This window comes from Mesoplodon densirostris, chromosome 5, assembly GCF_025265405.1.
Source record: "Mesoplodon densirostris isolate mMesDen1 chromosome 5, mMesDen1 primary haplotype, whole genome shotgun sequence".
In the NCBI taxonomy this organism is placed as follows: domain Eukaryota; kingdom Metazoa; phylum Chordata; class Mammalia; order Artiodactyla; family Ziphiidae; genus Mesoplodon; species Mesoplodon densirostris.
The window spans coordinates 14,361,554-14,433,642 of NC_082665.1; the positions used below are offsets into that span (position 1 = coordinate 14,361,554).

The 72,089-nt window shown below is 36.5% G+C and overlaps 1 protein-coding gene and 1 pseudogene across 1 annotated transcript; both read left to right on the top strand.

The window, feature by feature from the left end:
• Positions 1-23,795: 23,795 nt before the first annotated feature.
• Positions 23,796-24,050, top strand: LOC132491394 (keratin-associated protein 21-1-like). The gene has a single exon (XM_060100264.1). It carries the CDS (start codon positions 23,796-23,798, stop codon positions 24,048-24,050), a length of 255 nt encoding a protein of 84 aa, XP_059956247.1.
• Positions 24,051-29,467: 5,417 nt separating this feature from the next.
• On the top strand, positions 29,468-36,706 carry LOC132490402 (keratin-associated protein 5-3-like; annotated as a pseudogene).
• The last annotated feature ends 35,383 nt before the right edge of the window (positions 36,707-72,089 follow it).

The window sequence follows — 72,089 nt, forward strand, 5'->3', positions numbered from 1 at the left end:
ATGTAAAATAATTAAATTAGAACACTCCCTAACACCATACACAAAAATAGACTCAAAGAGGATTAAAGACCTAAATGTAAGGCCAGACACTAAAAAACTCTTAGAGGAAAACAGGCAGAACACTCTATGACATAAATCAAAACAAGATCCTTTTTTGACCCAGCTCCTAGAGAAATGGAAATAAAACAGAAATAAACAAATGGGACCTCATGAAACTTAAAAGCTTTTGCACAGAAAAGGAAACCATAAACAAGATGAAAAGACAACCCTCAGAATGGGAGAAAATATTTGCTAATGAAGCAACTGACAAAGGATTAATATCCAAAATTTACAAGCAGCTCATGCAGCTCAATATAAAAAAAAAACCCAACTCAATCCAAAAATGGGCAGAAGACCTAAATAGACATTTCTCCAAAGAAGATATACAGACTGCCAACAAACACATGAAAGAATGCTCAACATCATTAATCATTTGAGAAATGCAAATCAAAACTACAGTGCGATATCATCTCACCCTGGTCAGAATGGCCATCATCAAAAAATCTAGAAACAATAAATGCTGGAGAGGGTGTGGAGAAAAGGGAACCCTCATGCACTGTTAGTGGGAATGTAAATTGATACAGCCACTATGGAGAACAGTATGGAGGTTCCTTCAAAAACTAAAAATAGAACTACCATACGACCCAGCAATCCCACTACTGGACATATACCCTGAGAAAACCATAATTCAAAAAGTGTCACGTACCAAAATGTTCACTGCAGCTCTGTTTACAATAGCCAGGACAATGGAAGCAACCTAAGTGTCCATTGACAAATGAATGAATAAAGAAGATGTGGCACATATATACAATGGAATATTACTCAGCCATAAAAAGAAATGAAATTGAGTTATTTGTAGTGAGGTGGATGGACTTAGAGTCTGTCATACGGAGTGAAGTAAGTCAGAAAGAGAAAAACTAATACCATGTGCTAACACATATATATGGAATAATAATTTAAGAAAAAGGTCATGAAGAACCTAGGGGCAAGACAGGAATAAAGACACAGACCTAATAGAGAATGGACTTGAGGGCACGGGGAGGGGGAAGGGTAAGCTGGGGAAAATTGAGAGAGTAATAGTGTATATATGGACATATGTAAATACAAATGTAAAATAGATAGCTAGTGAGAAGCAGCCACATAGCACAGGGTGATCAGCTCAGTGCTTTGTGACAAGCTAGACAGGTGGGATAGGCAGTGTGGGAGGGAATGAAAGGGGGAGGAGATATGGGGATATATTTATATGTATAACTGATTCATTTTGTTATAAAGCAGAAACTAACACACCATTGTAAAGCAATTATGCTCCAATAAAAAAGTTTAAAAAATAATTTGTGCTGGAACCACTGGATATCTACATGTAAAAGAATAAAGTTGGACCCCTTCTTTTCACTGTATACTCTTAATAGAACTTAGACCTAAATATCAGAAATAAAATTGTCAAATTCTTAGAAGAAAATATAGCAGTAAAACTTCATGACATTCAGGTAAAACCTTCTAGTTTATGATAATAGAAGCACAAGTGACAAAAGAAAAATATATAAATTGCACATTATCAAATTAAAAACTTTTGGTCTTCAATTGACATGATCAAGATAACTCACAGAAGGGGAGAAAACATTTCAAATCATATACCCTATGAAGGATTTATCTAGAATATATAAGGAACTCTTACAACTAAATAATAAAAGACAACCTAATTCAAATATGTGTATAACATCTGATTACAAACAGCATCTGATTCTACAAATATCCAATAAGAACATGACAAGATGTTCAGCATAATTGGTAACCAGAGAACTGTAGATTAAAATCCCAGTTGGATATTACTTCACACTCAGTAGGATAACTATAATCAAAAATCAGGTAATAATAAATATTTGAGGATGTGAAGAAATGGGAACCCTCATACAGTACTTTGTGGGAATGTAAAATGGTGCAGGTACTTTCGAAAACATTTTTTCAGTTTCTCAAAAGTTTTAAACAAAGAAACCACATAACCCAGCAATTCAATTCCTAGGTATATATATCCAACAGAAATGAAAACATATGTCCATGCAAAAACTTTTGCTTGAATCTACATAGCAGTATTCATATTAGCCGAAAAGTGGAAACAAACGAAATATATGCCAACTGATGAATGGGTATAGAAATGTTATATATCCATTTCAATCGAATATTATTATTTGGCAATAAAAAAGAATGAAGTACTGATACAAGAAGATACAGTTGTGCCCATACTGGCCATATGAAGCATTGTATGTGTACCTGAGCATTGAAACCCATGAAAAGACTCATCATAACCTATACTTTAAGACAGGTAGCAAGAAGATTCAAGATGGTTCTCTCTGCATTACCTATAACACGGTGAACTAGCCCATTTTCTTTTCACTTCATATAAGGTCATTATAGGGTAACTGCTAGTATAACAATCTCTATTTTACAGGAGTCAGTTCTTCCAACATCAGGTTGAGAGATGCCTCCCAACAGTCCTTGATGTACCCTCATTTTCTTTTGTCTGTATTCAGGTGTTTTTTGAGTCTCTGGAAATTTCTTACAGAAGCTTGTATTTCTTATTCATAAGAAATATTGTGGAAATAAGGGAAGAGTATTAAATAATGCGCTGGTTCCTAGGATTGCAAGGAGCAGAGACTTCATTTCATTAGTTATTATCGGCATTATTATAACATGAGTTCCAAAGGAGTTCACTAGAAAGATCAGCCCACTCAACAGTAAGGTTGTCAGTTGGTTAAAACCCTGTGTTTTTGTGGATATTTTTCCTTCTGTTTATTCATTTTATTCATGTCCATGTTTCAGTATGTTTATTTCCATAGATCACCCCTTATCTAGTGTGGACTGAATACCAAATGAAGTTTTCCCTCTTGAAAAAAAAAAGATATATGTGTTTTAATACTTTTTGATTTCCTCCTGAGCATTAAACTGGAGTTCTTAAATTGCCAATAAAATCAGGGAGTGCTTAATCAGATGTAATGATCTGGTACTCAGTTGATTGCATTAATCAATGGCCTGAGGGGTTCCTAAGAAATGGAGTGTATGGCTACTCATCACATAGTCTGAGTGATTCTTTCTTTTTTCTTTTTTTTCGGGGGGGGGGCCATGACAAATATTTGAAAATTAGAATTTTTTTAGCAAATATAGATACAGTGTGTAAGATCTAAACATTCAAATATTTAAAATAGCCAGAATATTATTAAATTTTTTTTCAGGTTTCAGATGTGACATTTGATCACGTGAAGACAAGGTCTAGGTATTTTCCTAGTTAAACTGATGAAAAACCCGGAGCTTTCTATGAGCTGGATTTTATGAGATGCCAATGAGAGGCATAATTTTGTATTTATTTCAATTTATCTTATATTTAATGAAGCACCTATGTTGAGGAATTTATCTGAAGTAACAGTTCAAAACTTAAAATCTAGGTAGGGAGATAAAATCTTGCTAGTGTTATAGGGAAGGAAATAAAGTTACTTAATCATTTTAAAAAGGATTCATCTGCCAAACTATATCAATTCTTTTACAGTAGAGATATTTTAGGCATAGGAAGATGAAAAGATGAGGTATGAGATCTAAAATACTGTTACCTGCTTATTTTTCATTGACTGAGGATAAGAGTACAAAACTCAACAGAAGTGAAAATGATGCATTATGGTGTTATATCTATAAGCTAATTTCCTGATGCAATTATTTATATTTTCTTTAACATGGAAAGTCATTTAATTTCCTAGTTATGTATTTCCTAATGCCTTGAACAACTTTGAGTCTAATGTTTAGTTGCTCTAATTTTTCATTGTTAAAGAGAACTGACCATCCAGAAACTATTTTGTTTTCATTTTTTGGACAATATTTATACTATTATCACTCCAAAATAAATTTATAAAATTAAGCAGTGATCTCAACCTATCTGTCTCCCCTCCTTTCTTTCACTCAGCCATTCTCTCATTTTTTACCTTTTGGCTTCTTTCTACAACTATACTTAATGGGTTCATATTTACCCAATAATAATACAGGAAGGACACCTTGTAAATTGATTTGCTCTGCTTTCTGCACACATTTTTTTAAATAAAAAACTGATCAAATTTGTTCTTGTTAAGAGGAAATATTCTTTTTTTTTTTTTTTTGCGGTATGCAGGCCTCTCACTATTGTGGCCACTCCCATTGCAGAGCACAGGCTCCGGATGCGCAGGCTCAGCGGCCATGGCTCATGGGCCCAGCCGCTCTGCGGCATGTGGGATCTTCCCAGACCGGGGCACGAACCTGTATCCCCTGCATCGGCAGGCGGACTCTCAACCACTGCGCCACCAGGGAAGCCCGGAAATATTCTTCTGATTTAGATGAAATTGAATAAGAAATTTAAGAAGATAATTTTTAAATTAAATTTAACATGAGAATTTGGATTTTAGATTTTTAACTTATAAGAATAAAATAATTGATTTAAAAAAGATGAAAGTTTAGGAAGAGTCAAATTATATGTTATGAAATATATCAGGTTGTGGCTTTTCAATTTTTTTGTGTGCTTTCTGAATTCTGGGGACTTGCAAAAAGGAAGTTGGATTTTGTTGTATTAATTCAATTACTGTTTAAAATATAAAATTGTTATCTGTTCTAGACTTTTTTTTAAAACCATACTTATCATTTGAACAATTTCTATTTTGATATGAAAACCTCTGGCCACTTTAATTAATCTAATTGGGAACTGTTAGTCTCCTGACTTGAATGTTACTGTTGAAACTAAAGATGGCCATCACCAGCTCTGAGATGATAGTAACTGTATTAGTCAGCTTGGACTGTCTAACAAAATACCATAGACTGGGCAGCTTATACAGTAGCAATTTGTTTCTCACAGTTCTGGAAACTGGGAAGTCCAAGATCAAGTTTCCTTGGTGAGAGCTCTCTTCTTGGTTGCAGATGGGCTTTCTGGCTTTGTCTTTAACATGGCAGAAAGAGTGAGAGGAAGCAAGCTCTTTAGTATCTCTTCTTACAAGGACACTAATCCCTTCTTGAGGACCCCATCCTCATGACCTCATCTAAACCTAATTACTTCCCCAAAGCCCCATCTTCAAATATCAACACTATCACACAGGGGATTGGGGCTTCAACATATGAGTTTAGGGGGACATGATCTAATTCATAGAAAGAACCTATGCTAATTGCAAATTGGGATAGTTACCAAGTGTCATATGTACTATGGAGAGAACCATCATGAATCCTCTTGCTGCCTATTTTAAAGTCTAATTTATTATGTGTCTTTTCATGGACTTCAGTTCTCAGCTGCATACACAACATTTCATAGGATTTTAGGAGCACAGTTGTATCTTCCTGGAGATAATTTTCTTTCAACATCATATGCAACGTGTTGCTAAAGATTCCTCTTGTGAAACACAGCAAAATTATACAATTGGCACAAAAAATGTCTTGGCTGTAAAATATAACAACATGGTTTGCCATTCCGTTCTAGTTTTGGAGGCTTGGTGGTTGCAAAGACAGTCTCAGTACTTGTGAAAGAAGCATTTCTTGCTTTTCTAATATCAACATCAGCACAACTCAGACCACAAGGCATGCCTTCCCTTGGGTTTCTGTTCTGCACAATTAAGAGCGCAACCCAATACTGGCTTCCCTGGATTCTCCTGTAAATTTAAAGAAGTAATGACCAACTATCATTGAAACTTATGTTCTCTCAGACATTTAGCCAATTACAGCTTGCTGGTGAACCTGAGATTCTCAGAAAGAAATTACCTGGTATAAAATTGGTAGGGTCATTCCTAATAGGAACACTTAGGCAGGCCCACATCTATACTTTGTCATGGTTACCTCACTTGCTGTTATACTAGGATGACAAAATAAATGATGTAACAACTGCAAACTGTGTTTACAATAAGGGATAGTGGTGATTAAAAGAGTAGCCAAAGGTGTAAAGTTAATAACTAGATCATTTCTTTTATGAGCATTTCCAGAGTCTGATACCCATCTCCGCTGGGTATCAGAGCTTTAATTGTGGGAATCTTTCCTTGATCCCAAAGATCTTACACAGAGAGAACTGAAATCATCTTAACTTTAAAAGTAAAGAAAAGTAAAATAATAGATATTAAAATGTTGTCATCTTTGCCAAATTGCAAAGGTCTGAAAGTTTAACATCATCATCCAGTTGTTTTCCCTTACCACCAGAACAAATCTCTTGTCAAATTCTGCTTGTATTTCTTTTAATTTACTCTTCCTTCGAGTGTCATTTCAACTGTCTAGGTTGGAGATTCTTTGCCTTTTATCTAGTAAAATAATTTATAAATGTTCTCTATGACTTCAGCTTTTCTCTTGTGTAATCCATCCTAGACCTTACTATAAAAATTATTTTTTTTGTATCCAACCCAATTCCACTCCATCCCATTCTATTCCATCTGATGTAGCAAATAATCAATCCTATATATGTACCACTTTCTCTGTATGATAGAAAATGGGAGACTATAAGATAAATGAACAAACAAAAAATCATTTCACCCAAGGTATTCCTAGACTTTATAAAAAAAGGAACAAAACCAACAAGATGACAATTGTAACAAAGTTATGCTCAGGATACTAAGTAGTTGTTTTTAATTAAGACATCTTTACTTTGTGTTTAAAGTTCAAAATGAATAATAAAACAGCAGATAAAAGTAATTCCTCTTTGTAATTCATGTGTCTACTCATCTGTAGAGCCATTAATGGAGTGCTATGCTGGACACTGGCTGGTATGAAAGGACGTCCTAAAAACTTCACAAAAGAAGTGAAGGCTGATTTTGCCAGATAGCACCCTGATGGAGATATTCCAGGCAGGCAAGGTAGCATGTGAAAAAGCAGGAAAGTATGAAAACACTGGTTTTCTTCCTGCCAACTAAATATAACAGATGTTTACTAAGAACCTCCTGCAGGCTAGGATTCATATCTTTGTAGTTGGCAAAGTTAAGGAATACATAGTATGTCATGTTGTAATTCAAAATATGTGTTTCTCTCTCATGGTGATGGGGAGTGTTGAATTAAATGAATGAAGGCACACAATTAGCCTTGTAGCTTAGAAAACTTATGGTAGTGGTTTGTTAAATGGGTTGGTGTTAGACCAAATTTATACTAATAATGCAGGAAAGATGATGGTGATGATGATGATATATGAATAGAGCATGCCCTGAGGGGATGTGCAGGTTCCAGAGATATATGTATGACATAGAATCAAGGCTTGATGACTGCCTGGTGGTTGATGGAGATGTCATTGTGAAACATGACTTTCAGGTTTGTGGCTTGGGTGATTGGGTTGTACCAATCACTGAGAGTAGAAACATGGAGGAAGAGGAGATTTAAGGATGAATAAGATGTATTTACTCTTTTATCCATATAAGAAATATTTATTGGATCTAACAAAGTTCTGGACACCACTTAAGATCCTAGGAAATACAATGATGAAAAAGATATATGGAATTTGTGGTATTTCAGCAACATTCACAAGAAATTTTCTTTTTTAGCAAGCTGGATTTATGTACTTGGGATTACAGGTAGTTAAACCAATGGGAAGAGGAGAGGTAACTCAGTAATCATGTAAAGAATGAGAAATAAGTGGTGAAGACAGAATTAATGCAACCCTAATAATTAAAAAGACAAACAGGAGGTACATTAAGAGGAGCCAATGAGAAATAAGAATTTGTCAGAGAAGTAAGATCAGACCAAAAAAAAGCCTATTATCACGAAACTGAAGATTGTAAGTTTTCAAGAAAAGGGCATGGTTACTATGCTAGAAAATGGGCATGTAAAAGAGGCACTGAAAATGTAATGTGGGTCTTTATTAACGTCCTTACCAAGAGCAGTTGCAGTAGATGATGGTGTTGAAGTGTAGTCATGAAGAAGTGGAGGTTGACAACATGAAAGTAAAGTGTAATTGGGTCATAGGCAGGAGACATGCATGGTCAAAGGGGAGTTCCTGAAATAGAAGTTTAAACCTGGAAGACAGGGAAACATTTTTAAAATTCAATATGTTAAGGCCTTTCAGATTGTATGTGCTTAATAAATGCTCACCAGTTGTCTGATGACCACAGAAAAGCAAGAAAATTAATGCAAATAAAGATTATTGTAATAAAATCTACTTTGTGGTAATGGTAGTGGAAAAACACATTTATAATAAATCCTGGAGTTTGGAAGGATTGATATTTCAGAAGATAATTATGAAAGAGTAATCATAGCACCCACAATAATTAAACAGGCTGAGGAAGGTTTGCATAAAAGGCACATTTTGCCCATGGAGGTTCTGGATTTATGACACTTAATTACATAAGATTCAAAATTAAAACTGTTAGAAAAATCATTGCTCTTTCTCCTTAACTCCTAGTGTTACGTAACTCCTTTTCATAAAAATAATGAGACCCCTCTCTCTAAAACCAGATAATAGCATGGCATTACCACAAGAACATAACACTTTGAGTTTGAAGGGAGCCTTTCAGTGAATGTAAGAGCTCAGTAAGGGGGTCTACTTAAGAAGCATTCGTGGTTTCACTGCAGTGGTGGAGGTCAAAAAAGAGATGAAAAAAATAGGTATATAAAATGAAAGAATCAAATTTTTGTTACTTAGAAGATGTGGTGAATATAAACTTTATGAAAAAAACTTGGTAATGAATCACTTTATTTATCTTTCTCTTGTTTTGAGGTATTAAGGAAAAAGTATAGATATTATATTCCAAAGACCTGATTTAAGTTCTGCTGCTGAAGATCTGAGTGGTCTTGTAAATATCTTAACCTCTAACATCAGTCTTTTCATTTATAAATTGATAAGAACAAATTATAAAATATTTCTCACAAGACTCTTGAGAATAACATGGGCTAACATGGGTGGGAGTACTTTATATCAAATCAAATAATCAAATATAATCGTTAATATTTGTTTTATTAACTATTATTGTTGAAATTTGTGTTTTTATCTCTAACAAAAATAATTAAAATTAAATATTAGAATTGGGAGCATCTTAAATATTATCAGATCTAGTGATTATTTGTCTTTCATTAATTCATTTATTTTCTCATTCATTCTTTGTTTTATTAAACCACCATTTGCTCAGTGCCTCTTTTGAACCAGATGTTGGGCTAGGTTCAATAAACAAAAGGCATTTCAGGTATGCAAATGAAATTCAGTAAGGTAGGTAGATAAAGAGAAGACTATAGTATAATGTGCAGGGGTCATGATATAGTATAGAGCTACATCCTCCAAGAAGGGGTATGTGAATCAGATTGTGGGAACCAGGGAAAGCCCTCTGGAGAAGGTGATGTTTGTGTTGATTCTCAAATGATGAGTTAGGTTTTCCCAGACATTACTCTGGTGGGAGTATGTCTTACACATTTGAAGCATCATATAGGGAAATGTTGAATTTAATCTTCAGTATTTCTGAAAGTACTATGGAAGAAAGATTAACAAGGAGAGGGACTGTTGTAGGTTAAAACCAAGGTTGCTGAATAGGTTTTAATAGCATGGACTTGGGTGATGTTGATTTCCTTCAAAGTTGCTGACTGTCTTTATATACTTTTTCAGTAACAGCAGATTAAACAGAAAGTTTACAACAAATTTGAAGTCACCAAAATAATGAGTTCATTTTATGAAAATTTCTGTGATGAGAAAAAGATTCTTACTGAGGTAAGCCCCACACATTCCTCACAGTGCATGAGTCCCAGGTGTGTGAGGGACATTAGAAAATTCTTACTGTAACCCACTAGTCCTGAAACCATGGGCTGCTGTGGTTAGGACCACTGTTATGGCTGTGGATGTGGCTGTGACTATTGCTATGGATGTGGATGCAAGAGCTATAGAGGACTAAACTGTGGATACGGTTCCAGATATGGCTGTGGCTATCATTGTGGATTTGGATCCAAATTGACTGTGGATGTGGTTCTCACTATGTCTGTGGTCCATTTTGCTACAGAAGATGTTATTTATCTTGTATCCAAAATATATAAATAATTATAAAATTATCAGGAAAAAGGACAGCCTGGTAGAAAAACAGACATAAGACTTGGAGGTTTTACCAAAGAGGATATTCAAATAGCCAAGTAACATTTAAAGTTGGTTTTTGTTTTGTTTTGTTTTGTTTTGTTTGTGGTACGCGGGCCTCTCACTGTTGTGGCCTCTCCCGTTGTGGAGCACAGGCTCCGGATGCGCAGGCTCAGCGGCCATGGCTCACGGGACCAGCCGGTCCGTGGCATGTGGGATCTTCCCAGACCGGGGCAAGAACCCGTGTCCCCTGCATCGGTAGGCGGACTCTCAACCACTGCGCCACCAGGGAACCCCTACAATTAAAGTTTTTTAATCTTCACTATTAGGGAGATGGAAATTGAAACTATAATGTTTTATTATTACATACCACCAGAATGGTGAAAGTGTAAAAACAGATAATATCAAAGGTAATTAAAGATATGGATAAATAGGACTTCCATTTACTGCCCCAGGGAATATATGTTGGTACAATTTTGGACTATTGCTTGTCAGTATCTTTTAAAATGGGCTTATGCATGCCCTATGATCAAGTACTTCTACTAAGACTATTCCCAAAAGAAATGCATACATATGTTTATAAAAGGACATAACACAGAATACTCTTGGTAGCATTATGTTTAATAGCCAAAACATAAAACAACTCAATTGTTTATCAACAGTAAAATTTATAATGAAATGTGGTATTTTTATAAAGTTATATATTATGAAGAAATGAAAAAGAACACATTACTTTGACATATGCAAAATGGGGAAAGAACTATACAGTTATAATTATGAACAAAAGAAGTCAGACAAAATAATGGATTGGCAAGATTTTGTTTATGTGAAATAAAAAACTGGTAATACTAATTTATATTATTGAAACTCATGGTATTCATTATAATTTTGGTTCTCCTTTTTGGGAAGAGAATTGAAATGGTAGCTAGGAGGAGGAGAGGGGTGGCTTCAGAGAAACTGATGCATTTTTTCTTGATATCGACTGTGGTTTCCCAGTTGTGCTCACTTTATGAAAATCTATTGAGCAGCACACTTCAGATTTGTACTTTTCTGTACACTTGTTATATTACAATGAAAGATTTATAAATATTCTGCCATCTATCTCATAGAGGATTTCTCTCTGACCAGTTTTCTCCTCATTAATCACCACTCACTATGTCATCTCTGTTCCCCACTTCCAAATTCTCTCTCTCTTTTAATATGCAGAGTAATTTAGTTTTCTTTGTAGCCATCATCTAGGTTATGCTTCTGGGGTCTTACTTTTTTCTACTAAAAATAAAAATAACCTACAAAGTTGCATTCTTAAATTAAGATACCATTCATTTCCTGGAGATGAATCCTCTCCACTCTTTCTTCTCATAGAAGTCTGGAATTTAATACACCACATTTTTTCATTGTAGTTGTTAATTGTGGCATTCATTAAAGGCATAGGAGAGATTTTCAAGTTTCTTTAGAAAGATTCATGATAGAATTATTTAAATTAAATAGGTATTCATGTGCATTAAAACAAGATGCTATGGAGAGCAATGAGAGGGTATTAGGAAAAATCATATATTTATAGTTGTGTGATATTTGGGACACTCTGATTCATGGGAACCCTTGTATTCTAGAAGAATATTGAAGGAAACACTGATTACCATTAAAGTCTCCTGTTACAAGAAATAATGATTTCAGTTCACTAAAACAACGTTTCTAAGCCTAAACTTAATGACATACAATGATTGAAATTCCAGGATCTAGCATGAAAACAGGATCTTCTCTCTGTTTTTTATTTGATTTGTGGTCTTGGATAATTTACTTTCCTTCTAAAGTGTATTTTTAAAAATAAATTATAAGGAATAATAGTGCCCATTTCATAAGAGGGTTGTGAGGATTAAATGTAGCTTTTAGAGTAGGGTTTATTAAATTCTAAGAGTTAATCATCTAAAAGTCATCAAACTCATTTACTGGTAATAAAATTTCAGGAAGAATTGCAACTATTCATAATTAAACATATAGAAATAGCTCTAAATGGAATATTATGTAAGGATAAAAATTCTTCATCCCTTAGTTACTGAACTCCAAGGTATCGTATTATACCAGATTGCTTTCATTACATTTTCAATAATATATTATTATATAAAACACTTCAGGCAAAGTGTAATAAGGCCACTAAAAGTAAGAGCTTATATTTCCATGATATGACCATTTTATTTCCTGCTTCTTTGTAAAGTAATAAAGGAATTATTCCAAAGCATCAGTTACATTGACAAATAGTTCAATTATGGTGATTTCATGAGAATATTGAATATTTTCATAGAAAGGTTAGAGTGAATACAGTTTGCTTAACTTGGGACTGAAAGAATAGTAAAGGAGTGAATAGCAAAGGAGTGAATAAAATGAGTATCAGTTACCATTTTAAGAAACATCATGGTCAAGGGGAGGAGGGAGATTGATGGTCATTCATCAAAGAGGAACACAATAAAACAATCTATGTGAAAACGTAAGGTGAAGAATATATATATTCTTCAATTTTGCAGTTCCTCAGAAATTCATTAGCTATGGCTGTGTAACAAGTTACCACACACTTAGTAGCTTGAAACAACATACATTTATTATCTGCCAGTAGGTCAGGAGTCTGGGAACAACTTCACTGGGTCTCTGCTTGGGGTCTCACAAGGCTAAAATCAAGTTGTTGGCCAGGCTGAATTCTCACCTGGAGGCTGAAATAGAAGACATTACTTCAAGTTTCCTCAGGTTTTGGGCAGAATCCATTTCCTTGATGCTATAGAATTCATGTTTCATTTGATTCTTTAAAACTAACAATGGAGGGAGAGGGGAGAGAGAAAGAGAAAGAGAGAGAGAAGGAGAAGGAGAAGGAGAAGAAGAAGGAGGAGGAGAAGAAGAAGAAGGAGAAGGAGAAGGAGAGAGAGACAGCTACGTCTCAGATCAGCAACCTTACAAAAACCACCAGTGAATTTATTTCTAACCTTTCAGAGACTGGCTCAATCAAGAAAGGAGAAAGAGAGATCAAAATTGGAGACCGAGTATTGGAGATACAGGTTTGATCCCTGGTCTGGAAACTGAGGTCTCACGTGCCGAGGGGCAACCAAGTCCGTGCGCTCTGGAACCTGCACCCCACAACTAGAGAGAAGACTGTGCGGCAGCTAAGACCTGATGCAGCCCAATAAATACATAAATAAATATTAAGGGGAAAAAAAAGGGGAGGGGATTGCAAAAAGCATGTATGCCAGTGGGTGGGACTCATGGGGGCTGTCTTAGAATTCTGCTGACCATGACACGACTTATATGTTGTCTGGGTTTAATGAGAGCTATTCCTTATTAAGACAATCAGCAAAATTAATTAAAAATATTGACATTACAAAACTATTGAGAGAGATGAAATGCGAGAAACAAATGCAGAAATATGCTTGGCTTCAGGAAGAATGGAGGGAAGATGGTTACTTTGTAATGGGTAAAAATTGTCAAAGTTTACCAATCATGACTGAATAATAAAGAATTTCTACAAGTAGTTGAGAACTTGAGGCTCCGTTTTTAGGATGGGTATTCTTTGATCTTTGGTGTTCCACTTTCCTTTACTATATATAAAAAGGGAAATTCCTGGAGTGATCCCACTTTTTCTTCCTATATTCTGCCAAAATTTAACTCTTATAAAAGAATAATGGTGATAATAATATTCTGTAACTCAGAGAAGATATACAATATGTTTGTGAATTAGTCACAGTGATCTGCTTGCAAAACAAACCATGATTAGATCCATAAAGATAAAAATAATAGAAAAACAAGATATGGGAAATACATGGAAAGAATTTAGTGTTACATTATCAATATGTTGAATATTAACATTTGAAAATGGGAGACTTCCCTTACTAGAAAAAAAGAAGCCTGTTTTCATAGTATTTAAAATGATAGAAATAGGGGCAGGAAATATTGTCTGGGGTGCTGGATATTTGAAAAGTGTTAGATAACTGTATTTTATTTGCTTTTCCACCTCAAGAGGCCATAATCATTAAGAGTAAATGGAAGATTCAAGGGGTTAGACTTCTTGACATTAGAAATTCCTCTAAAAATTAGTTCTGTCTGAAAAGTGGATTGGCAATATGCTTGGCTCCCCTGTTTCTAAAAGTTTTAAACTAGTTCAGGTCACCAATTTGTGGACATGTTTTGGATGGAAATGCTGCATCAGGAGTGAGGTAGAACTAATTGTCCTCTCAACTCTCTTCTGGGATTCTGCAGGCAAAGGGTGGCACTGAAATATAAAGGCTTGAGAAGAATAATGACGCTGGATGTAGAAACAGAAAAAAATTACATGATTTTGTACAAGTTTCTGTAATGGAGGGCAAAGTCAAATAGTATTAGTTAGTTTTAAGAAACCTCATGACATTTTGGAGAGATATCTTTTAGCATTGAATACCTTTGAGGTCCAAAGTAGAGAGCAGATAAAATGTGATTGCATGAGAGAGAGAGAGTGTGTCTGTGTGTATGTGTATGTGTTTGTATGTATGTGTTCATGTATGTTTGTGTATGTGTGTATGTATGCGTGTGTGTATGGATGCTTTGGGGAAAGACAAAAATTCACCTTTAATGAACAAATCTCTATTTTAGATTCTGAATTATAAATTTTCATTCATCAAACATTCATGAAATATGATGTATTGGACTTCACTAGGGGTTGTGGATTTAATGGCATAAGTTAAATTTCTAGACCTCAAGGAATTCACACTCTGGTGTATGGGAGAAATAACAAGATCACAGATGCCATTTTATAACACAAACAGAACTTCTTAAATAGCACTCACTGGAGGCCAGGTGTTATTCTAAGTGATTTACAGATATTAACTCAGATTTTCTCAACAACTTTAAGAGTTAGATACTATCATTTCATGTCCTCATCTTATAGGTGAGGGAACTGAGGCACAGAGAAGTTCAGTGAATCACCAGAATTTGAAGCCAGGATTCATGTTTTTAAAGTGCCACACCAAGAGGCATCTCTTGCAGAAGTGTGCAGAAGCCAGCCTGTACCAGCTTGGGAAGACTAACAATGTGCATCTCTTCCCCACTCCACATCAGTGACATCCCGTTGGTCGTTTGAAATTAACCAAGATGGAAATATTTAATTTTTTTAGTGAGTCAATTTACTAGTGCCCTACTGGCAGCTTATGGACCGCTTACAGGGTCAAGGACTAATTCCTAAGATATCGTTGGAATTTTGCAGGTCTGAGAACACATGCTTTCCTACTTAATCCTAACAATCCTTGGCAATGTGTCCAGGGCCAGCTACATAATCTGCAGGGTCCCAGCAAACTGCAAATGTGTCAAAAATGCAGGAAAAAATATATTTTGCCTGTATTCTGTGGTCTCTTTTGAAATATTATGATGCTTTTTGTTTTATACTTAATGTCATGTGCTTTTGGGCATGAGGATAGCTGTTGAGTGAATCTAGACCCTCACAAGTACTGGATCCCATCTTTCCCATGCCTGTACCCAGGTTCCTGTCAGGCATAGGGGGTAGAAGGTAGCAGTAGTTATAGGACTACTGGATGGGGATGAGGCAGTGGGAAACTGAGGACTTATTCTGGGGAGGTGGGGAAGTCGTGAGAGGTGGGACTGCATGTGACATAACACCCCAAATCCTCTGCACATGTTCCATTGTCCCAGCAGACTTCACTTACAAACCACAAATTTAAGGATAAAAAGTGTTAAGAACTTAGAGATGGTGACAATGGAGCATTTAACACCAAGCACAGGGAGCCTTCTGAGCACTGGGCCTTGTGCACATGCACTGGTTGCACAGCCGTGCAGTTGGCCCTGATTGTGCCTCATAAATGGTGTGTACTCAGCATATGTTGGGTAAATTGAATTGATTTGCTTCATGACTGTCTAGCAAAGAATCCAATTAAACTTGTGTAAGCAAACATCATTATTCTAAACTTGTTTGGAGAGAAGGCAGGGGAGAATTTGCTATGTGGGTGGAATCATAACACAGATCCAATTTTAAAGGATTGTACGTGTAGTGGGGACTTCTTTAGGGGCAGGGATAGGCATAGGCAATAATGATGGAAGTCTAAGCTTCAAGATGACATTTACTTTATGGTTTAATTTTATAGGATCATGATTAAAGTTTTACACAGGTTCAGATCCAGAATTGAAGCACTTATAAACAGCCATATTAATTCTCTCTTAAACCTATCTTTGCCTATCTCTTCTTTCAGTAGGAAGAGGAGTAGGCAATTCTGACCTCAAGGGACAAAGCTTAGAGCAGTATGATTGGAAGAGCGAGTAATAATGGTATTTTGCTCATGAAGAGATACTTGGAACTCACAGAAACATAGTTAAAATTATCCACTCACATTTTGTTTATACACTTTGCCCTATGGAGGGCAAAGTGAAATGTAAAAAATGCTCTGTTAATATAAAAAAGCAAAGCATGGAGGTTGACAACTTACAAAATGCAAATATTGGCATTTTGATGTTTTTAATGATAACTAATTTATTAAATTCTGTCTCTTCTTGAAGTCAAACTTGAAGCATATGGAATTTGGAATCAAATGACTAAGTTATATTTCTATCATTAAACAGCTGTGCTATTCTGGCCAAGTCACTTAATTTTTTAAATCTCAAACTATTGGGTGTAAGATAAGCTCAAGGATATATTGTACAACAAGGGGAATACAGCCAATATTTTGTAATAACTATAAATGGAAACTAACCTTTAAAAATTGTATGAAAGTAAAAATATAGGGACCAATAAATAAAATACCCTCCAATTTCTCTGGATCTCCAAAATACCCCTCAGTATTGTAGTATTATATTATTTTATATAAAGTGTAGATAGTGATAACAATATTATTCATCTTGTCTAATAAGGATAAACATATACACAAACTATGCAACATATATGCACATACACACACATGATTTCAAAGCCACTGAATTTAATTAGAGGATGAAACATTTACTTTGGTCTTTGTTAGGTCATGAGTCACATGAGAGATACATTTTCAATGGAGATGGGGTCATGAAAAAGAAGTCAGTGTTATTCCAGGCTTATTATTAACTAGAGAAAACTCTGGGGAAGAGCAAATTAAAGAGACTTCTTAACAAATTTGAAGTGCCTAGTAAAATGAGCTCTTTCGAAGCAAATTGTTATGTCACTGAGCAGGCTGACTCAGTGTTTCCCATCCACACCTGACTGCATGTAAAGGTCTGCGATTGTGGGTAACACTCTGATTTTCAGACTCCCTTGCTTCCCACATATACCTTACACTGACACTTTTAGCACCTAAGCATCATGGGTTGTTACTGCTATGGAAATTCCTATGGAGGTATAGCTACAGTTATGTCTCTGGCTATGTCTATGAATGAAGGCACTGTGGTAGTGGCCATATGGGTCAAGCTATGGATCTGGCTGTAGTTGCCATGGCTACTATTCATTTTGCTACAGGAGATGCTATTTCTTTTGCTGTTGGCAAATTACTACCAGAATATCCTTTGCTACTGAAGTGACAAGTGGAAATCTGTTCCAAGGAGTAGCCATTGAATATTTTTATTCCTTTCAAATGTTTTTGTCATAAATAGGCTTTGATAACAATGGAAGAAAGAAGATAAAGTTCCATTTGTTTTCTGAAATTTAACTCTTACATCTATCTCATGCTTTCTTTCTACGTTGTGTCCTTGGCCATGAGCATTAGTGTTCCACAATGGGGCAAACTGGTTTCCCAATGAAATGCTTCTTTGAATCTATCTAGTCTGTGTCATTAATCTTATTATAATGCATCACTGACTACAGGTTTTGTAGCTTCCCTGTTTTTTAATTTTTAATTTCTTGTGCATCCCTGTGTCTTCATTGGTTTCTCCAAACATTTCTCTTCAATAATTTACTGTTTAGCCATTACTTACATCTAAAATAACAAATACATACTTGTATATGCATATACACAGAAAGAAGAATTATTTATGTGTTTATGGGGAATGAAACTGGTATTGTCTTACAGAATGGATAGGAAGAGAAAGAGATATGAATCTAGGAGAATTCAGGGAAGCTGTGATGTGGACCTGAATTGGATATTGACACAAATAAAGGGAAAGAAGTGATAGACTTCTGAACCCCTTGAGAGGGTAAATCTCTGAATTCTGGTCATGATGAGGGGGAAGATAGAAGAGGTGTCCAAGGAAGAGAAACTTAGTGGAAATGTATCCTTATAATACCTAGACTTGTGAGGAAAGAAGTGACATGAGTTATCAAAACATATTTAAAGGCTTATAATATGGCAGGAGAATTGGATTTGCTTCTCGTGTCCCAGAAATCACAGTTGGAACTGACAGGTGATAATTACTGGGAAAATGACTTCTAAATAATAAATATGTTTCCAATAACTATGGCTCTGAGAGCTGAATTGGCTGTTCCACTGGAATGCATGTGATGGAAGCTGCCTGATCGTAGGCAAGGAAGGCAAGATCACCACAGTGAGAACTCCAGGGTAAGTGGTGACCTAGGGTACATCCAGGACTGACACTCTGTGAACTGTTTGTCAAGAATGACTCAGAAGTATTGAGCCTGACTAGCAGAGAAAATGATGTTAGTACTCTAGAAACAAGAAAGTAAAGGGGGATATTCTTTCTCTGATTTGCGTCCTCTGTTGCAGGAGTAAGGAGAGTGGATGGAGGGGGGAGTCAGCTTTTCACACTACAAAGTATTGTAGAAAAATAGGAAAAATATCGTAGCTGGTGTGAGCTTCAATCATTCTGTCTTTAAGTAAAATCGTGTCAGTTCTTCTGGATCCTCAGCAGTGTAGGAAGAAGTTGTTATCCAGTGTAGAAGCTAAGGAAAGAGAGGTAAGGTTTGTGGTGTGGCAGATGTTGTGGACAACTTATCTGTGTACCTATCTATTATCTATATTCTATCTATCATCTATCATATCTATCTATCTATATCTATCATATCTATCATCTATCTCTCTATATATCATCTATCATTTATATCTATATATCATCTATCTATCTATCTATCTATCTATCATCTATCTAATCTGTCTATCCAAGTGGGCTCAGTTCTCAGTGAATTCATAATCTTGTGTAGGAGTAACATAAGATTAAAAATAGAATGAAGTAATTGTTTTTATAGCCATATGTTGTGAAAGTTATAAAATATGGAGGATTATTTAGTGTTGTGAGCATCAGGAAAGAGATCTGAGAAGAGGAGGCACTTGAGTTGAGACCTGAGTAAGAATTGGCCAGTCAGATAGTGGAGTGGGACAATAAATCTTTGTGTCCATTTATTATCACTCCTGGGGGACGTGTAATCACTAAGCACATCTAGAGAGGAACTCTCAGGCTTTCCCTGTTCTCTTAAGAGTACCTAGAGTGCAGTGCATACCTCTTCCGCGAGCAGGAGAGGGCCTGGCCAGAGGAGCATATGCCAGGGAACCCACCAGCTGAAGACTATGAAGACTTGGCTCTGGGCTTCCCTGGTGGCGCAGTGGTTGAGAGTCCGCCTGCCGATGCAGGGGACACGGGTTTGTGCCCCGGTCCAGGAAGATCCCACATACCGCGGAGTGGCTGGGCCCGTGAACCATGGCTGCTGAGCCTGCGCGTCCGGAGCCTGTGCTCCACAACGGGAGAGGCCACAACAGTGAGAGGCCCGCGAACCGCAAAAAAAAAAAAAAAAAAAAAAGACTTGGCTCTGATACTCCTCTGCTGTGTGACTTCAGGCTAGTGACTTGATCACTGCGAGGTTCGGCTTCTTTCTCTCAACACTTGTTTGTCAAGTACCCATGCTGTTCATTTTATGATGTGAAAATGAATTGAGATAATGTGTATACAGACACTTTCCAACATACAATAGAGATGGACTGGTTAGAGGGAATGTTTTCATTGTTTAATGAGAGTTTAGATTAGAAGATTTTGGGGGATTTGAAGCTAGAAAAAATATACTCTAAGGGGGAAATTTATGTACATTACTAATTATGGGAATCTCTAGAACATATTTCACATGGATAATGAAGATTTACTGTTTAATAAATCTTTGATCTTGACTAAAATGTCTTACTGCAAGATGATACTTAATCCAAGCTATCAAAATAGACATAGTCTTAAAAATAAAATATTTTTCTTTGGACTGATCTTTTTACTCTTGTGGATTTCAAAAAAGTCCACATCAAGTTTTTACATGATATGTACCTAAACAAGTTCCCAAGATACATGCTTTAAAAATATAACATAGATTTCTGAACTTGAAAGTATGCATGATTCCATGCCCCATGACATAATGTTGACATTGTATTTTTGGTAGTAAATTACTATACAAAATGGCTCAATCAGGGTGCAAAAAGGCTGCTAAGAAGGTAATTTATATTCTGGGGGGTTTTGCTTCCTTATCATAAAAACAATTTTAATTAAAGCATATATATATGTATCATAGAATGACCTCTTTTGAGTTACAAATCTATTACCTTAAATTCAGACTAAATCAACATTTCAGAACAAATAAATATGGGTATCTGAAATCTATTATTAGACAAGAATTTAAAACTATGGGGTAAGAAAAATGAGATTTTTAAAAATTAATTTTTATTGGAGTATAGTTGATTTACAACATTGTGTTAGTTTCTGCTGTACAGCAAATTGAATCAGTTATACATATACATATATCCACTCTTTTTTAGATTCTATTCCCATATAGGTCATTACAGAGTACTGAGTAGAATTCCCTGTGCTATACAGTAGGTTTTTGTTAGTTATCTATTTTATACATAATAGTGTGTATATGCCAATCCCAATCTCCCTATTTACCTCTCCGGCCCTCCCTTTCCCCCTTGGTAGGCATAAGTTTGTTTTCAACATCTGTGATTCTATTTCTGTTTTGTAAATAGGTTTATTTGTACCATTTTTAAAGATTCCACATATAAGGAATATCATATGGTACTTTTCTTTCTCTGTCTGACTTACTTCACTCAGTATGATAATCTCTAGGTCCATCCATGTTGCTGCAAAAAAAAAAAAAAAAAAGGACTTCCCTAGTGGCACAGTGAGAGTCCGCCTGCCGATGAAGGGGACACGGGTTCGTGCCCCAGACCAGGAAGATACCACATGCCACAGAGTGGCTGGGCCCGTGAGCCATGGCCGCTGAGCCTGCACGTCCAGAGCCTGTGCTCTGCAACAGGAGAGGCCACAACAGTGAGAGGCCCGTGTACCGCAAAAAAAAAAAAATAAATAAATAAAATAAAATAAAATTATTTAAATTAAAACTTATGCTTGGATTCTAAAAAGCACATTCTTAAATAACATGTATTAAAATGATAATCACAAAAATAAATATTTATAGCCAAGGGGAAAAAAGACAACTGAGATAAAAGGAATAACATTTACTGAGTAAAATTCCTGACCCAGAGCATTAAATAGGCATGCAATATATGAAAAACAGTTATGTAAAAATAGTTAGGCTCCATTTTAGAAAGAAGAAATTGGTGTTCAGACAATTTAAGCATATAATCAAATATCTTATAGTTTATAAGTGGCACACCAATGTTTGAACATATGTTTGACTTGATCCATTCATTTTTTATGGAGAAATAGTAAGTTCAAATTATGTGTCAGTCACTGTACTCATAGCTGGTTATTCAGGGATGCACAGAATAGAGATTATTTCTACTGTTATAAACCAGTATCCAAGATCTGAATGGAAAGGTATTAGAAATAATGCAATAAAGATAAAAGTCTTTTTCAATAATCCAGGGGTACTGTGACCAGAAAGTGTGTGTTGGCAGTGGCATTGAAAAGTAAAGTGTCTATTCCAGAGAATTCGTGAAGTAGAATTTATAGTTTTGAATTTTAAGGAGGACAGAAAAGGTAAGAAACTGAAGAATAAGAAAAATTGGAGTGGGAATATATTTTCTTTATGTTTATGGTTAGGGATGAAACATAGCAGAGTGATCAGATTAGACTGGAGACCAATACCAGGAAAAATAGGTAGAATGATTTCTCTGAAAGAAAAATGTCTAATAATGAAAGTTCTCAAAAATTGAAATTGGCAGCTTTGTGAAAATACCTGTTGAAGGCATTCAATAAAGTACTCAATCACCACTCATTCCTTTGTTGTTGAAATTTAAGTATCCAGTAAAAAGAATGATCTTCTTGACCTTATATTCCTTTCCAACTTGGATTTCATGGTTGCTACAGTAAAAAATAATGTAAATTTTTGAGTTTGCCTGATTCTGAAGATGTTGATTTTAAATAAAACCCAGAAAGTAAGATAAGCAAACAAATCAAAAGGAAACAACCCCCTCTCCCCAAACAAACAAAAAAAGCAACACTTTTTTTTTGAACTGAATGTTTGGTCATGGAAAGACTGGATGTTTGGTATAGAGTGACATATTTTAATTAGTGAGGCAAGACATTGTTTCCATAAACCTTGACAAGTGCTATGACATGTATCTGCACATAGGAGCCAAGAGGAGGATGAACCAATCCAGACGTTAGCAGTGAGGAAAGGCATCTCGCAGGAACTTATCACAGATCTGAATTTTGATGTGCAAACAGATTTTTTTTTTAGCTGAGAATTAAGGTGGCAAGAAAAACATTAATAGCAGAAGAAATTATGCTCATTTTCCTCTTTTATATGTTGAAAAGGTAAATGTGGTAGGATTATTTGGAAGAAAGGGGACATATTATATTTCAAAATCACAATGAAAATTTTTGTAAAAGGTTGAGAACTTCTGATTAATGTATATATAAATAGTGGGCAAAATTGAGTTTTGTACTACTTTATGTCATGAATGTATTAGGAGGGTGGGCTTTTGCTGTAGGTATCAATGTTATCTACTAAACTTTAGCTTCTGAACTAAGCATACAAGGAACAGTAGTGATAGGAGAAGGAAAGAATTATTTACTGAATTAGGGGAATGCACTAATCTCTCATAATTCAAAACTCTGATAAGATCTGTATATGAAAAAATTTAGACTCTGGTCTGAGGTTTCTGATTCTTCAGCCAAATAAAGTTGGTTAGATTGTGAAAGTCTCCTCAGTGGTATTGTTAATACTTATGTAGCTGCAAAAAAATGGGAGAGAAAGGAGGGCTGTCCCACCTGTGAAGGACCTTACTTTGCCTGGTACATGGAAGAAGGAAATATAACAAGAAACTTACCTACAGCACACTGTCTCCACACTTATAAGTAGTTACTCTTCCAGTGGATGTGGTTGGCTTTGAATGATCAGATGTTGATCTGTTTCTTGGGATTTGAGGAGAGTTGGACATGGAGGAGGTACGGAACACTGATAGAGTTGGAGAAGCCTGGCAAGAAGTCAGGAAAGGAGATAGGAGTATTACCTTTCCTATGGCCGGAAGCAGGAGTTTTGGAAAGATGAGAGAGAAAAGGGGGCAAAAATTTCCTACATTCCCCAACAAGCTTGTTTTATAAGATACATATTAAATGAAAGGAGACTTTGAAAATGATTATCAGTTTTAGGGCACATGATTCTACTGAGACAATTCTTCAGCAGAACATATTAACATGACGCTCTTTAAATAAAAGTGGAGTCTCCAAAACAACAAGCTATTTTAAGCAAATTATTATTGATTGTCAACAGTGACTGGCACATAATGGTTGCTTACATATTTGTTGCCTGTGTCAAGGAATGAATGTTATGCTCTGCCAATTACTGACAGTATATAAAGGTCCATGGGAAGTAGATGACACACCCTCTTCAGAAACATCCTCTTGCAACCCACTTGAATCCACTTCCCTTGACAACATGTTTTGCAACTACTACAGCAATTCCTGTGACTACTGCTGTGGAAACAGCTATGACTGTGGATTTAGTCCCTATTATGGCTGTGGATATGGCTATGGATGTGGCTGTGGATATGGCTCCCATTATGGCTGTGGCTATGGAACAAGATATGGCTGTGGATATGGCTCCTGCTATGGTTGTGGATATGGCTCTGACACTGGCTACTGCAGCTACCGACCAGTTTGCTATGGGAGATGTTATTCTTCTTGCTACTAGAACATCACCATCCAAGGTCAATTCGCTTCTGAAAAGACATTTAAAGATAATACTGATTCAAAGATCTTTAGGACACAATTTCTATATCCAAGAAATTACATGTCTGACAGAGGTATTGACCTCTACCAATTTTTAGATTGGCATCTTTGTGGCCTGAAGTCCACGGTGGTAACATTTGCCTATTTTACAAATGTTAGCCTTTACTCCCTTAATCTCTGATTCTCTGTATTGATGATCCTAACATCCTATTGTTGGGGAAATCCCTTGCTATCAATAAAAATTGTTCATTGTTTCTAACAAATATCTGTGTATTCGTTTGTGAATTAGTCTTTTTTGAGGTGTTATGGTGTCTGTTGAAAATTGGGCTAGTATCTTGCCTGAATCTCGAGTTTTTCCTTGATATAATATAAGCATTTCTTCTTATATTTGCATCAGAAATAATACCTCTCCACTTATTTCTCGTATCCCACATGCTCAGGCACTCACATACTCAAGCATAAATCTCACAGTATTTCAGAACTGTGCTTTGCAAATCGCTCTTTGTCTGGGATGGAGCTGAAGGGGAAAAGAGGAGGAGGAATGCACTTTAAGCAGTATGTTAGTGCAAAGTCTAAGGTAGAGAAAAGGTGGCCTGAGTGCTTAAAGGAATAATGGAATGAAAGAGATACTTTCCAGAATTAATGAGAAATTATAAGCAGAGCTAGGTATTAAAGTACATGAAGAAAAGAGAACTAGGAAAGGATAAGTTAGAATAAAATTATTCTACTGTATCATCTGCTTTTGATGGAATTGCAAATATATTTATTTGCACATATTTATTGAGATTGAGGAAATTTATTCAAGTCACTTAATTGACAAATAGTTTTGAGTAGTTTTGAAAGAGTCTCATTCTATACAGTGAAGACACAGTAGGAAAATTATAGATGAGTTTCCTGCTCTCACAGTGTTTACATTCTAGTATGTGAAGATAAAAAGAGTAAAAAATAATTAAGAAAATTTCAAACTGACAGTTGGGATGGGGAGAAGAAAACAGCTTAATGGGAAAGAGAGTAAGGACTGAAGTGTTAGAGGGATAGTTCAGGAGGAATTTTGAACTTGTGGCAAATGAACTGATGTCAATTGCAAAGAAAGACAGAAAGTACAGTAGTAAGTGTAAGGGTGAGAGAAGTTCACTAAGTTTTGGAAAAATATGATTTATTAAGCATGTATGAGATAATTTGTATATCCAGAAAGGAATCTTCACACACTAGCTTTTAACATACCTTCAAGATCTGAAATGTTGTGACTCCTTAGTTAAAGAACATTTGAGACACTCAGCTTTATAGAAATGAGAAAATGGTGATAATATTTACAAATATCCTACAATTTATATGTGCCACACAAATGTTTGACTTCATCCATTTTCTTATTGGAGAAATATTGATTGAGCGAAAATTATGTGCCAGGCACTATTGTGAGAGATGATTATTCAGTGATGTATAGAATAGATATATATTTTTTGTTTTGGATCAATATTGCGAGGTTTGAATGGAAAGGTTTTAGAAGTAATGCAATAAAGATAGAAGACTTTTCAGTAATCCAGAAGTATAGTCATCAGAAAGTGTGTGTTGGCAGTGGTATTGAAAAGTAAAGTGTCTAATCCAGAGAATTTGTGAAATAACATTGATAGTTTTGAATTTAAATGATGACAGAAAAGGAAAGAAACTGGAGAATAATAAAAATTGGAATGGAGATATATTGATATTTTCTTTATGCCTAGTGTTATGGATTAAACATAGCAGAGTGATCAGTTTATACCAGTGACCAATATCATAAAAAATATATTCATTAACTGGAAGAAATTTGGCTAATAATTAATATTCTCAGAAAGTGAAATTGACAGCTTTGTGAAGATTCCTGTTGAAGGCATTCCATAAACTACTGGATCACAACTCATGTTTTGTTTCAAAATGTGAGTGTCCAGTAGAAGGAATCATCTTCTGGAGTTTATACTCCCTTCCAACTTGGATTTCCTAGTTGTTACTATAGAAAATTTACTTTAATTTTGATAAGAAATGAAAGAGGAGAAATAACAAGTGATACCACAGACATACAGAAAATGATAAGAGAATACTATAAACAGTTACATGCCAACAAATTGGACATCCTAGAAGGAACAGACAAATTTCTAGAAACATACAGAATGCTGAGACTGAGTTAAGAAGAAAAAATTTGAACAGACTGATCACTCGAAGTAAAATTGAACCTGTAATTCAAAAAACTCCCAGCTAATAAAAATCCAGGACTGTAGGATTTCACAGGGGAATTCTACCAAATATATAAGGAAGAATGATACCTATCCTTCTAAATCTGTTCCAAAAAATTGAAGATGAAGGAACACTCTCAAATTCCTTCAGCAAGGTCACCATTGCCCCAATACCAAAACTATACAAAGACACTACAGAAAAAAGAAAATTATAGCCCAATATTTTGAAGAATATGGGTGCAAAATCCTCAACAATATTTTAGGAAACCAAATTCAATAGTACAGAAAAAGTTCATATACCATGATCAAGTTGTATTTATTCCAGGGTCACAAGGATGGCTTAACATATGCTAGTAAATCAATGTGACACACCACATTAACAACAACAACAACAACAAAAACAGAAAAAATCACATGATCACCTCATTAGATGCAGAAAAAACATTTGAAAAAATTCAACATCCATTTATGATAAAAACGCTCATCAAAGTGGGTGTAGAGAGAAAATATCTCAATGTAGTAAAGGCTATTTATGAAAAACAGCCAATATAATATTCAATGGTGAAAATATGGTCATTAGACCAATGAAAGATTTGTCAACTGAAAGAAAATTTTCTAACAATGAATATTCTCAGAAAATGAAATCAGCAGCTTCGTGAAAATTCCTGTTGAAGGCATTCCATAGACTACTGGATCATAACTCATTTTTTTGTTGTTGAAATGTGAGATTCCAGTAGAAGGAATCACCTTCCAGAGTTTATACTCCCTTCCAACTTGGATTTCATAATTGTTACTATAAAAAGTTACTTTAATTTTGATAAGAAAAGAAAGAGGAGAAATAACAGCTGATACCACAGACATACAAAAGATCATAAGCGATACTATGAACAGTTATATGTCAACAAATTGGACAGCCTAGAAGAAACAGACAAATTTCTAGAAACATACAGAATGACTAGACTGAATCAAGAAGAAACAGAATATTTGAACAGATTGATCACTACAAGTGAAGTAGAATCTGTAATTTGAAAAACTCCCAGCAAACAAAAGTCCAGGACCAGAGAGCTTCACAGTGGAATTCTATCAAACATAAAAAGAAGAACTTACACCAATCTTTCTCAAAATGTTCCAAAAAATTGAAGATGAGGAAACACTCCCAAATTGATTCAACAAGGCCACAATTACCCTGATACCAAAACCAGACAAAGGGATTATAGAGAAAAGAAAATTATAGTCCAATATCTTCGATGAATATAGATACAAAAATACTCAACAAAATATTAGCAAACCAAGTCCAATAATACAAAAAGGATCATACGTCATGATCAAGTTGGATTTATTCCAGGGTCACAAGGATGGATTAGCATGTGCAAATCAATCAATGTGATACATCACATCAACAAAAAGAAAGACAGAAATCACATGATCACCTCAATAGATGCAGAAAAAGCATTTGAAAAAATTCAACATCGATTCATGATAAAAATTCTTGTCAAAGTGGGTGTAGAGGGAAAATACATTAACATAATAAAGGCCATTTACGACAAACCAACAGCCAACATAATACTCAATGGTGAAAAGGTGAAAGCCTTCCTGCTAAATTCAGGAAGAAGACAAGGATGATCACTCTTGCCACTTCTACTTAAACTGGAAGTTCTAGCCACAGCAGTCATAAGAAAAAGAAATGAAATGTATGCAGATTGGAAAGTAAGAGTTAACACCATAACTATTTGCAGATGATATGGTACTTTATAGAGAGAACTCTACAATCTCCACCCAGAAACCATTAGAACCAATAAACGAATTCAGTAGGTTGCATGATACAAGATTAATATACAGATATCAGTTGTGTTTCTATATACTAATAATAAAATATTAGGAAGATAAAGTAAAACAAATCCCATTTAAAACTGCATCAAAAATTAACTAGGAATAAACTTAAACAAAGAGGTGAAATATCTATACTCTGAAAACTCTAAAATTTGATGAAGGAAATTGAAATTGATATAAAGAAAATGAAATATATCCTGTGTCCTTAGATTTGAAGAATTAATATTATAAAAATGGCCATACCTCCCAATGAAATCTACAGATTTAATGCAATCCCTATCAAAATACCTATGACATTTTTCACAGAACTAGAACAAATATTTTTAAAATTCACAGAACTAGGACAAATAATCCTTAAACAACCCTAAAATTCATAGAAAAATATTTCTAAAACTAGGACAACAAAAGACCCCCAATTTTCAAAGCACTCTTCATAATAAAGGGCAAAGCTAGAGGTTCAACCCTACCAGACTTCAGACTATACTACAGTGTGGTATTTGCTCCAAAACAGGCACATAGGTCAGTGGAACAGAATACAGAGCCCAGAAATAATCCCACACACTTATGATCAATTAATCTATGACAAAAGAGGCAAGAATATACAAAGAGAAAAGACAGTCTCTTCAACAAGTGGTGCTGGGAAAACTGGACAGCCATATGTATAACAACGAGAGTAGAACATTCCCTCACACCAAATACAAAAACAAACTCAAAATGGGCTAAAGACCTAAATGTAAGACCTGAAAATATAAAACTCTTAGAAGAAAACATAGGTAGAACACTCTTTGACATAAATTATAGCATCATTTTTTTTGGATATGTATCCTAAGGCAAAATAAATAAAAGCAAAAATAAACAAATGAGACATAATTACACTTAAAAGATTTTGCACAGCAAGGGAATCAGTTGAAAAGATAAAAAGATAACCTATGAAATGTGGGAAAATATTTGCAAATGATGTGACTGACTAGGTGTTAATATCCAAATTATACAAACACCTCATACAACTCAAAGACAAAAAACCCCAAACAACCCAACCAAAAAATCAGTTATTGGGCACATGATTCTACTGAGAAAATTCTTCAGCAGAACAAATTAAAATGATGCTCTTTAAATAAAATAGGAGTATCCAAAATAACGAGCTCATTTTAAAGAAACTATTATGGATTGTTAACAGTGACTGGCATATAATCGTTGCTTGCATATTTGTTGTCTATGTCAGGGAATGAATGGTATGCTCTGCCAATTACTGACAGTATATAAAGGTGCATGGGAAGCAGACGACACACACACTTCAGAAACATCCTCTTGCAACCCACCTGAATCCACTTCCCTTAACAACATGTGTTGCAAGTACTATGGCAACTTCTGTGGCTATGGCTGTGGAAAGAGCTATGGCTGTGGATTTAGCCCCTATTATGGCTATGGATATGGCACTAGATATGGCTGTGGATATGGCTTCTGCTGTGGCTGTGGATATGGGACTCGCTATGGCTGTGGATATGGCTCAGGATATGGCTGTGGATATGGCTCCCGATATGGCTGTGGTTATGGAAGCAGATGTGGCTGTGGATACGGCTCTGGCTACTGCAGCTATTGGCCAGTTTGCTATAGGAGATGTTATTCTTCTTGCTGCTAGAACATCACCATCTAAGCCTTGTTTGCTTCTGAAACAACACATCTAAAGATAATGGTGATTCAAGGATCTATAACCCATGATTTCTATATCCAAGAAATTACATGCCTGACAGAGACTTTGACCTCCATCTACCCATTTTTAGATTGGCATCTTTGTGGCCTGAAGCTCCATCATAGCATCATCTGACTCTTTTCTAAATGTTAGGCTTTACTCTCTTAATCTCTGATTCTTTATTATGACTGTGTTGATGATCCTAACATTGTACAGTTGGAGAAATCACTTATCCTCAATAAAAATAGTCCATTGCTCCTAATAAATCTCTGTGTATTTGCTTGTAAATTAGTCTTTTTTGAGATAATATGGCCTCTGTTGAAAATTGCGCTAACATATTGCCTGAACCTTGAGTTATTCCTTGATATAATACAAACATTCCTTCCTATACCTGCACCAGGAATAATGTCTTCTCCACCTACTTCTTGTATCCCACATGCTCAGGCACTCATATACCCAAGCACAAATCTCACAGTATTTCAGAACTTTGCTTTCCAAATCTCACTGTGTCTAGGATGGAGCTGGAGGGGAAAGAGAAGGAGGAATGACACTTTATCCAGGATGTTAATGTAGAGTCCAAGGTTGAGAAGAGGTGACCTGAGTCCTTAAAGGAATAATGGAATGGAAGAGATATTTTCCAGAATTAATGAGAAATTATAAGCAGAGCTAGGTATTAAAGTACATGAGGAATAAATAACTAGGAAAGGGTAAGTTAGAATAAAATTATTCTACTGTATCATCTTCTTTTGATGGAATTGCTAATATATTTATTTGCACATATTTATTGAGATTGAGGAAATTTATTCAAGTCACTTAATTGACAGATAGTTTTGAAAGAGTCTCGTTCTATACAGTGAAGGCACAGTAGGAAAATTATAGACAAGTTTCCTGTTCTCACAGTGTTTACATTCTGGTACCTGAGGATAAAACTCAACAGTAAAAAAGAATTAAGATGAATTCAGACTGACAGTTGCTATGGAGGAAATAAAACAACTTAATGGGAAAGAGAATAAGGACTGAAATATTAGAGATATAGTAAGGACTGAAATATTAGAGATATAGCTCAGGGAGGTGTTTGAAAGTTGTGACCAATGAGCTGATGCCAGTTGCAAAGAAAGACTAGAAAGGACAGTAGCAAGTGTCAGAGGGAAGAGGAATTCATTAATCTTTGGGTTTGCTTAGGTAGTACTACATTTTTCAGCTTGAAAAGAGTGAGGTCTAGTGGCTTAATAAGGTTGTCTAATGCCTTAATTGGGACAGATACAAGAATGAGATTAAAAAGTCCAGTTAAATTACGAATCGGAGAACCTATTGCTTTGTTGGATTCTGACTTTAGTGTTCTTTCCTCACCTGATCTTCCCAAACTCTAACATTTAGATCCTACAACCGAAAAGCCTCTTCAGACTCAGTAGCAATCGAGTTTCAACCAGCAGCGATAAAGATGTTGTGTCTTACTTGCATGACATGGGTCACTGCCCAAAGTCTGACACTGAGGTCCCTGGAGCTAGGAGACCCCACAAAACGACCCAAACCAAGGAAGATGGTCCTGCCATCAAAGTCTGCCCTAGTGTAAGGTTATGTCCAGGATATAATTTGTCTGACTGATGAAGAAACAGGGGTTCTTTCAAGAGCAGGATGGTTTTTGTAGCCGGAACATTTGTTAGTCTGATCTGAGGAATAACTATGCTCTGGGTAATCCTAAGGTTAGTCTTACAAGCAGAGGCAGAGAATTCTAACAGTTAAAGCTCTTTGAAAATCTAACTTGTTTCCTTATGTTCCTCCTCATCAAAGGTATGTCTAAAATAAGGAAAAATGTAATTTATTAGGCATGTATAAAATAATTTATGTATCCAGAAAAGGTTCTATCCTTTATTAGGCATGTATGAAATAATTTATATATCCAGAGAAGAATTTTCACAATCTATCCTCAAAATCTGAAATGTTATGACCATCACTCCAAGAAAATTTGATACTATCAGCTTGAGTGAAATGAGAAAATGGTGATAATGTTAAGAGAGATAAGGATGATTAAAATTAGAGAAAATTTGTGTGTGTGTGTGTGTGTGTGTGTGTGTGTGTGTGTGTGTGTGTATGTAGTATGGGTTTGGTGAATGTTGGGAAAAATGAAGATTTGGTTTCACATATCTAATCATATTATAGAGGAAAAGAAAGACCATTGCCATGAATGAGTTATTTCCGTAGGTAGGAAATGATTTAAACTTTATAACCCCTTTATGAGGAAACTCAAAATCCTTTTCTTTGATGAACTATTACATATTGTAAAGGTTTTAAACTGTAAAATCCATTATTTGTTCTTTCAGTCATTTAACAAACCTTAAGTTCATGTTCCAGCTATGTGCTGCGATTTGGTGTTTGGTATAGAGATATAAAACACATTGTTTCTTCTAAGAATTTGAAATACTCAGTTGGATACAAAATATCAATAGTAAATCATAGATTCACATTATAGCAGGTATGCTTGCAGGTGTTATAGGGCTACTGAACAAGAACTCCAGGGGGAAGCCTAAGTCAACTAGAATATGGGAAAAGGAGGCTACACAAGGGTAATAAATTGCTTCCAAAGGAGAATGGTATATGAGCAGAGACATAAAGGATGAGTTGAAATTGGTGAGTTAAATAAGAGGGAAAATGGAATTCAAGGCAGAGGAATTTAGAAAAAGAAGTAAATAAGCTGGCTGCTTATTTCTAGAGTAGTAACTGCTACTGGAAAAGTTATAATCAATGGCTACACCCATAGAGGAATCCTCAGATTTTCTCAAGCTGCACTGTCCAATATAGAAGCTACTAGAGAGATGTGGGTATTGAGCACTTGAAATGTGGCTAAGAGCTGTTAAGTATAAAGAACACACCAGATTTCAGAGACTTACTGTAAAAAATTCATGAAAACTATATCATTAATTTAAAAAATACTGTTTATACATTAAGTGATAATATTTTGCATATATTAGGTTAAATAAAATATGCTATAAAATTAATTCACTTTTTTATCTTTTTAAAATGTGGCTCCTGGAAAATGTAAAATTCTATAAGTATTTCATGATATATTTCTACTCTTCCATGTGGTTTTAGAAGGTCTCAACAAGCTGGTCCAGAGAGGACTGTAGCTAGGAAGAGAAACCATGTTAGGCCACCAGTAAAGATCAGACAATCTAGCCATGCTATCAACATATAGGCAGTAGATCATTCTGAACCAGTAAGACCACAGTACTCAATGCAAAAGACTTCTGGGGGAGGGGGTGGGGTCCAGTAAAGGCAAAGTTTTGATCTGAGATAGTGTATTTAGTAAGTGGAATTGATCAATTTGCCATCTGTTTAGACACAGAAAAGTTAGATGCCTGCCTCACACCATACACAACAGAAATTCCATATTGACTAATGTTTTAAACATGAAATTTAAACTTTAAAGTACTAGAAGATGGTATCGGCTTTCAGCAATTTTGTAAGCCAGTTGGTAACTTGAAACCAGTCATGCTAGTACGCCATGGAAATTAGCAAATCAGACCCCATACTCCCAACAGAAGTCATTAAACAACAACACACCACTGCCGTATCCCTCCTGATATTGAGAAACAAGTTTATTTCTTTGAAAGTTTTACAATAGGTGTGTATTAATTATGAGCCTGAAAAAGAAAAAAAAAAGAAAGAAAGAAAAGAAAGATCCATGGAAATAAATGAAGAGAGGCTACAATATTTTTGCATGTCCAGAAATCTTAAGCCTATTTTGAGTCAATATCCACATTCTCTGGTGCAGGAAACATTGTCTTTAACTGTACTCTCCTTCAAGATATCATTTCCTCAAGGTCATACAAATGACCACACTTAAAATAAGAAGATTGTATAGCCAGTGATGGAGAGCCTAGGTTCCGGAGTCACACTACATGCTCAAGCATAGGCGTCATCAGTTATTAGCTGTGTGATTGTGGGAACATTATCTAACTTCTCTGAGCCTCAGTATGCTCAAAGGTAAAATGACAAAATAGTGTTAGATCAGTATTGTTGAGAGTACTGAACTAAATAAAATATGCATTCTATACCACCGTAAGAACTCAGTAGATGTTTTATTATATTTATTATTAGGTGGTTGAATAATGAAATTGTTGACATTTAACCATCTTAATCTACAAAAATGACAATTTTATATGGCTCAATCTTATATATTATTTTTATTGACAATATTTTGAAAATCCCAGAATTTTAATCAATAATTTGTTTCCTCATATCAAATAGGTAGGCGCACTTCTTTTAGATGTTTTGTACATGTATCATATATATATATATATACTCCATAGTTATGAATGCTAAAATACACTGTGACACCAGGTATATTGATATAATATTTGTCATTGTATTATTAGTAACAAATTAGTGGGTTTTGGTAGAATAGTTTGTTTTCTGGTGATTTGGTCCTGCTTTTTTACTTTATCATCAAATTGTAATAATTATTTGAGAAGCTTCCATTAGGTTTGACAAAAGACATAGGATCTTTCGTGAAAAGTGTTTTTTTTTTTTTTTGGAGGGGGTAATGTGATAACAGTAAATAGTGGTTGCAGTAAACTGAAGAGTGAATAAGTGAGGAAATGTAAATATTGAAATGACTAATCGTTCATGTAGCGTGTGGTGAAAGGATGGAGACTGGTCCAAATGGAAATGGTGTTCACTCTCCCTGGAGACTTTCAAAAGCCTAGAGCTCATTTTTCAGCACTATATACATATTTTTATTCAATATTCTATGTCCCGGAATAGTGCTTGCATGATGTAAGCATTCAAAAATTCTTGTAAAGTTAAACTGTGTGGTTCAGTCACTGCCTAGAAAATCAAGTAATGAAATGGTGCAAGTAAATATGGTCATGCTAGAGCTGTTTTGGGGAATAGCAGGTGACACGTGAAATATGGAAAGGGTCATGAAGTTTGCAGGAATGGAGCCAATGCTGACTATATTTTAGTGGAAAGAATTGCAAAAATGGTACAATCATAATTAGAAAGCAAACCTAGAATCTGAGGTTTTAATTTTGACATGAAAGTTGCTGATCTAGAGTGCTTATATCCTATGATTAAAATTTGAGATGCCTAGAAAAGTTATAATCACTTCCACTCAGATGCTGTAATTTCTAAAATTAACTTGCAGAGTGTCAAGGAATTTCTACTCTCAACAGACAGAGAATGTCTTTGCATGAGCAGAACAGCTCTAATACCACTGTGTGGTACTTAAGGCTTATGGAGCAGGTTTGAGAGGGACTCACTTGTTTGCTTGATGGTTTACAGCATGCTTTGGCTAGAATGGCAAAGATCACACACAAAAAAGGAAATCCAGAGGATAAAAGTGTAAGGCAGAAGTAGCAAAATACTGGTAATTTTAGTCAGACGCAGTGAATATTTTCCATCTTAAAAACTGGAGGAAAAAATAGTTCATGGATCCTGCCTTAGGTTTTATGGTTATAGTAGGATGTGGACTAATTCAACTCTATTACTAAACAGCTGAGAGTTCTTGGGCATAACAACTCTCCTTGGCCTCTGTTTTCTCATCTGTGCATACAAAAATAAATACCATGACTTCTTATTACATTGTTTTTGTAAGAATCAAATGAAGTAATAAATATGAGTGTGCCCCAAAACTATAAAGGGAAATATAAATATTATTAATTGTTATTATCATTGTTGTTATTTTTCTTATATAACATCCTATACATAAAAATAATTACAATTTTTCCAAGTGGAAGAAATCTTATAGGCTCTCATTCAACAGTGAGTGCTTAGGTCTTTAGAGTCACAGAAGATAAAATTATCTGTCTTACATTACAATTGACTGAAGGAATCAGGTAATTAAAACAGAGTGTGCTAATACAGCATATTCAGGATCACAATAGATTTAGACAAGGGGAGATGTGGAAGAATAGAGGAATTACAGCTAAAGCGCATTGTGAATGTCCAGGAATGCTTCTAATATGAGGTGTAGTCTAAGCTGTGCCTTGAAGAATCAGTAGGATTTGTGTAGATAAAATTTTGATGATGTAACTGGGCAAAATGTTTCAAAGAAGTATCATACTGAAATATTCCAAGAATGCTTAATTAGAGTTGGTTATGTTGCATTGGACAAAATCATGGTTGCTTTTATTTTGGTATATTATATCAAACCCCTGTTTTGTACCAATTCAGATCTTCTTTGCCTCACCTGACTTTTGCACTAGCCACAACTTCAGTAGAAATTCTACCTGGTTCCATCCACATTTTTGTAGGTATAACCTGAGAATTTCTCCCCTTATTCCCCTGCTGTTTGTCTGTCACCTCCAGCCCTGGTGTTTTCCTATCAATTCTGAGATATGAGATACTGGAACATCTCCCAGTGTGCACATATATGTACCTGGAAGTACAGAAGAGTTAATGCCTCCTGGATGAAAATCTAAATTAGGTCTGATTACATTCCACAAAATATGATTGTTCAATGTGGAGGTTATATCTGTTTTCTTATAATTTTCATGACTAGCTACAGCCAAATCTTGGACATAACTACATGAAAAAATTGTTGTCCTTAGTTTGATGAGCTTTTTAAAAATGAAAATTGCTGTGATAATGAGGCCACAGAGTCTGTGTTGTGTGTTCCACCCATTTCTGGTAGTATTAAAAGTCTTAGGGCAAGAGATAATATTCAGACTTCAGAAACCTCTGTCTGATCCTCTACAGAACTACCAAACTCCCTCCTGTAAACACAATGTAAACACTACTACAGAAACTCATGTGGTAGCTGTGGATATTGTTCTGGATATGGCCGTGGATATGGTCATGGATATATATGGTTGTGGCTACAGCTGTGGCTATTGCTCTGCCTGCTGTGGATACCAACCATTTTTCTATAGAAGATATTATTCTTCTTGATGCTAGAATGTAATTGCAGTGCACATTTTCCTCTAAATGATTATCCCAGGCTTTTTCCATTTCAATGTCTCACAATCACATCGTTTCTCCTAGAATATTCAGAGCCTGCAGAAAACTTTTTGATTGTCTTCTTGAAAGTCCCATTTGTAATTGAGGGGGCCTGAGTTACTCCATAATCTTCCTGGAAAGCAAAAGACTTCATTTTGACCATTGTCCAAGTGTAAACCCACTACATTCTTATTCTATGTTTCTATATTGTAATTACAGTAAGTCCCCTACATATGAATGAGTTCCATTCTGAGAACGCGTTTGTGAGTCCAATTTGTGTGTAAGTTCAACAAAGTTAGCCTAAGTATCCAACTAACACAATCGGCTATATAGTACTATACTGCAATATGTTTATAATACTTTTCACACAAATAATACATAAAAAACAAACACAAAAATAAGGAGAAAAATTTTAATCTTACAGTACAGTACCTTGAAAAGTACAGTACAGTACCAGCTACATCACAGCTGCTTTTATGCTTGCTTCTGGACATCCTGGGCTCGAAATAAGCATACTGTACTACTGTACTCTATACAGGACTGTGCAGTAAAGTACATAAAAGAACAACCACTTGTAGAGCATGCACGCACATGACAATGTACGCCAGACACCTCTGAAACTGACTGGTGTAGTCTTCTGTGTCCTCACACCCAACCTGATTATATTAGGTCTGACCTACTGTCTAGAGAACACTACTGTATAATTTTCCAAGGCCTGTCATAACAAATTGCCACAAACTGGCTGACTGAAGACTATAGAAATGTATTCTCTCACAGTTCAAGAGGCCAAAAGTGCAAAATCATGACATCAGCAGGATTAGTTGCCTCTTGGGGACTCAAGGGGATAATTGTTCCATGCTTTCCTCTTAGCTGCTGACAGTTGCCAGCAATCTGTGGTATTCCTTGGCTTGTAGATGCATCTTTTCATTCTCTGCCTCTGTCTTCACAGACACATATAATGTACAGGCATTCTCCCTGTGTATCTCTTATCTTCCCTCTGTGCATATCTCTGACCAAATTTCCCTCTTCTTCCCTATAAGGACATCTGTCATTGGATTAACTGGGGTACAGCCTAATCCATATTACCCCATCTTATCTTGATTATACATGTATCAGCAAATACATTTTCAAATAAAGTCACATTCTGAGGCTCTGGGTGGACGTGAATTTGGACAGGATACTATTCAACCTAGTAGAACTACCAAACACGATGAATTAAGAAGGCGCTGAAGCAAAGATTGAAGAGTTCTGTGAAGATCATATCCTGAGATATAAAAAAGACCAGTTTGCCTCCTACGATATTCAAAGTGAAAAACCACACCTTCAGCTTTGAGGCTGAGGTTGGCATTGATTCAGTGAATACTACATGAAGCTCATTTCCCAGTGGGAGAATTAATATGACCATAGCAACCATGTGTTTGACTTCATGGTCTACATGGCCACCAAGCAGTGAAAGCTCTGTATCACCAACCCAACAAGGACACAAGAAAAAGAAAATTCTTCAGTTGCAGGGGAGTAATTCCCCCCAACTCTAACTCAAACACTGAGAATCTCCCATCCTCTACAGGATTCCCATCTCGGGCTCCTAAAGAAAGATAGGAGCTTAGGGATCCCTGCCTTGTCAGGTGCCATTAATATTATCCTAAAATCTACAGCAGCACATAGGAGAGGGATGGAAGTGGGAAAGCCAAATTGAGAAATATGCCTTCAATTTAATTAGCATTTGTTGAGAGCTTCTTAAAAAACATAACATCACACTAGGCACTGCTGAATATAAAAAGATGAATAGGACCCAGAATAGGCCTTCAAAGAACCTCCAACTTAGTGAGGAAGAAAAGTGCATATACAACCAAATCACTGACTGCTTGGGTAAATAAATGGAGATAGAAGGTGGGTGACACAGAAGCAGGGTAAAAGGAAAGAGAAATGACATGAAACAGTCCTCAGAGAACTTCAGTCATGGGTCCACTCAGGGCTTTTATCCTTGCTATGCTCCTACATGCAACTTTAATGTCATGAGTCTATGTGACTCACCCCCATACCCTCTTCAGGTCTTGTTCAGATGTCACCATCTAGGGGAGGCCTTCCCTGATCATCCTTATTTATAACTTCTATCTTCCCATATATCTTTCTCCACTTAATTTTTCTTCATAGCATTCATCACCATATAGCCAATTGTACTTTACTTATTTATTTTGTTTACTCTCTTTTCTTCTCAATAAAACATAGACTCTGTGAGGTCAGGTATGCTTTTCTTTTTTTTCCCCCACCACAGGAACAAACTAGGGAAAAGAATCTGATATACTGGGGCCAAATAATAAAGGAATTTAAATATCAAGGTATTGCAAAAGGCATGGAATTCATTTTAAATATAGTGGAGAATAAGAGAAGCTTTTGAGCAAAGGAATGACATAATCAGGTTGATTTTCTGAGACACAGTGATCATTACTTCTTTGCCAATTCATTTAGTCATATCCTATTTCCTTGAAACCATTATTTGCTAAATACTCTTGAGTAAAAATCTCTCCTTGAGTATTAACCTTGATTGCATTGGATTTGTGGCAGTTTATGTAAGCAGCATTCTCCAGCTATGTTTCCAGGAACACTGGGTCTGGGAGGTATTAAAAGGTATTCCAAGAATCCAAGTTTCCAAGATGAAAAATACACTGTCAAATGCTGTAAAATAAAGTCCCTTTAGGGATATTCACCACTTGCATTCATTCTTAAAATTTTACTTGAGCACCTCTTGTATGACAGGCAGTATAATAAGAATGTCAACTGGAATGTAAGGGAGCATTTTTAAATGTCCTCTGGAGAATCATATAGAAAGAACCAATCTGATGTCATTCAACAAACTAACATATCTGTGCAATAAAAATACTTTTAAGTTGAGAAATAACTTTTTAAGGTTTTTTTTTGAAAAGTACTGTTTTAGAGCATATGTTAAAATGTGAAAGTCTTATGAGTGTACAGGCTTCCTAAAGACAATGATGGGTGTTTCTACACAGAAATAAAGAATAAGCCATGTTAAGTCAAACTGGTTATTTTTAAAATAACCACGTGGGAGGCAGTTTTGCCTGCATTCAACTGAATATTTTCAAAATAAGCTTTTGATAGAAAATTAATTCAGACCTACCAAGTTAATCTCAACTCAACCTCAGTAGAGTATGTATACTTGACCATGAGAGTTGAAAATCCCTTTTTCAGATGCTGAATGAGGATTGAGTTTTAGTGAATGAGAAGAAAGCTTCTGAAAATTAGTACTTTATCTGAAACATTTTTTGCAAATAATTTTTATTATATTGTGCATTTATTTGTTTGCATAAGTGTCTTATGTTATGAATTGTAAGATGTGTAAGGTCTTTAAAAGTAAGAACCCTACTATTATTTTTAGTTTTTGTTTGATTTTGCTCTGTGCATTCTATACTCTGGAAACCATCTTGCCTTGTGCAGGCTCTTCAGAATACTAGAACCACCATACATGTTTCTTTTGTGGAATTATTTTGTTCTACAATTTTATTCACTTAAGTATCTGCTCCTTTTTAGATTTTGGACTTTCATGTGACTATAAAGAATTGCAGTTGCTATTTTCACCATCCCCAAAATGCTCAGTTGTTCTGGACAATATTTCCTTACCATATAAAATTTCATCTTGCTCTTCTGGAAATTCCTTTCTATTTTACTTCCCAATTATCAATGGTAATATGTCATTACTTTCAGTTCTTCATTAGTAAAAATTCAGCACGTTAAATAAAATGCAGGGGCTTCCCTGGTGGCGCAGTGGTTGAGAGTCCACCTGCCGATGCAGGGGACACGAGTTCATGCCCCGGTCTGGGAAGATCCCACATGATGTGAAGCGGCTGGGCCCGTGAGCCATGGCTGCTGAGCCTGCGCGTCCAGAGCCTGTGCTCCACAACGGAAGAGGCCACTACAGTGAGAGACCCACATACCACAAAAATAAAAAAATAAAAAATAAAAATAAATAAAATGCAAAATTTACTACAACTTAATTCATCTTTCCCATACTCTCCTTTTCTTTTTTGCACCGATACTCTCATGTTAATCATAAGCAATGACTTTGTGCCACCCTAAATAAAATTCAGAACCTTTGTATCCCCAACCTTCATTTGTAAAGTGAAGTCCTCTCCATGAAAACACTGCAAACTCCCAGAATATGTGGTAATAAAGTTTTATATTCTTCTTCCAGCTCTTTTCTACTTCTTACCAAATATACTATTGATCTGCTAAACTAATTTTTCTTTCTTGAATCAATGCTTTTTCTCTATGCTGGGAAAATCATCAAATTTGGAAATTTTCATTTGTTTCCCCTTCTTGACATTGTTTACCTCTTATGTTCTTCATCCTCCATGAAGTTTCTCCAACTTGGGAGAAAAAAAATAATTATTAACCTCCATTCATCCAAATAAAATAGAAAATAAGCCATGTATTATCTCACTAGACACTTTGAAATTTATATGTATTAGATTTAATCTATCCAATTCTATAAAATAGTCACACAAAAATCCAGTATTATTATAATATTTACAGAAATTCCTTTAGTTGAAAGTCAGTGATCATTTCATGTGGTCTTTAAAATGCACTTATAATTTATAGTAGATTACATCATGTGTAAGAAATATTTAATAATTATAGATTTATGTAAATAAACACATTTAATTTTGAAAGCAGGTGATTGGGTTAACAGTACATCACATCTGTGTTGTGTTTTCCCTTCATTCTAAGAGGATCAGCTATTTTTTCTACTTCCTTCTAACCATTAGCCTTCCATTAGTGTGGCATTCTGCCTTGTTTTCTCATTTTATTTCCTCTGGGTCTTTCTTCATCAGTCTCCTCAACTCTACTTTCTTCTCCTGCCTACTTGACTCTAAGAGATTTTTTTTTTTTTTTTTTGCTGCTCCACAAGGCATGTGAGATCTTAGTTCCCTAACCAGGGATTGAACCCATGCCCCTGCAGTGGAAGCACAGAGTCTTAACCACTGGACCACCAGGGAAGTCACTCTAAGAGATTTTTAATGCTTTCTTTTGCCAAGTCCAGTGACCTCTCCCCATTTTTGTGTTTCTCAACCTCTGCTGTGTTCACCACAACTGATCACCTTCTTCTTCAAACACTTTTCAATACCTTCCCCATTCTCCCTGTACTACATTACCTCTCACATGTTTCTTCATTGATTCCTCTGCCTTTATCTTAACTCTAAGGCAGTCTTCCAAGATTCAATTCTTTGACCTTACACCCTCTTCCTCTAAATTCTCTCATTACGTTACAGTTTGTACTCCAAATGCAATGGCTGGCCTGTTGAAGGCACTCAATTAAAACTCAAAAGAAAAATATGCATGAGTCAACATTTTCTCTCATGTTTACAGTTTTAAATAACAAATTAATATTAGTCACTTTCAAATTGGTAAGTCATGTACTCTCCTCCTTCTTGAATCTACAAATCTCAGCTGGACAATTCCCTTCTTGTATGTGGCAACTTTAAAAAAATGCACAACGTAAGAGTTGTGCATTAAGTTTTATTTGGGGCAAAATGAGGTCTATAGCCTGGGAGTGAGCATCTCAGATAGCTCTGAGGAACTGCTCCAAAAAGGTGGGGGAAGGTCAGTATATATATGATTTTGCTGAAGGGGGAGTACATGCAATCAAGCACATATTTTTTGCAGAAATTTCCTACTAATCTCGTGAAGGTTACTGCTAGTCATGAGTAGCAGACATCAAAACAAAGGATTTTAGTGCTTTTCTAGACATGAGGAGATACAAAAATTGGGCTCATATACAAAAATTAGGCTCACAAAATCATCTCTTGAAAATAACTATCTGAAGACCTGCTCTGCCAGTTTTTCCCAGAGCACAGAGTGCCTCATTTCTGCTCTCTACCCTGGACTCCTTTCAGGGGACATTGAAAGTCAGCAGATGCAGCAGCACATGATTTAATCTTTGTAGGCATAGATGACAAGTGCCAATGGCAAGTGCCAATTTGTAGATGACACATGTGTTATCATAACCTCAAATCCATGTATTTCCAACAAAACTGACTTCTCCTGAAAATATTCCTGCCCATTAGTAGCACTACCTCTCCTGATGATTACTCAAGTTCAGTATAAAAGTACCACGTCTACTCATTTATTTGTGTCACTAAACCCAATAATTTTCCATTGGGAATGTCACATGTCCATTTCTCTTTACTCTGTTGTTACAACAAGCCTAATTCTGGGACTAATCTCCTCACTCTTGGATCCCCCACTGAACCATTAGCTCCAGGTACTCAGACATCTTGCATTTCTACGTTCCAATCCATTCTGCACATTGTTACCAAATTTGTATATCCTCTCACAGATTTCTTCTGTTTAACATTCTGGATTTCATGTTCTGCTCATTCTTAATCCTCTGCCTGGCTCACAGACTTTTTTTTTTTCTTGTGGTACACAGGCCTCTCACTGTTGTGGCCTCTCCCGTTGCGGAACACAGGCTCCAGACACGCAGGCTCAGCGGCCATGGCTCACGGGTCCAGCTGCTCCACGGCATGTGGGATACTCCCAGACTGGGGCACGAACCCATGTCCCCTGCATCGGCAGGCAGCTCTCAACCACTGCGCCACCAAGGAAGCCCCCACAGACCTTTGTAAATATACTTCCTCACCAACCATTCTGAATCTGTTCACCACTCTGTTGCAATGATCATAAAATTATTTATTAAATTCATACATATGAAAGACACCAACCATATTCCCTAGACCACTAATTTAATGCCCATTTTCATCTCTGCCTCTGTCCCCAAGTAATTCTCCCACCTTGAATTTTTCCTCCTTTTCTAATCTACTGGTCTAGCTCTTCAAGTCCAGTTCAAGTTTCCCTTCTATGGAATAATTCTGTGGTCACCAGAGTCCTCTGAATTCCTGCCAATCTTTTTGTTTGTGTCACATAGCTATTATCTACTAAGTTGTGTTCCTGAGGTGTTAGTCTTTTTTTTAACTTTTTATTTTATTTTTATTTTATTATTTTTAAAATTTTTTTATTAGTTTCTGCTTTATAACAAAGTGAATCAGTCATACATATACATCTGTTCCCACATCCCTTCCCTCATGCATCTCCCTCCCTCCCACCCTCCCCATCCCACCCCTCCAGGCGGTCACAAAGCACCGAGCTGATCTCCCTGTGCTCTGCAGCTGCTTCCCACTATCTATCTACCTTACGTTTGGTAGTGTATATATGTCCATACCTCTCTTTCACTTTGTCACAGCTTACCCTTCCCCCTCCCCATATCCTCAAGTCCATTCTCTAGTAGGTCTGTGTCTTTATTCCCGTTTTACTCCTAGGTTCTTCATGACATTTTTAAAAAAATTCCATATATATGTGTTAGCATACGGTATTTGTCTTTCTCTTTCTGACTTACTTCACTCTGTATGACAGACTCTAGGTCTATCCACCTCATTACAAATAGCTCAGTTTCGTTTCTTTTTATGGCTGAGTAATATTCCATTATATATATATATGCCACATCTTCTTTATCCATTCATCTGATGATGGACACTTAGGTTGTTTCCAGCTCCAGGTTATTGTGAATAGAGCTGCAATGAACATTTTGGTACATGACCCTTTTTGAATTATGGTTTTCTCAGGGTATATGCCTAGTAGTGGGATTGCTGGATCATATGGTAGTTCTATTTTTAGTTTTTTAAGGAACCTCCATACTGTTCTCCATAGTGGCTGTACCAATTCACATTCCCACCAACCCAATCCAAAAATGGGCAGAAGATTTAAATAGGCATTTCTCCATAGAAGATATACAGACTGCCAACGAACACATGAAAGAATGCTCAACATCATTAATCATTAGAGAAATGCAAATCAAAACTACAATGAGATATTATCTCACACCAGTCAGAATGGCCATCATCAAGAAATCTAGAAACAATAAATGCTGGAGAGGGTGTGGAGAAAAGGGAACACTCTTGCACTGCTGGTGGGGAGGTGTTAGTCTTGATTTTCCAAATAGGTTTGTTCTTTGATGGCAGGAACTCTATTTAATCTGTCTCTACAACACCCATCACAGCAGTGATCAAACACATATTAAGTGCTCAATGAATCCCTGTTGATCCTGTGCTGGGCTCAAGTGGAAGAAATATTTGCCAATAACTCTTAATTTGACATTACTTGTTTAAGAGCCACAGTTGCTGAAAATATGAGCCAAGGGCCAGGAGCATCAGCATTACCAGGGAATTTGTTAAAAATAAAAATTCCCAGAATCTACTCGAGATCTACTAAATCAAAAACTCTAGTGGTGGGGCCCAGAATCTGTTTTTTCAAGTCCTCTGAGTGATTATGGTTCACACTGTCATTTGAAAACCATGTCTATGGATCAATCATCTGGTCATCAGGGCAATGTTTCTAAATAAAATAGTGCTGGGCAACACAAATGGTTAATTTACTGAGTTTTTTTTTTTAGGACATTCTGACCTGCTTAAAACAAGGCAAGTGATGATTAGCAATGTCCTTATTATGATTCACAAAGTTTAGATGATAATGGAAACACAACCTGTTTGCACAATCATTCTTCAAAACCTAAAATGTTTTGCAGCAAAGGTTAATATTCCATATTTCTTTTAACTTTTGCCTTATTGTCCCCCAAAACTGGCTTATCATGCAGTTCTGAAATTGGAAGCTAAAGAACAGAGGTTATTGTTGAAAGCCACATACTTCAGAATATATTGGAAGATTTTAAGACCCAAGCATTAGATTTCAGTTACTCCATTCACCACCCTTTATGGATAACCTCATCTTAGAGGATCTGAATAGAGGTGAGAACAAGAAAAGAGACTGAAGATTCTGAAGTGAGGACCCCAAAGAGACCATTACAAGTTCAGAATGTTTTAAGGGTAATTGAGGGAACTCAATGTTGACCTGTAACCTGTTCAAGGACCACAGTTGCACAAAGGGAAGCCATGAACCCCAGAAACTTAGCAGTTCATTTCATTTCCACCTAGTTGGATAGTGTGTTAGAGTTCTCCAGAGAAACAGAACATTACAAGATACAGTGTAGGTAGGTGGATAGATGATATGTACATATATATTATAATAGGAGATATATAGAGTATATAGGATATAGATGATATTAAGCATATATAGGATATAATAGGATATATATATATATATATATATATATATATATATATATATATATATATATGCTATTATAGGAGATGGGAAAGTTTTATTTTGAGCAATTTGGCTCACATGATTTTGAGGATTGTCAAGAGCAAAATCTGCAGGGCAGGCTGGAGACACAGGGAAAAGTTGACATTGTAGCTCAAGTCTAAAGGCATTCTGGAGGCAGGATTCTCTCTTTCTCTGGTGGACCTGGCTGTGTCTTTTCTCTTAAGGCCTTCAACTGATTGAATGAGGCACACCCACATTATGGAAGGTAAACTGCTTTACTAATTTAAATGTTAATATCATCTTTAAAAATGCCTTCACAGAAACTTCTAGACTGATGTTTAACTGAACATCTGGGCTTCATAGTCCAGCCAAATGGACAAATAAAATTAACCATCACAGATGGTGAACAGTCTGAGTCCTCAATGTTTATTATAACCTAATTAAGGTTCTCCACATATATTTAATAACAGAGCTACTTTGAGCTTTAATCTCAATCAACTGGAAAGTATATATCTCCAGGTAGCAGTAAAAAAAAGATTTGGCTGCTATGGGAAAGTACTTTTCAATTATTTGGTCTGAGGCACAATTTTTCTTAACAGGCTTTGTGGTAATATTGAACATCTTCTCAATCATGGAAGTGCATTTTATTTCCTGGGGAAGCTTTTATAAAATGACAACAGTCCCACCCCAGACCATTAAACTGAAATTTCAAGGATGGGGTCCAGGCACTGACACTTAATGAAAGCTCTTCCAAGTGAACATGATGAGCAATCAGATTTGAGAAGCACTGCTCCAAATAAAGGAAATGTCCTACAAACCCAGTCATCTGATGAATCTGATATTGCAATAGCTGAGAATAACAATCAGTTACTTGTTTAGATTCATATCAGCAAAAGATAAGCTTCCTTTATAATTGCTTAATATCTTACCTTAAAGTTTAGTATTAATATTGTAAACATTTTTATATTTGTGTCTATTAGATGATGAGTCCTGTTCTTTCCTTTGAATTTTGCACTTTTGATTTATTTTTACATGTGTATCTCATAGAAAATACATACTTGTGTTTGCAGTTTTCTTTTATCTTCTTTTTTCTTTATTTTGCTTTTATAGTCTGTAGTTTCTTTTATTTCCAACTCCTCAAATTGTCCTTGTTTTTATTATTATACACTGAACATTTTCCTAGTTTTATAATTTTCTTCTCTTAATATTTAAGATCTTTATAACAATTTAGACTTATTTTAATTATTTATACAAAATTATGGGTTTAAATGGTTTCAATGCTCACCATTAGTGCTTGGAACTAAAACCTCCATAACTATAATTTATTTATTTGTATTCGACCCTCAAATGGCTAATGTATATCTTCAAGAATTTTATTCTTTTGTTTTGTCACTATCAAAGATACAATAATAATCAGCTGATGCAGTCCTGCCCACCAGAAAGACAAGATCCAGCCTCATCCACCAGAACACAGGCATCAGTCCCCTCCACCAGGAAGCCTACAAAACCCACTGAACCAACCTTACCCACTAGGGGCACACACTAAAAACAACAGGAACTTGAATCTGCAACCTGTGAAAAGGAGACCCCAAACACAGTAAGTTAATCAAAATTAGAAGGAAGAGAAACATACAGCATAAGAAGGAGCAAGGTAAAGATGCACCAGACCAAACAAATGAAGAGGAAATAGGCAGTCTACCTGAAAAAGAATTCAGAGTAATGATAGAAACGATGATCCAAAATCTTGGAAATAGAATGGAGAAAATAAAAGAAATGTTTAACAAAGACATAGAAGAACTAAAGAGCAAACAAACAATGATGAACGGCACAATAAATTAAATTAAAAATTCTCTAGAAGGAATCAATAGCAGAATAACTGAGGCAGAAAAACGGATAAGGGCTCTGGAAGATAAAAGAGAGGAAATAACTACTGCAGAACAGAATAAAGAAAAAAGAATGAAAAGACTTGAGGACAGTCTCAGAGACCTCTGGGACAACATTAAACACACCAACATTCGAATTATAGGGGTCCCAAAAGAAGAAGGGAAAAAGAAAGAGACTGAGAAAATATTTGAAGAGATTATAGTTGAAAACTTCCCTAATATGGGAAAGGAAATAGTATCAAGTCCAGGAAGTACAGAGAGTCCCATACAGGATAAATCCAAGGAGAAACACGCCAAGACATATTAATCAAACTATCAAAAATTAAAGGAAAAGAAAAATATTAAAAGAAGAAAGGAAAAAGCAATAAATAACATACAAGAGAATCCCCATAAGGTTAACAGGTTATCTATCAGCAAATATTCTGCAAGCCAGAAGGGAGTGGCAAAACATATTTAAAGTAATGAAAGGGAAAAACCTACAAACAAGATTGCTCCACCCAGCAAGGATCTCATTCAGATTCGATGGAGAAATTATAAACCTTTACCTACAAACAAAAGCTAAGAGAATTCAGCACTACCAAACCACCTTTACAACAAATGCTAAAGGAACTTCTCTAGGCAGCAAACACAAGAGGAGGAAAAGACCTACAATAACAAACCCAAAACAATTAAGAAAATGGTAGAGGAGTCCGGAGGAAGATGGCAGAAGAGTAAGACACGGAGATCACCTTCCTCCCCACAGATACATCAGAAATCCATCTACACGTGGAACAACTCCTACAGAACACCTACTGAACGCTGACAGAAGACCTCAGACCCCCCCAAAAGGCAAGAAACTCCCCACATGCCTGGGTAGGGCAAAAGAAAAAAGAATAAACAGAAACAAAAGGATAGGGACGGGACCTGCACCAGTGGGAGGGAGCCGTGAAGGAGGAAAGGTTTCCACACACTAGAAGCCCCTTTGCGGGCGGAGACTGTGGGTGGCGGAGGGGGAAAGCTTCGGAGTAGCTGAGGAGAGCACAGCAACAGGGGTGTGGAGGGCAAAGCAGAGAGATTCCGGCACAGAGGATCGGGGACGACCGGCACTCACCGGCCTGAGAGGCTTGTCTGCTCGGCTGCCAGGGCAGGCGGGGCTGGGAGCTGAGGCTCGGGTATCAGGTTTCGGTTGGAGCGCAGGGAGAGGACTGGGGCTGGCGGCAGGAAGAGCCTGAAGGGGTTGGTTCACCGCGGCTAGCCCGGAGGGAGTCCGGGGAAAAAGTCTGGAGATGCCGAAGAGGCAAGAGACTTTTTCTTCCCTTTTGTTTCCTGGTGCGCGAGGAGAGGGCATTAAGAACGCTGCTTAAAGAAGCTCCAGAGACGGGTGCGAGCCGTGGCTGAAGGCGCGGACCCCGGAGACGGGCGTGGGACGCTGGGGCTGCTTCTGCTGCCACTGCCACCACAAGGCCTGTGTGCGAGCGCAGGTCACTGTCCAAACCCCCTTCCGGGGAACCTGTGCAGCCCACCACTGCCGGGGTCCCGGAACCCAGGGACGGCTTCCCCGGGAAAGCGCACGGAGCGCGTCGGGCTGGTGCAATGCCACGCCGGCCTCTGCCACCGCAGGCCCGCCCCACATGGCGTGCCCCTCCCTCCCCTCAGCCTGAGTGAGCCAGAGCCCCCGAATCAGCAGCTCCTTTAAACCAGTCCTGTCTGAGCGAAGAACGGACGCCCTCCGGCAACCTACACGCAGAGGCGGGGCTAGGTCCAAAGCTGAGAACTGGGAGCTGTGAGAGCAGAGAAGAGACAGGAAAATCTCTCTGTGCAGCCTCGGAGGCAGCGGATTAAAGCTCCACGGTCTGCTTGATGTGCCCTGCATCTGTGGAGTGCATGAATGGACAGCGAATCATCCCAAATTGAGGAAGTGGACTTTGAGGACAAGATTTAAGATTTTTTCTCCTTTTCCTCTTTTTACAATGAATTATCCCAAATTGAGGAGGTGGACTTTGAGAGCAAGATTTTCGATTATTTTCCCCATATTCTCTTTTTGTGAATGTGTATGTGTATGCTCCTGTGTGAGATTTGCTCTGTATAGCTTTGCTCCAACCATAGGTCCCAGGGTTCTATCCGTCCGTTTTTTTTCTTTGTTTTTTTTTCAATAATTACTTTTTTATTTTTAGTAGCGCTACTATATTTTATACTTTACTCTATTTTACTTTATCTTCTCACTTTCTTTTTTCCTACCTTCCCTTCCTCCCTCCCCCCTTTCTTTCTTTCTTTCTTTCCTTCCTCTCTCCCTCTCTCCCTTCTTCCTTTCACTCTTTCTTTTTCTTTCCTTCCTCCCTTCCTCCCTCCCTCCTTTCTTTCTTTCTTTCTTTCGTTCTTTTCTCCCTCCCTCCCTCCCTCCTTTCTTTCTTACTTTCTTTCTTCCTTCCTTCCCTCCTTTCTTTCCTTCTTCCTTTCTTTCTATCTCTCTTTCTTTCTTCTACTAATTTTTTTCTTTCTACTATTTCTCCCTTTTATTCTGAGCCGGGTAGATGAAAAGCTCTTGGTGCTGCAGCCAGGAGTCAGTGCTGTGCCTCTGAAGTGGGAGACCCAACTTCAGGACACGGGTCCACAAGAGAACTCCCAGCTCCACATAATATCAAGCGGCAAAAATCTCCCAGAGATCTCCATCTCAACACCAGCACCCAGCTTCACTCAACCACCAGCAAGATACAGTGCTGGTCACCCTATGCCAAGCAACTAGCAAGACAGGAACACAACCCCACCCATTAGCAGAGAGGCTGCCTAAAAATATAATAAGGCCACAGGCACCCCAAAACACACCACCAAACGTGGAATAGTCCACCAGAAAGACAAGATCGAGCCTCAACCACCAGAACACAGGCACAAGTCCCCCCAACCAGGAAGCCTACACAACCTACTGAAACAACCTTAGCCACTGGGGACAGACACCAAAAACAACGGGAACTACGAATCTGCAGCCTGCAAAAAGGAGACCCCAAACACAGTAACATAAGCAAAATGAGAAGACAGAAAAACACACAGCAGGTGAAGGAGCAAGATAAAAACCTACCAGACCTAACAAATGAAGAGGTAATAGGCAGTCTACCTGAAAAAGAATTCAGAATAATGATAGTAAAGCTGATCCAAGATTGTATTTCCAAGATCCAAAATCTTGGAAATAGAATAGACAAAATTCAAGAAACAGTTAACAAGGATCTAGAAGAACTAAAGATGAATCAAACAATGATTAGAAACATAATAAATGAAATGAAAAATACTCTAGATGGGATCAATAGCAGAGTAACTGAGGCAGAAGAACGGATAAGTGAGGCGGAAGATAAAATAGTGGAAATAACTAATGCAGAGCAAAATAAAGAAAAAAGAATGAAAAGAACAGAGGAGAGTCTCAGAGATCTCTGGGACAACATTAAACACACCAACATTCGAATTATAGGGGTCCAGAAGAAGAAGAGAAACAGAAAGAGACTGAGAAAATATTTGAAGAGATTATAGTTGAAAACTTCCCTAATATGGGAAAGGAAATAGTTAATCAAGTCCAGGAGGCACAGAGAGTCCCATACAGAATAAATCCAAGGAGAAATATGCCAAGACACATATTACTCAAACTGTCAAAAATTAAACACAAAGAAAACATACTAAAAGCAGCAAGGGAAAAACAACAAATAACACACAAGGGAATCCCCATCAGGTTAACAGCTGATCTCTCAGCAGAAACTCTACAAGCCAGAAGGGAGTGGCAGGACATAATTGAAGTGATGAAGGAGAAGAACGTGCAACCAAGATTACTCTACCCATCAAGGATCTCATTCAGATTTGATGGAGGAATTAAAATGTTCACAGACAAGCAAAAGCTGAGAGAGTTCAGCACCACCAAACCAACTTTACAACAAATGTTAAAATAACTTCTCTAGGCAAGAAACACAACAGAAGGAAAAGACCTACCATAACAAACCCAAAACAATTAAGGAAATGGGAATAGGAACATACATATCGATAATTACCTTAAATGTAAATGGATTAAATGCTGCCAGCAAAAGACACAGATTGGCTGAATGGATACAAAAACAAGACCCATATATATGTTGTCTACAAGAGACGCACTTCAGACCCAGAGACACATACAGATTGAAAGTAAGGGGATGGAAAAAGATATTCCATGCAAATGGAAATCAAAAGAAAGCTGGAGTAGCAATTCTTATATCAGATAAAATAGTCTTTAAAATAAAGACTATTAGAAGAAACAAAGAAGGACACTACATAATGATCAAGGGATCGATCCAAGAAGAAGATATAACAATTGTAAATATTTATGCACCCAACATAGGACCACCTCAATACATAAGGCAAATACTAAAAGCCATAAAAGGGGAAATTGACAGTAAAACACTCATAGTAGGGGACATTAACACCCCACTTTCACCAATGGACAGATCATCTAAAATGAAAATAAATAAGGAAACACAAGCTTTAAATGATACATTAAACAAGATGGACTTAATTGATATTTATAGGACATTCCATCCCAAAACAACAGAATACACATTTTTCTCAAGTGCTCATGGAACATTCTCCAGGATAGATCATATCTTGGGTCACAAATCAAGCCTTGGTAAATTTAAGAAAATTGAAATTGTATCAAGTATCTTTTCCGACCACAATGCTATGAGACTAGACATCAGTTACAGGAAAAGATCTGTAAAAAATACAAACACATGGAGGCTAAACAATACACTACTCAATAACGAAGTGATCACTGAAGAAATCAAAGAGGAAATTAAAAAATACCTAGAAACAAATGACAACGGAGACACGATGACCCAAAACCTATGGGACACAGCAAAAGCAGTTCTAAGGGGGAAGTTTATAGCAATACAATCCCACCTTAAGAAACAGGAAACATCTCGAGGAAACAACCTGACCCTGCACCTAAAGCAATTAGAGAAGGAAGAACAAAAAACCCCCAAAGCTAGCAGAAGGAAAGAAATCAAAAGATCAGATTAGAAATAAATGAAAAAAAATGAAGGAAACGATAGCAAAGATAAATAAAACTAAAAGCTGGTTCTTTGAGAAGATAAACAAAATTGACAAACCATTAGCCAGGCTCATCAAGAAAAAAAGGGAGAAGACTCAGATCAATAGAATTAGAAATGAAAAAGGAGAAGTAACAACTGACACTGCAGAAATACAAAAGATCATGAGAGATTACTACAAGCAACTCTATGCCAATAAAATGGACAACCTGGAAGAAATGGACAAATTCTTAGAAATGCACAACCTGCCAAGACTGAATCAGGAAGAAATAGAAAATAGGAATAGACCAATCACAAGCACTGAAATTGAAACTATGATTAAAAATCTTCCAACAAACAAAAGCCCAGGACCAGAGGGCTTCACAGGCGAATTCTATCAAACATTTAGAGAAGAGCTAACACCTATCCTTCTCAAACTCTTCCAAAATATAGCAGAGGGAGGAGCACTCCCAAACTCATTCTACGAGGCCACCATCACCTTGATATCAAAACCAGACAAGGATGTCACAAAGAAAGAAAACTACAGGCTAATATCACTGATGAACATAGATGCAAAAATCCTCAACAAAATACTAGCAAACAGAATCCAACAGCACATTAAAAGGATCATACACCATGATCAAGTGGGATTTATTCCAAGAATGCAAGGATTCTTCAATAAATGCAAATCAATCAATGTGATACACCATATTAACAAATTGAAGAAGAAAAACCATATGATCATCTCAATAGATGCAGAGAAAGCTTTCGACAAAATTCAACACCCATTTATGATAAAAACCCTGCAGAATGTAGGCATAGAGGGAACTTTCCTCAACATAATAAAGGCCATATATGACAAACCCACAGCCAACATTGTCCTCAATGGTGAAAAACTGAAACCATTTCCACTAAGATCAGGAACAAGACAAGGCTGCCCACTCTCACCACTCTTATTCAACTTAGTTTTGGAAGTTTTAGCCACAGCAATCAAAGAAGAAAAGGAAATAAAAGGAATCCAAATTGGAAAAGAAGTAAAGCTGTCACTGTTTGCAGATGACATGATACTATATATAGAGAATCCTAAAGATGCTACCAGAAAATTACTAGAGCTAATCAATGAATTTGGTAAAGTAGCAGGATACAAAATTAATGCACAGAAATCTCTGGCATTCCTGTACACTAATGATGAAAAATCTGAAAATGAAATCAAGAAAACTCTCCCATTTACCACTGCAACAAAAAGAATAAAATACCTAGGAATAAACCTACCTAAGTAGACAAAAGACCTGTATGCAGAAAATTATAAGACACTGATGAAAGAAATTAAAGATGATACATATAGATGGAGAGATATACCATGCTCGTGGATTGGAAGAATCAATATTGTGAAAATGACTCTACTACCCAAAGCAATCTACAGATTCAATGCAATCCCTATCAAACAACCAATGGCATTTTTCACAGAACTAGAACAAAAAATTTCAAAATTTGTTTGGAAAAACAAAAGACCCTGAAAGCTAAAGCAATCTTGAGAAAGAAACATGGAGCTGGAGCAATCAGGCTCCCTGACTTCAGACTATACTACAAAGCTACAGTAATCAAGACAGTGTGGTACTGGCAGAAAAACAGAAAGATAGATCAATGGAACAGGACAGAAAGCCCAGAGATAAACCCACGCACATATGGTCAACTTATCTTTGATAAAGGAGGCAGGAATGTACAGTGGAGAAAGGACAGCCTCTTCAATAAGTGGTGCTGGGAAAACTGGACAGGGACATGTAAAAGTATGAGATTAGATCATTCCCTAACACCATACACAAAAATAAGCTCAAAATGGATTAAAGACCTAAATGTAAGGCCTGAAACTATCAAACTCTTCGAGGAAAACATAGGCAGAACACTCTATGTCCTAAATCACAGCAAGATCATTTTGGACCCACCTCCTAGAGAAATGGAAATAAAAACAAAGATAAACAAATGGGACCTAATGAAACTGAAAAGCTTTTGCACAGCAAAGGAAACCATAAACAAGACCAAAAGAGAATCCTCAGAATGGGAGAAAATATTTGCAAATGAAGCAAGTGACAAAGGATTAATTTCCAAAATTTATAAGCAGCTCATGCAGCTCAATAGCAAAAAAACAAACAACGCAATCCAAAAATGGGCAGAAGACTTAAATAGGCATTTCTCCAAAGAAGATATACAGACTGGCAACAAACACATGAAAGAATGCTCAACATCATTAATCAGTAGAGAAATGCAAATCAAAACTACAATGAGGGCCTCCCTGGTGGCGCAGTGGTTGAGAGTCCGCCTGCCGATGCAGGGGATACGGGTTCGTGCCCCGGTCTGGGAGGATCCCATATGCCGTGGAGCGGCTGGGCCCGTGAGCCGTGGCCACTGGACCTGCGCATCCGGAGCCTGCGCATCCGGAGCCTGTGCTCCGCAACGGGGGAGGCCACAACAGTGAGAGGCCCGCATACCACAAAAAGAAAAATAAAAAAACTACAATGAGATATCATCTCACACCCGTCAGAATGGCCATCATCAAGAAATCTAGAAACAATAAATGCTGGAGAGGGTGTGGAGAAAAGGGAACACTCTTGCACTGCTGGTGGGAATGTGAGTTGGTACAGCCGCTATGGAGAACAATATGGAGGTTCCTTAAAAAACTAAAAATAGAACTACCATATGACCCAGCAATCCCACTACTAGGCATAGACCCTGAGAAAACCATAATTCAAAAATAGACATGTACCAAAATATTCATTGCAGCTCTATTCACAATAGCCTGGAGATGGAAACAATCTAAGTGTCCATCATCGGATGAATGGATAAAGAAGATGTGGCACATATATACAATGGAATATTACTCAGCCATAAAAAGAAATGAAACTGAGCTCTTTGTAATGAGGTGGATAGACCTAGAGTCTGTCATACAGAGTGAAGTAAGTCAGAAAGAGAAAGACAAATACCGTATGCTAACACATATATATGGAATTTAAGAAAAAAAAATGTCATGAAGAACCTAGGGGTAAAACAGGAATAAAGATACAGACCTACTGAGAATGGACTTGAGGATATGGGGAGGGGGAAGGGTAAGCTGTGACAAAGCGAAAGAGAGGCATGGACATATATACACTACTAAATGTAAGGTAGATAGATAGTGGGAAGCAGCCGCAGAGCACAGGGAGATCAGCTCGGTGCTTTGTCACCGCCTAGAGGGGTGTGATAGGGAAGGTGGGAGGGAGGGAGATGCAAGAGGGAAGGGATGTGGGAACAGATGTATATGTATGACTGATTCACTTTGTTATAAAGAAGAAACTAATAATAAAAAAAAGATTGCCAAATTACACTGACTAATTTTCTCTGAATTTGATAAAGCATATAAAAATAAAAAAAATGGTAAAAGGAACATACATATCAATAACTACCTTAAATGTAAATGGATTAAATGCTCCAACCAAAAGACATAGGCTGGGTGGATGGATACAAAAACAAGACCTGTATATATACCGTCTAAAAGACACCCACTTCAGACCTAGGGACACATATAGACTGAAAGTGAGGGGATGGAAAAAGATATTCCATGCAAATGGAAATAAAAAGAGAGCTGGAGTAGCAATTTTCATATCAGACAAAAAGACTTAAAAAAATATTAGAAGAGACAAAGAATGACACTACATAATGATCAAGGGATAAATCCAGGCAGAAGATATAACAATTGTAAATATTTGTGCACCCAACATAGGCACAACTCAATACCTAAGCAAATGCTACAACCATAAAATGGGAAATTGACAGTGACACAATAATACTAGGGGACTTTAACACCCCACTTTCACCAATGGACAGATCACCCAAAATGAAAATAAATAAGGAAACACAAGTTTTAAATAACACATTAAACAGGATGGACTTAACTGATATTTATAGGACATTCCATCCAAAAACAACAGGATACACTTTCTTCTCAAGTGCTCATGGAACATACTCCAGGATAGATCATATTTTGGGTCACAAATCAAGCCTTGCTAAGTTTAAGAAAATTGAGATCATTTCAAGTATCTTTTCTCACCACAAGCTATGAGACTAGATATCAATTACAAGAAAAAAACTGTAAAATATACAAACACATGGAGGCTAAACACTGCACTCCTAAATAACTGACAGATCACTGAAGAAATCAAAACATACTTAGAAACAAAGGATAGTGAAAACATGACAACCCAAAACCTATGAGATGCAGCAAAAGCAATTCTAAGAGGGAAGTTTATTGCAATACAATCTTACCACAGGAAACAAGACACAGCTCAAATAAAGAACCTAACCTTGCACCTAAAGCAATTAGAGAAAGGAGAACAAAAAAACGTCAAAGTTAGCAGAAGGAAAAAAATCATAAAGATCAGATCAGAAATAAATAAAAAAGAAATGAAGGAAACAAGAGCAATGATCAAGAAATCTAAAAGCTCGTTCTTTGAGAAGGTAAGCGAAATTGATAAACCATTAACTATACTCGTCAAGAAAAAAAGGGAAAAGACTCAAATCAAAAGAATTACAAGTGAAAAGTAGTAACAACTGACACTGCAGAAACATGAAGGATCATGAAAGATTACTACAAACATGTATATGTCAATAAAATGGACAACCTGGAAGAAATGGAAAAATTCTTAGAAAAGCACAACTTTCCAAGATTGCACCAAGAAGAAATAGACAATGGAAACAGACACATCACAAGCACTGAAATTGAAACTGTAATTAAAAATCTTCCAACAAACAAAAGCCCAGGACCAAAGGGCTTCACAGGCGAATTCTATCAAACATTTAGAGAAGAGCTAACACCTATCTTTCTCAAACTCTTCCAAAATATAGCAGAGTGAGGAACACTCCCCAACTCATTCTACGAGGCCACCATCACCCTAATACCAAAACCAGACAAAGAAGTCAGAAAGAAAGAAAACTACAGGCCAATATCACTGATGAACAGAGATGGAAAAATCCTCAACAAAATACTAGCAAACAGAATCCAACAGCCCATTAAAAGGATCATACACCATGATCAAGTGGGGTTTATCCCAGGAATGCAAGGATTCTTCAATAAATGCAAATCAATCAATGTGATACACCATATTAACAAACTGAAGGAGAAAAACCACATCATCATCTCAATAGATGCAGGGAAAGCTTTCAACAAAAGCTTTTCAAAAAATTCAACACCCATTTAGGATAAAAACCCTCCAGAAAATAGGCATAGAGTGAATTTACCTCAACATAATAAAGGCCATATATGACAAACCCACAGCCAACATCATCCTCAATGGTGAAAACTGGAATCATTTCCACTAAGATCAGGAACAAGACAAGGTTGCCCACTCTCACCACTATTATTCAACATAGTTTTGGAATTTTTAACCACAGCAATCAGAGAAGAAAGAGAAATAAAAGGAATTCAAATAGGAAAAGAAGAAGTAAAGCTGTCATTGTTTTCAGATGACATGATACTATTCATACAGAATCCTAAAGATGCTACCAGAAAACTACTACAGCTAATCAATGAACTTGGTAAAGTAGCAGGTTACTAAATTAATGCACAGAAATCTCTTGCATACACTAATGATGAAAAACCTCAAAATGAAATTAAGAAAACACTCCCATTTACCATTGCAACAAAAATAATAAAATATCTAGGAATAAACCTACCTAAGGAGAAAAAAGACCTGTATGCAGAAAACTAAAAGACACTGATGAAAGAAATTAAAGATGATACAAACAGATGGAGAGATATACCATGTTCTTGGCTTGGAAGAATCAACTTTGTGAAAATGACTATACTACCCAAAGCAATCTACAGATTCAATGCAATTCCTATCAAAATACCACTGGCCTTTTTCACAGAACTAGAAAAAAACGTTTCACAATTTGTATGGAGACACAAAAGACCCCGAATAGCCAAAGCAATCCTGAGAAAGAAAAACGGAGCTGTAGAAATCAGGCTCCCTGACTTCAGACTATACTACAAAGCTACAGTAATCAAGACACTATGGTACTGGCACAAAACCAGAAATATAGATCAATGGAGCAGGATAGAAAGCCCAGAGATAAACCCGGACACATATGGTCACCTTATCTTTGGTAAAGTAGGCAAGAATGTAGAGTGCAGAAAAGACAACCTCTTCAATAAGTGGTGCTGGGAAAACTGGACAGGTACATATAAAAGAATGAAATTAGAACACTCCCTAACACCATACACAAAAATAAACTCAAAATGGATTAAAAACTTAAATGTACAGCCAGACACCATCAAACTCTTAGAGGAAAACTTAGGCAGAACACTTTATGACATAAATCACAGCAAGATACTTTTTGAGCCACCTTCTAGAGAAAAGGAAAAAAAAAACCCAAAAATAAGCAAGTGGGACCTAATGGAACTTAAAATCTTTTGCACAGCAAAGGAAACCATTAACAAGATGAAACGACCACCCTAAGAATGGGGGAAAATATTTACAAATGAAGCAACTGACAAAGGATTAATCTCCAAAACATACAAGCAACTCATGCAGCTCAATATCAAAAAAGACAAAAAACCCAATCCAAACATGGGCAGAAGACCTAAATAGACATTTCTCCAAAGAAGATATACAGATTGTCAACAAACACATGAAACAATGCTTAACATCATTAATCATTAGAGAAATGCAAATCAAAACTACAATGAGATATCATCTCACACTGGTCAGAATGACCATCAACAAAAAATCTACAAACAATAAATCCTGGAGAAGGTGTGGAGAAAAGGAAACCCTCTTGCAGTGTTTGTTGGAATGTAAATTGATACAGCCGCTATGCAGAACAGTATGGAGGTTCCTTAACAAACTAAAAATAGAACTACCATACAACCCAGCAATCCCACTACTGGGCATATACTCTGAGAAAACCATAATTCAAAAAGGGTCATGTACCACAATGTTCTTTGCAGCTCTGTTTACAATAGCCAATGGAAGCATCCTAAGTGTCCATCAACAGATGAATGTATAAAGAAGTTGTGGCACATATATACAATGGAATATTACTCAGCCATAAAAAGGAATGAAACTGAGTTATTTGTAGTGAGGTGGATGGACCTAGAGTCTGTCATACAGAGTGAAGTAAGTCAGAAAGAGAAAAACAAATACTGTATGTTAACACATATATATGGAATCTAAGAAGAAAAAAAAAAGGTCATGAAGAAACTAGGGGTTAGATGGGAATAAAGACACAGACCTAGTAGAGAATGGACTTGAGGATATGGGGAGGGGGAAGGGTAAGCTGTGACAAAGTGGAGAGTGGCATTTACATATGTACACTACCAAACATAAAATAGGTAGCTAGTGGGAAGCAGCCACATAGCACAGGGAGTTCAGCTCGGTGCTTTGTGACCACCTCGAGGGGAGGGATAGGGAGGATGGGAGGGAGGGAGACACAAGAGGGAAGTGATATGGGAATATATGTATATGTATAACTGATTCACTTTGTTATAAAGCAGAAACTAACACACCATTGTAAAGCAATTATACTCCAATAAAGATGTTAAAAAAATACACAACCTTGTGTTGTGTGTGTTTCTGTTTGAAGACACTTTATTTCATATGTATTTTTGACTCATAGCCATTGAGCTCATAGCCAACAGCACTGGAATTTATGGCTGAACAGAGCTTATCTAAAACGTGTATTTTCTCCACACCACAGCAGAGGGCACATCACAGTCTTCCCGTGCTTAGGAAGCTAGACAAGACTGCAGCGCTATGCCTGGGGCCCATTTTAAACAGTGAAATTACCAACAAAAGACACAAACATATAGAAAATATGGCACTGAATATACCATGAAAAGTGTGCTTGTTCTAGGGTATGAGGGCAAAACAGGACGCCAGAGGATTGTCTTGTTCGACCTCAGCCAGGAAAGTGCACATCGGGTGACCAGACTTTCCTCCCTCTGTGGATGTCTGCAAATGATTGCAAAAGTGCTGCATGTATTCATGTTGGATTTACAAATATATTTCAACTAGTAGGTACATTTACAAATACAGAATCCACAAAAAAGGAATACCAACTTTATTTTATTTTGATTACTTATTGAAATGATAACATTTTGGATGTACTGGGATAAGCCAAATACATGCTAGAAGCAAAAAAAAAAAAAAAAAAAAAAAAAGATTTGTAACATTTAACGTCATGGGTCCTGACGAATCAGATTGGAAATCAGACATACACAATTGAAATGAATAACTGCACATTATCCGTGCCAGCCTATGAGGAGGGCACCAAAAGAGGAGACAAAAATATGTCAATAGTGTATCTGACACAAAAGATACACAAACTTGTTAGGACCAGTAAAACGTGTTTATTTGGAAATATAATAAGTCCCCTATATGCGAACCTTCAAGTTGTGAACTTTGAAAATGTGAACAGGCACTCGCATGTCTAATCATGTAAGTTCATGCTCTGGGATAACTTCCCCCACATCATGGGCCATGCCAGGAAATACAGGGGCAGTGCTCTGGACAGTACCATGGCCATAGTGCCACTGCCAGAGGACCATCTTTGGTCTTCTGGGCAGCAGTGATGTCATGGACTGTGGTCGTTAGAGCTTTGTTAGTTCCCTCACAATGCCAAAATTTCATGAATGATCTTGGCTAAAGGAGTCAAGTACTTGGTGCAGTAAAAGGCTTTGGTGACAATCTTGAGGGAGTTGTCATTTCTCTTGGTTTAGTCTCATTCCCAAAACAGAGGCATCAGCAGAAGTGGGAGAGAAAATGACCTTTTGGCTTCACTCTTATAGTGGGGCTCAGCATTTTCTCAGGTTGTTATTACAAGAAAACTTTGGGAAGTATTGCATATGTCTATTACCTTGATTGTGGTGATGGTATAATGGGTGTTTGCATATGTCCAAACTCATTAAGTTGTACACATTAAATACATGTAGTTCTTTCAACTATTCTTCAATAAAACTGAAAAAAAAAAGATACATAGACTCTACAATATATTCAGCACCAGCATTACCCTGTTTGATTTTGGTGGTATCCCAATTCTAGAAAATGGATCTGAGTTTTCCAGTCACTATAAGTTTTGTGTTCTCAGCCTTGATGGTATTATTGAATTTGCATTGGCTGTTCTTAGGGTCAACAAAAGGGTTATTTATGGCCACAATAGCCGCATTGTAAGAATTGAAAACAACTCTGGTCACATGATCACATCTGTTTATGCCAGTCTTCACCATCACGTCTCAAGGATGAAGTTGGCTTTGGACCAGAAGTTGTGGCTTTTGATTGAATAAGGAAGAATAGAGGCTCAATTTAGCTTTCATTGGTTTCTTGCTATAGCTCTTATAAAATGGAAAAAGAAAGAGTTAAAAGATTTTTTTTTAATTCAAAGACTTCATATGTACTAAGCAAGAAAATGTTTGGAGATTACATATATATATAATTACATATATATATTTTTTCTTCCTCAGTAAAGCAATCAGTGAAAAGTTGTTTTTGCCACAGTCACTTGTTTTGGGAACATCCCACATTGCAAAAATTGTTTTGCACTTTTCTGCGAGTATCAGAAATAGACAAGAACAATGAGATGGCTTTTATGCCATTTTCACAATCTTCAGTTAAGTGATGCATAGCTTCACAGTCAAATGTCGACCACGCCTGCAATGCTCCTTGATTAAAACATGGGCGTTCTAAATCTCTTCCATTTCATAGCTAATATTTAATGAGACCAGGTATTATGTCAAGAATTTCCACCTATGCCCTATAAAACAGACAAGAATGTACTGAGTAACACAAGTGCATTTTGTAGGCGGTGAGATAAATATTTTAATAAGATGTAAATCAAAATGACATATAGGATGTGACAATTGTCCTAAGTTGTAATAGTAAATTTTGCTTTAAATAGAGTGTGATATATTTCCTAAATTTTCTTCCTTAATTTCATATTGAGCAAAATACTAATCCTGTAGAAACAGTCACAAGTATTATGACCAATGTACTTGGCAGATTTTAAGCTGGAGAAGTAAGTGTGAAGAGTAATACCAACTTGTGATAATAAACTTTTTGGTAATATTGCCACTGAATTTCTATGAGAAGAACAAAAAGGTTTGGATGGGATTTAATTAAAAAATATAAAGGCTGTGTTGCTTGGAAACTTTATGAATTGTGTCTCAGAGGATGTCTAAGGGATGGAGCCATGCTTTCTGCAATAAACAAGGAAGATTTTTCTTTACTTAATAAATGGTACCCTTACAGAGCATGCAGTCCAAGGCCATGATATTTTAGCTGAGGAAACTGAGGATTAGAGAAAAGAAATTATTTGACCATCAGAAGAGCTGATAATAATACTATTTATGAATCCACACAAAGCTGTCAAAATCAATTTCTTTGGAGTTCTTTGGGGTTCTTGTAGAATAAGTTGATAAACAATCAAATATAACATGCTTATTTCCTTAGACCATACTTGCCCAGTTTGCTGAATTTGAGAATAGGCTGTTTAGTTGTTTTTAGATAAACTAATAAAATTATAGTCAACAATTATAACGTTAAATCTAGGATGGAATTTGTGGGGTAGGAAATGTTGAACCATTAGTTCCAAATTTGTCCCTCATGTAATGAGAAAAGCATGCATCTTTAAAACACATTTTCTTATTTGTTATTTTGTTTAGTTTCTAAATAAGTGGTTAAAAAAAGTTGACTCTTGCTATATCAAGATTCTGATTTTTCAAACATTTAAACATATATAAGTGAAGCTTATAACAAAACAAAGCATGCCATGAGTAACATGAATAGAGGATATGTATTAAGTCTGCAAAAAAAATCATTTCTAGGATGACTCATTAGGCAAAATCCTTTCATAGCAGCAGATAATGTGTTTTTTATGAAGCCCACTATGGATTGGAAAACAGCACAGTAAAATTCACCACATTTATGTGAAGCAGTGTCAGGAGTGAGATGGTAGAGTGTGTGGTGACCCCTACCCACTCTCAGTTGTCCAGGTGAGTGGCATCTCCTGTCCCCACCACCTCCTGGCACTTTGTGTTGCAGCGATGAAGGGGTCTCTCATGGGATCTGTGGGGTCTCTCATGAGAATATAGCTTTGGTTGAGTCTGCGCCTATAGATATGGCTGTGGTGATGCCTCTGGCTGCTGGGGTGTCTCCCATCTTCTATAAATGGATATTCCTGTCACTGCTTACAAGTTAAATGCTTTTTGTGCCACCAGACTGCTAGATTTGTAGGTGATGTGACAGACTGAATTTTTGTGTCATCCCCCCCTAAGTCACATGCTGAAATTCATTTTAACCCCCAATGTAATTGCATATGGAGATGGGACTTTTGGAAGGTACTTAGAATTATATTAGGTCATGACTGTGGTGTCCTCATAATGGGAAGGAAGAGAATGAGGTTTCTCTCTCTCTCCACTCCACCCTGCCCACAAACACAGAGGAAAGGCCATGAGGACAGAGGGAGAAGGCAGCCACCTATGTACATCCTAAAGGGAGAGCCATCACCAGAAAGAGAACCTACTGTCACTTTGATTTTGGACTTCCAGACTCTAGAACTATGAGAAAATAGATCTCAGTTGTTTAAGCCACCCAGTCTATGGTATTTTGTTATGGCAGCCTGAGGAGATTAAGACAGTTGATTCCTGTAGCACTTCATGACATTGTTTCTAGACCTAATTCAACGCTAATTCTCATTGCAAATCCATTTTGAGGAGTGTCTACAAAATGATGCATGGGTCAGGTTATTATGGTAATGGCACAGCATGGCCAGATGACAGGTCATATGATTCTAAAATGTACCAAAATTATGTTATAATAATATTGCTTGATGATTCTGATTGTGCTTGTGCAATGACACATTTAAAATTTTTGAATAATTTACTGATTTTTAATACACATTTCTATTAGCTCAATTAATTTGTTTTCTTATTATTTATATAGGACATGGTGTTATAAATAATTCTTGTAGGTTGAGTGTTCAATAAAAGTCATTGATACAATGTTTTAAACATACAAACCTTAATAAATTGTTTTCCATACCTCAGCAGCATTTTCTGTGGATCCAGAAAAAAAAGTACTTGATTTAACTGCTGTGAATGTAAAATGAGAGCACATATATGTACTGTCTAGGATGAATCCTGAAACACAGTATGTGCTCAACAAGTGTTAGTTATCTTCCTTTGTCTCTTAGTTCTCATAATTTGTCCTGTATGATCATCCTGAAACCCCAGTGTCCCATAGTAAAGGAGAGGAGTGTAAATATTTAAGATTAAAGTGAAAGATTAAAGAACTTATAGTTCTTCTCCCTTTCAGAGTTGGTTGTCACAGACTGGATAGAAAATGAGTTGGTGATTGTGGTAATGGTGTACTTTACACACATATAAAATACAGGAGATGGATTTAAATCAGACTTTGTGGCTTGTGATTTTGAGGACAAAGGGTCAAAGAGATCCCATAGTCCTAAATCACAGTGGCTGTAATACATTGAACACCGACTTAAACTTGGACTGCTTTTAAGCTGTGGTTAAGAAGTAGAAAGACTTGAGAGCCATGATGATGGTGGTGATTTTATTTGTAGCATAAACATTCATTTATATTTTTGAGGTGGGGCATACACTATTAAATTGAACCATATGAAATGGATTACACTTGAACATTTCTTGACTGCTAAAACATCAATCACATATGGTTCAACCAAATAGTTCTGGAATGAGGAGAGCAAGTCCTGGCTACAATAGTCTCTAATTACATCATGTAAAATCCTGCAACTGCAGATCTCAGTTTGTTTCTCTGTGATATGGGCTCGTGATATTTGTCCTATTCCCTAGACAAAAAGAATGAATGTGAATGTGATTTGCAAACTGTGAATACCTGTATTCAATCAAATTAAGTCATGGTAGAACATCCTTAAATGTGTTGGTTAAAAAATAGTTCTGCCAAAACTACATTTGCTTGCATGTGGGTATGGGCACTTACCATTATAAAATTAAAGAAGCCATACAGATTGTGTTGAAGGTAATTCCTTACGGCTTTTGAAGAATCTGTGAGAGGAACTAACTAAATGTATGAATCCAAGCATATCGTGAAGACATAACTGGACACATAAAATAACTGCTGTCCAGAGAGGAGCAGAGGCTGTGGAGACCTTTGGACACAGCATAAATTTTTACTAGATAATGAAGTCCAAAAAGGACAGATTGGACATTAAATTCTACAGAGTCATTATTATGTACATTTTCACTGAATTTATATAGTGAATAATCATATTACAAATCAGGCTTTACTATTTGAAAGGAAAGGCACTAACAATGAAGCCAGTGATGTTTATCAAATTCCCCTCCCTTCCACTTTAATCACTCTGAGGACAAGGGAGATGACCAAAGGCAGCTAAAATAAAACTGATAAAAATTCTTACATAAAATGCTTTCTTCCACACTAGGAGGTATGCACCTAATGTATATATTCACCACGCTGTAAGTGATACACAGCCCAGGATTTTGCTTCAAGAGTTTTTAGTCACCTTTGTGGGACTTCCCTGGCGGTCCAGAGGTTAAGAGCCATGCTTCCACTGCAGGGGGCATGGGTTCGGTCCCTTGTTGGGGAACTAAGATCCTGCATGCCATGTGGCCAAAAAAAATAAATAGAATTTTTAGTCACTTTTGCTCTACATTCAATTGCAATGGACTGAATGTGTATGTCCCACTAAATTCATTTGTTGAAATCCTAACCCCCAATGTGATGGTTAGAGGAGGTGGGCCCTTTGGGAGTTAATTAAGATGGAGCTCTCATGAACGGGATTAGTGTCCTTCTAAAAGAGACTCTGGAGGTTCTCTTACCCACTGTCATCCCAGTGAGGATACAATGGGAAGTTGACAGTCTGCAACTGGGAAGAGGGTCCTTACTAGAATCTTACCATGCTGGCACCATGATCTCGAACTCCTAGCCTCCAGAACGGTGAGAAGTAAATTTCTGTTGTTTATAAGTCACTCAGTCTATGACACTTTGTTATACCAGCCTGAACTAAGACATAATTTAAAATTGCATTTACCTGTGAAATAATTATTTTAATATTCAAGGGCCTGCTTACCACACAGAATCAAAACCTTTGGAATTAGAGTTGAGGAATCTGAACCTGAGAAGAAGTGATATGAACCTTTAGAGTATTTATAACATAGTTTGAATAGAATAATTTCATAATTTTTTTCCAAACATAAATATTTCATTCTTTAATTTTATGATTGCTTACTTTAATTTTTTTTTTTTTTTTTTGCAGTAGGCGGACCTCTCACTGTTGTGGCCTCTCCCATTGTGGAGCACAGGCTCCAGACGCACAGGCTCAGAGGCCATGGCCCACGGGTCCAGCCACTCCGTGGCATGTGGGATCTTTCCCGGACCGAGGCACGAACCCGTGTCTCCTGCATCGGCAGGTGGACTCTCAACCACTGCGCCACCAGGGAAGCCCAATTTTAGAAATTTTATAAATGGAAGAAAGTAAGTTTCCTAACCACTCTATTTTTATGATATATATTTTAATGTGGGTATATTTTTATTAAATATTATTATTTTTCACTTGTAAACCAAAGAGGTATTGTATGTATTATGTGCCTATAGCCCTTGGATTAATTTCTACCACATTTTGCCAAGTACACTCTTTATATAGTTCTAGTTAGTTTTGAACCATATATCATTTTTCCAGTGAAAAGTCTAGAAGGTTTCCTTCTTATGTTTGAAGTCTCACTAGGCTCCAAATTACATTTCTACTACAGATTCAATTGCAAGAAGGAGGTAGAAGGAGAATGAAAAGTTTTCTGAGGAGGGCTTCCCTGGTGGTGCAGTGGTTGAGAGTCCGCCTGCCGATGCAGGGGACACGGGTTCATGCCTCAGTCCGGAAAGATCCCACATGCCGCAGAGCGGCTGGGCCTGTGAGCCACGGCCGCTGAGCCTGCACGTCTGGAGCCTGTGCTCTGCAACGGGAGAGGCCACAACAGTGAGAGGCCTGTGTATCGCAAAAAAAAAAAAAAAAAAGTTTTCTGAGGAGAATTTTGTGAGGAAGTTCTGCTAACACAATAAAGTGATATTGTGAGTTATATATATACCCAAAATTTTCAGAACTTTTTTTTTAACATTTTAGATTCTCCCATAGTCTCTTTGGGAAAACCCTGAATTACTGTGAATGGATGTTTACCTATACCATGGAACATGCATTTAACCTAAATGTGTTTCCATTTTTACCCATTTTTTAAAAATCCAAACTTCATGTTGAAGTTCTCTGGAGTTATATGACCCCAACTCGATTTTCTCAATAAGCTTATTGCAAAGACTTCACATGTACAGTTTATACACCAACTTATCTAAAAGTTTTCTTTACCATTTGATCACTGTCTAAGAGTATGCTATATATATCACATTATACATATCAATGCAGATTAATTTTCTGCCAAGATTTATTCATATGTTTGAATTTGGGTAAGGGTCCTACTTTTGAAGTCAATCTCTTTACCCAAACTAATGAAAGAAATTGACAAAGTCTTTTTATGAGCACAATATACCTCTCACTTATGAACTTGAGCATCATATGAATAGAAACTTATAGCTTGTTATATTCACTTGCTTCCTGGAACCACTTGCTTTAGTCTTCTGCACCCTTTTTGGAAAAAAATTACTTACCTTTGTTGGAGCTGGTTCACTGATAATACAACTTAAGGAACAAAATTAAGTTTAGCTTCAGAGGGCACATAGTAAATTTAATAAAATTATTATCTGGATAAAATCAAAGTTTTTAAAAAGCATGTGAAAACACTTCATGACTGATTTTTATTCATTTTTTTCCCATGAAGCAAAAGATGAAGGAAACATTAACTCTTGGCTTATTGGCAGCATTTTCTCTGAATTTTCTGGGAAGAATAAGAGAGAAGAATCAGAAGAATACTGCTATGGCACTCAGGGTAATAACCCTTAATAGGTCCAAGTAGGTGTATGTTCTACATTACCAAGGTCTAGAAACATCAGGGTAAGATTAAGCAGAGATTAATAACAATAGAAGACATTAAGTATGTGATCTAATTGTAATTGTGTGTTTCTCTAAATTTTATTCTTATTTCACTTTAAGAAATTTAATAGATTTATAGTAATGGCTAACAGTTGTGCTTAAATATTTTAATTATGATTTCTATTTTGTTAAATTGCACAATTAAGTAGAAATAGAACCTCTCACTTACCCACACATATGGAATCAATGTCTTAGAACTGAAAGCATAAGCAGGAGTCACTCTCTCTATATATCGTGTTTCACTATAAAGAGCAGAAGAGATTTATTTATTTATTTGCATATCACCAATACATTAATTTAAGGAACAACGAAAGGCCAGGTGCCTTTATATCTATGCTATACATAGATATAAACTTATACAATTAATTAAAAATCACAGGCAAATGTTGCATATCACATATTGGTTTGAAATCATTGATTTTGTGAGGAAAGGAGCATGAATAATTCTCACAAAGAATATGGACATATGGGATAGAAACAAAAAGAATACTTTAGAAATCATATAAGGATGGTGTTTGGGCAACTTGAGGTAGAAATCAATACAGAGAAAGAATTTGAAGAATTAGCCATGATGTATGTACAGAAAGAAAGTACAGCTGAACAACTAGAAGGGGTGCTTATCTAGAAGAGTGATGTTAAACCAATAAAGGTAGCTGAACAGTTGAGTGATACAAAAATCATACAGGCAGAACATTACTCTGCATGTACTAAGGATGTGCAGAAAAGGAGGACTGCTTGCATGGATAAAGACTATCATTAAACTTAGAGTTAAATTATGTCTCTTTAGGTTTGGATTCAGAAAACCTTTTGAATGTCAGAACATATGTTCAAAATAGTGATATTTATGATTATTGTGTATTGATTTAAAAAATAACACTTTTAGAGAATTGGTTAATCAGTAAGTTCCAACCCGAAGTTCTAAAACTATACAGTTCTACTAAGTCAGTAATGGGATCTATGAATGATTTTTAATGTATAAAATCTTTAAGAAATTATACATATTCTTGTGTGATTATGTTGAAAGGGCACTTAAAAATGTTTCTTTACTTTTGACTAGAATTAAATCAATTTATTGCACTAATACTATATCTTATGCTGATACAAAGTTCTGATTGGCCCCAATATGTCCTTGATTAATAAAAAATGAGAAGATATGTATTACTTCATAAATGCAGTGCTCCCAGCGAATTTCCCTGCTGTTGTCAATGAGCAGCAGTTTATTGTTCTGTAGTTTTAAGATCTACAAGCCTTTGGGTCTTCCCTGGTGGCGCAGTGGTTGAGAGTCCGCCTGCCAATTCAGGGGACACGGGTTCGTGCCCTGGTCCGGGAAAATCCCACATGTCATGGAGCGGCTGGGCCCATGAGCCATGGCCGCTGAGCCTGCACATCCGGAGCCTGTGCTCTGCAACGGGAGAGGCCACAACAGTGAGAGGCCCGTGTACCACACACACACACAAAAATCTACAAGCCTTTGAAGAAAACTTGTGTGACATCCCAGGCCTTGCTCCACTGTCTCTGGGAAACGGTGATCTATGAGAGCAGTAGGAAAGGAACCTAGGCTTTGCAGGAATTACACCTGTAGTCACTCTTTTATTTTGTTATGGCGACCTTCTTGGTTTTTACTACTGGTAAAATTATGTACTATTAATGCAACTATAAGCAAGATTATGGTTTAGAATAGAAAGAGAGATAAAGAATTTTGCAGACAAACAAAAACTAAAAGAATACAGCAATACTAAACCTATCCTAAAAGAAATATTGAAAGGTCTTCTCTAAATAGAAAAGAAGTGAGAAGATATTGGAAAGAGAAAATCACAACTGGAAAGTCAATCACTTAACTAAGCCAGTAGACAGATAACAAAAATTTATTTGTGGAAGCGATGATAAACACAAGGAACAGCAAAAGGATAAACATTAAGTTGTAAAAGAGGATGTCAAAATCATAAAATGTGGGGCAGCAGAGTTAGAAACGTAGATTCTTTTTTTTAGAATGTGTTCGAACCTAGATGACTATCAATCTAAAGCAAGCAGATATATAAAGGGGTTAACATACTTGAAAACAGGGTAACCACAAATCAGAAACATACAGTAGATTCACAAGAACTAAAGAGAAGAAAATCAAGCACAAAATAAAAGAAAATCATCAAACCACAAAAAAGAAAAACAAAAAGAGAAAGGAACAAAGAAGCAACATAGAATCAACTGGAAAACAAGGTTTAAAATGGCAATATACACATATTTATCAACAATTACCTTAAAGGTCAATGGACTAAATGCTCCAATCAAAATACATAGAATGGCAAACTGGATAAAAAAACCAAGAGCCTATAATATGCTGCCTACAAGAGACCCACTTTAGGGCAAAGGACACAAAATGATTGAAAGTGAGGGGTTGGAAAAAGATATTTCATGCAAAAGGAAATGACAAGAAAGTGGGTGTCACAATACTCATATCAGACAAAATAGACTTTAAAACAAAGGCCATAAAGAACGATAAAGAAGGGCACTATATAATGATAAAAGTATCAGTACAATAAGAGGATTTTACACTCATCGATATATGTGCACTTAATATAGGAGCACCCAAATACATAAAACAAATACTGATGGACATAAAGGGAGAAATTGATGGGAATGCAGTAATTTTTATTTTATTTTATTTTATTTTATTTTATTATGGTGGTAAGAACACTTAACCTGAAATCTACCCTCTTAAATTTTTAAGTGCACAACACAGTACCATTAATTATAGGTACAGTGTTGTACAGCAGATTTCTAGAACTTACTCATTTTGCATTACCAAAACTTTATAGCTGTTGAACTGCAACTCCCTGTTTCTCCTCCCCCAAGCCCCTCAAACCACCATTCTACTCTGTTTCTATGAGTTTGACTATTTTAGTTACCTCATACAAGTGGAATTGTGCAGTATTTGTCCAGTGACTGCCTTATTTCATTAACATAATGTTCTTCAGGTTCATCCATGTTGTCATAAAAGGCAATATTTCCTTCTTTCTTAAGGCTCTGAATAACACTCCATTGTGTGCATATGCCACATTTTCTTTATCCATTCATCTATCGATGGACGTTTAGGTTGTTTCCAAATCTTGGCTGTTACGAATATTGCTGCAACGAATATGAGAATGCAGATATATCTTCCAGATTCTGATTTCAATTCATTTGGTTAAATACCCAGTA

Coding starts and splice junctions, on each gene's coding strand:
- LOC132491394 (XM_060100264.1), top strand. CDS start 23,796: ATGTTTTGCAACTACTACAGCAATTCCTGTGACTACTGCTGTGGAAAC.